We start from the raw sequence: 72,089 nt of genomic DNA on the forward strand, positions 1-72,089 counted from the left end.
CACGCTTCTATAATATCTTTGTTTGTCCCAATAATGTTTATGTCATCGACATAGACAGATATAATACAAAAACCATTAGATGACTTCTTGATGAATATACAAGGACAAATATCATTTTTCACATATCCCTTCTTCAGGAAGAATTCACTCAAATGGTTATACCACATTCTATCCGAATGCTTCAAGCCATATAATGACCTTTGAAGTTTGATGCTATACATGTTTCGATCTTTCCCTCTTGTATTGGGATTTTGAATACCTTCGGGTATTTTCATGTATATATCAGCATCTAGTGACCCATAAAGGTAAGCTGTCACTACATCCATCAACTGCATATCTAATTTCATGTTTACTCCCAGTGATATTAAATAGCGGAATGAAATGCCATCAATAACAGGAGAATATGTTTATTCAAAATCAATTCCGGGTCTCTGCGTGAACCCTTGAGCTACCAATCTCGCTTTATATCTAACCACCTCATTGTTTTCATTCCTCTTCCGTATGAATTATCTAACCACCTCATTGTTTTCATTCCTCTTCCGTATGAATACCCTAACCACCTCATTGTTTTCATTCCTCTTCCGTATGAATACCCACTTAGATCCTACTGGGATCTTCCTCTTCCGTATGAATACCCACTTAGATCCTACTGGGATCACATCTTTTGGTATGAATACCCACTTAGATCCTACTGGGATCACATCTTTTGCGGTAAGTACGGTGGGACCAAACACTTTTCTTTTATTAAGCGAGTTAAGCTCTGCCTCAATTGCCTCTTTCTACTTCAACCAGTCAGGGCGCTTCTGGCACTCTGTTATTGATTTTGGTTCTGGATCCAGATTATTATGTGGAATATTACAGGCAACTGCATAGGCAAACGTGTCGTCGACGACTATTAAATCTCTGTTATATGTTTCTCCTATATCAACAAAATTTATGGTAGTTTCTATATTGATATCAACCAGATCATTATCATTTCCCAAAATATTCTGATCTGGATGTTCCGCATTCCAGTGTTCAAATTATTTAGAGCACATGCAGATTCACTGGGTTCCCCGTCTTCAGGACGGCTAAGATTTTTCTGGAGTGACTAAGATATTTTACCAATTCTCGTTTTCCGCGGATTTAAATCTTTTGCACCAACTGGTCTCCCGCGCTTCTGGCGATGGGGAGTGTTAATGTGCATTCCTGATCTCTTGGGGACTTCTACTCTCGAAGGAGCATTCACAGCAGGGATATGGGACCTGGTCACTCCTGTATTATCAGTAAAAGCATTTGGCAGGTTATTTGCTAAATTTTGCAAATTAATAATTTTCTGAACTTCCAGTTCAGTTTGACTAGTACGTGGGTCTAGGTGCTGAAGATCTTTTTCGTACCATGAAATTTCTCGGCATTTCGTTAAATAAGGACTTTTATCTCCCCCTAATGCCGGGAAATGATCTTCATCAAAAATGCAGTCAGCGTACCTCGCAGTAAACTGATCTCCTGTCATGGGCTCTAGGTATTTAATAATGGAGGGAGATTCATAACCAACATATATACCTAGTTTTCGTTGCGGGCCCATGGAGGTACGGTTTGTAGGTGGTATGGGGGTATAGACTGCACACCCGAATACACACAGATGGGAAATATTGGGTTCTACACCACGTAGTAGTTGCAAGGGGGAATAATCATGATATGCAGTAGGTCGGATTTGTATTAAAGCTGCAGCATGCAATACTGCATGTCCCCAACAAGAAACCGGTAAACTGGACTTTTGCAGTAATGGTCTAGCAATCAATTTAATACGCTTAATCAGAGATTCAGCTAGACCATTCTGAGTATGGACATAAGGTACAGGATGCTCTACTTTGATGCCCAAGGCCATACAATAATCATTGAAAGCCGTTGATGTGAATTCTCCAGCATTATCCATTCTTATTGATTTAATTGGATAATCTGAGAATTGGGCATTTAACTCTATAATTTTCGCAATAAATTTTGTGAAAGCTTTGTTCCTCGTGGACAATAGACTAACATGAGTCCAACGAGTGGAAGCATCAATAAAGACCATAAAATATCTAAATGGCCCAGAAGGTGGACTAATTGGTCCACAAATATCGCCCTGCAATCTTTNCGTATGAATACCCACTTAGATCCTACTGGGATCACATCTTTTGCGGTAAGTACGGTGGGACCAAACACTTTTCTTTTATTAAGCGAGTTAAGCTCTGCCTCAATTGCCTCTTTCTACTTCAACCAGTCAGGGCGCTTCTGGCACTCTGTTATTGATTTTGGTTCTGGATCCAGATTATTATGTGGAATATTACAGGCAACTGCATAGGCAAACGTGTCGTCGACGACTATTAAATCTCTGTTATATGTTTCTCCTATATCAACAAAATTTATGGTAGTTTCTATATTGATATCAACCAGATCATTATCATTTCCCAAAATATTCTGATCTGGATGTTCCGCATTCCAGTGTTCAAATTATTTAGAGCACATGCAGATTCACTGGGTTCCCCGTCTTCAGGACGGCTAAGATTTTTCTGGAGTGACTAAGATATTTTACCAATTCTCGTTTTCCGCGGATTTAAATCTTTTGCACCAACTGGTCTCCCGCGCTTCTGGCGATGGGGAGTGTTAATGTGCATTCCTGATCTCTTGGGGACTTCTACTCTCGAAGGAGCATTCACAGCAGGGATATGGGACCTGGTCACTCCTGTATTATCAGTAAAAGCATTTGGCAGGTTATTTGCTAAATTTTGCAAATTAATAATTTTCTGAACTTCCAGTTCAGTTTGACTAGTACGTGGGTCTAGGTGCTGAAGATCTTTTTCGTACCATGAAATTTCTCGGCATTTCGTTAAATAAGGACTTTTATCTCCCCCTAATGCCGGGAAATGATCTTCATCAAAAATGCAGTCAGCGTACCTCGCAGTAAACTGATCTCCTGTCATGGGCTCTAGGTATTTAATAATGGAGGGAGATTCATAACCAACATATATACCTAGTTTTCGTTGCGGGCCCATGGAGGTACGGTTTGTAGGTGGTATGGGGGTATAGACTGCACACCCGAATACACACAGATGGGAAATATTGGGTTCTACACCACGTAGTAGTTGCAAGGGGGAATAATCATGATATGCAGTAGGTCGGATTTGTATTAAAGCTGCAGCATGCAATACTGCATGTCCCCAACAAGAAACCGGTAAACTGGACTTTTGCAGTAATGGTCTAGCAATCAATTTAATACGCTTAATCAGAGATTCAGCTAGACCATTCTGAGTATGGACATAAGGTACAGGATGCTCTACTTTGATGCCCAAGGCCATACAATAATCATTGAAAGCCGTTGATGTGAATTCTCCAGCATTATCCATTCTTATTGATTTAATTGGATAATCTGAGAATTGGGCATTTAACTCTATAATTTTCGCAATAAATTTTGTGAAAGCTTTGTTCCTCGTGGACAATAGACTAACATGAGTCCAACGAGTGGAAGCATCAATAAAGACCATAAAATATCTAAATGGCCCAGAAGGTGGACTAATTGGTCCACAAATATCGCCCTGCAATCTTTGCAGAAAAATAGGCGACTCATGTCTAACCTTAGTACGCGACGGGCGTACAATATATTTACCTTTCGCACAAGCAACACATGTAAACATATTTGGCGAAAGTACATGAGATCTTAAAAGGTTATGGCCAGCAGAATTAGATATGATCCGACCCATCATATTCTGCCCAGGATGACCGAGACGGTCATGCCACAACTGAAAAGAATGTGGATTTTTTAGTTTCATGGTTAATGCAACACATGAATTATTGGGTTGTATATAGGTATAATATAACCCTGAAGATAAGGAGGCAAGTTCCTCAACCTCTCGCTTTTTACTAGAGATCAACTGAGTCATGATTAAAAACTCATCATTGTTCTTAGTCTTGGTTTCGATATGAAAACCATTTGATCGAATATCCCTGAAACTCAGCAAGGTTCGTTTAGATTGAGGATATAACAAAGCATTTTCAATTAGTAGCTCTGTACCCTTAGGGAGGATGATTGATGTTCTTCCGGAGCCCACTATTTGTACCTCACATCATTAGTAATGGTAGTAATATTACTACTTGATTTGTTCAAGGTACGAAAAAACCTCCTATCAGTAAGGATAGTGTGTGTGGTTGCACTATCCACCAAACACAATGTTGGTCCATGCTCCATTGTGTGGACAATGTTTTGTAATGCTGTAAGATCTAAGAGGTAAAAACCAAAAAGAAATCAGATCAAATAAGTGATCATGATGAGTAACTTCTTTTAAAAGGTAAGATCCTTCTAGGAGCTAAAACTCGAGAAGTAAAGGAATTCCTTCAGGGAAGTAGGGATCCTTCGAAAGGTGCCCTAAAAAAAAATTTCTTCCGAAGGTAACTTTAGGAAGACTACTAACTTTTACCTACCGGTCAGAAAGCTGAACGATCACTTTGGAAGGTAACTTCTCAGACAGTGGCTATTCATTACTTACTTACTTATCAAATTCGCATAAAAAAATAGTAAGTAAAGAGTAAAAACGAGTCATCCATCAAGATAAAATAGAAAACCATAGATGCTAAGTCATGAAAATGATAAAAAAAAAACATAGGTTCATAACCCACAAACATAAACAAATCACTCCTGAACACCAAAGTCTTCAAGCTCATATTTTAGAAGGTCATCGTCATCATCATTCATTATTGCATTTGCTTCAGGCAAATTAGTATTAGCATGATGAGATTCTCTTCCTGACGGCTGCTTATCATTTTTCCTTTGCATCATTTTGTATGCTTCAACCAGATGCTTTGGTGTGCGGCACATACGAGACCAGTGCCCCTCACACCCACACCGATAGCAGATTTGTGACCTCGATGATCCTTGATCACTCCGTTTCTTATCTTGGACCCGGGAGTCATTGCCGCCTTTGCCTCTACCACCTCGGTTGTTTCGACCATGACCTCTACCACGACCCTTTCCTCGACCCCTTCTAGAATTGCTTCCCTGGGCCATATGATGTGCTTCAGGCACTGGGGCAGACCCAACTAATCGTGCATTATGGTTTTTCATCAACAACTAGTTGTGCTTCTCGGCCACAAGAAGTGTAGATATAAGCTCAGAATGCTTTTCATAATTCTTTGCCCTGTACTGCTGCTGGAGTACAAGGTTACTCGCATGAAAAGTAGATAGGGTCTTTTCAATTAAATCTTTCTCTGAAACTTCTTGTTTGCAGAGCTTTAGTTGCGAGACTATTTTATGAAGGGCCGAATTGTAATCAATTACTGACTTATAGTCTTGAAACCTAAGATTAAGCCAGTCAAATTGGGCTTGAGGAAGTACAATTGACGACTGCTGGTCAAAACGGTCCTCCAGGGACTTCCATAATGCAAAAGGGTCCTTTTCAGTCAGGTATTCATTTTTCAGGTCATGGTTCAAGTGGTGACGTAAGAAAATGAGAGCCTGCGCCTTCTGGGCGTCAGTACACTGTGACATAGCAACAATGGTTTGGCTCAACTCTTTAGACGCGAGATGAATCTCGATGTCTAAGGCCCAAGTTAAATAGTTGCCCCCGTCAAGTGAGAGTTCAGTAAATTCTCGTTTAGTGATAGAAGACATGATCTACAAAAACATATTATCCATGCAGTCATTTTGGATGCATTTCCCCAAAAGAACATAAAAGCCAATAATGGGGAATAATGCAAAAACCATTATCTCTCTATTACATATACAAATATTACACACATATATATTAACTCGTATATATATGTTGACGAACAAATTTATATATGCACGTATGTACATGTCCAAAAAACACATCCGAATATACAAATATAAATATACAAAACCATTTACATTAATACGTATATATAAGTACGGATATATAAAATTACAGAATGAAAATTTAAAAGTTTTATACATATATCATTATATACATACATAATGCGCAGCAACAAAAGAAAACTATATGCATACGCAATATAAAATTGTAAAGATGAAAAGGGATATATATATACTGTGGTTTGCTAAACTAAAAATTGGAATATGGATATTCTAACACTAACACCATATATTAAAGCAAAGATGAAGCAGAAGGAAACACACCGGCAGAAAAAATACATCCAATATAAATTCATTATCAAACAGCCAGGGTCACATGAAAAAATTAGACAAAGGCATAGAAATAAAAAATAAGAGTCTTTTAAGAAATCAGTACCGTTCACCCGAGATATAGAACACTCGTGCTGATAACGTGCTGTAATTTGACTTATCGATTAGCTCAGTTCTCGTGGTGATTGCCCGGTAATTGCTTGGAGATTATGTATATGATAATGTAGTGTAGAGAAAAGGGAAAAAGGAGAAGAAGAAGAACAATAACACAAGATCACAAGAGCTCATCCATTCATTAAGCAATCCATATCAATATATACACATTCCACAACCTTTCATTTCCTTTAACATAAACAATGAAATAATGGAAGGCAAATGGAGAGTCCTAAGATTTAATGGCCATCAAGTAAAAGATTTATAACAGAAGCAAAATTTTAAGTGAACTCCACCTCTGGTTTGAATTGGGTCAAAGTAGATTTAGGTTCAATTTTCTTAAGTGATAATTTTAATTTGATATATTATACACTCAAAGCGGATAATGGAATGGGAAATTGATTCTTAAGGCGTATTGGCCATTTGAATTGAGAAATAGAGTTAGTTGGAGAGATTTTTAAGTAGCATTTGTTCCACATTAAAAGTAATAATGTGGGCTTGTACTAGTATATATATCATGGTTGCAGTAAGCGCTAGATGCTAGGCGGTAGAGGAACGCCTAGCACCTAAACGGTCTAAGCGGCGCCTATGCGGCTAAATAAAAAATAAATAAAAAAACAGTGCACGTGTCACTACTACAGAAAAATGATACTACGTCGCTTAATTAACGTCGGTTTTTTATAAACCGATGTTATATGTCAATTAAATAAAGCAAAAATAATATATATTATTTACGACGTCAGTTCTTGGCAAAAACAACGACATAAATGTTTTTTTTTAAATAGCAAGACATACGACTTCGGTTCTCCAAAGAATCGACATCGTATGTTCTAAATAATGTCTTTTAAAATGAAATTAAAGACATACGGCGTCGGTTCTAGGGAGATTAACAACGCTGAGCCGAGCAGTTAACTTGATTGAAATAGACGAGTTAACTCAACCGAGTTAGACGCTAGGCGGCAGCCTAGTCGGCCAGATTAGGCGCAAGGCGGGCGCCTTGACTGCCGGTCGCCCAGGAGGGAGATCGCCATGGTCTAAGGGCGCCTAGACCGATGTTTGCAACAGTGATATGTATATATATTGAAAAAAAAATTAACGCTGAGCCGACCGGTTAACTCGATTGAAATTGGCGAGTTAACTCGACCGAGTTAGGCGCTAAGTGGTAGCCTAGTCGGTCAGATTAGGCGCAAGGCGGGCGCCTTGGCGGCCGGTCGCCTAGGAGGGAGATCACCACAGTCTAAGGGTGCCTAGCGCCTAGGCGGGTGCCTAGACCGATGTTTGCAACAGTGATATGTATACAATTATACTTCTTGAAAAGTTTGAATTATATAACATAAATGATCTCTCAAGTGTAGGCTTGGACCTATATGCACATGTCAATATATTTGATTGCTTAAATATTCAGATACGGAAATCATGTTCCACCCACAAATGACACCCCTTGTAGAGCTATTTTGTAATTGTTTTTGTTTTTATTTATTGTCACTGAAATTTGTACGAGGCAGCACACAAGGATGTTGGAAGAATAGTTGTAACACAAGGAGTTGTTAACGCAATTTGAAAAAACCCTAGTCTGCGAGACATTTCTCAATTTGAAAATTTGCCTAAATCTACTAAAAGCATATTCAAAGTATATAGTTTGGAACCAGAAATTACACAATAGAATGATCTCTCCTATCGAACTATTGTAACCTAAACTCATGTACTACTTTCTAGGGGAATTTAGAATCCTCTAAAAAAAACTCTCAGACCTCACAGAATAGGCTGGGAATTAATGAGTTATGTGAATGGGTGAGAGGTCCTTATATAGTTAATTATTCTTTCAAGAATCCTTCTGGGAGTGGCTGTAACACCCCAATTTTCATAACCAAATTTCCTTAATCTTTTTTCTTTATTAATTGAAAATTTCTACAATCATAGCGGAAGCATAAACTAACCAAAAGAAAACGGGTGTTACCGCCACGCTCAGGTATCGCTCCTATACCCAAACGCACAGGTTGAAACAAACTTACAAAAATATTCGCCAACTACTACTAGTACAATAACTTAAGTACAATTGTCTAGGAAGAACTTCTAAATTATCTATAAAAAATAAAAAAAATTAAAAGAACTAGTAGGAAAATAGAAATCACTCTCATGCTCCAATTGTTATGCAACAATACCTGCAAAATAACTAAGGGGGAAACAAAGTCAGCATTACTCCACCCCGTAAAATATTTTACACATAACACGTAACACCTTAGTGCACACAATTCCACACTAACCCCATAATATATTCCGACAATTAGAATGTTTCATTCAAGTATAATTTTCACATTTACGACAAATTGCCAACTCCATCACAGAATATTAATAGTAATTTATAATTTCACGTAAAACTCTATAACTTCCACATTTTATCAATTTGATCAATAATAAGATTTAATCCCTTTTTTTTTAAACCACCAAGTCAATGAGAAGGAGAAATACCCAGCAAGAACCATGACTTCGGCCCCAGTGACCAAAAAGAACCAACTAGAGACCAACCCAGTTGGCTCGAGATAAATTCTTTAAGTATGCATACCTCCATTGAGAGACCAACCCCAATAGGTAGAACGAACTCGAATGTGAGAGACCAACCTCACAACATATATGATAATAATAATTATAACCAAATGTGGGAGACAAACCCCGCACCGATATATCATAGTAATCCATAACCAAACGTGAGAGACCAACCTCACAAAGAAAAATTCAACTACAAATCATCCGTGACCAAAGTTAATTAAATACAATATTTTTTTTTGATACAAATTAATTTATTCTCTCCATCATACTCGAACATATATAAATATATTTATTTTCACACTTTACAATTACCAAGTATACACAGTAATTATACTAATTATACTAATTATATTAATATTAATAAGCCAAGCCTATGTAAGATAATATTTGAAACTAATTACTATACTAGCTATGAGCAAAATATGCAAATTGAGCACATATATATATATATATATATATATATATATATATATACTACGGCATAGGTTAATGGGAGGACACAAGCATATTTTCTTGCTATATATTCAATATATACAGACAACCATAAATTTTTAACAACCCCAAACATACAAATAAAGCTACTGTACAAACACGTCTTTAGTCAATTTATTACTCATATATACATTTTGCAAGTATATCGTATGCATTCTCCTATTTATACATATGCACACTGATTACAGAACATACCAATCATATATATATGAGCAGTTATATATGAATATATAGTTGTATATCTATATATGAATATATATACACCACATACTAATATGCCAGTATACTTACACAAAGAATTCAATATTAGAGGATGCAATATATACAACACTAGATAGTAAGAAGCATGCGAAGGCCGATTATACTCCAACATCTATCACATAAATTTACATACTCCTACGGCATAGTCAAATAATTCTCCACTTTCAGCATCAGAAATACTACAAATTCATGAATCACATAGGCCAATTATTCACAATTACTATAAAAATATTTTTGATGCATTTTAAAACGATTTTTGCACATAAACCCTTACTAAAACGGATTTTTATTTTTGGGTAAAATAATTTTAGATAAACATAAATCTTACCCTAGCAGTCAAAATCTCTGAGGAAGGGAGAAGGCTAAAGCAAAAAGGCTAAGATGTTTTTTCTATTCTTTTTGGCGACGAAGGAGAATGCAGAAAGACAATTATTATATTCTTAGAGGAGAGAAAGAAATATAGTATGTGAAAAAATTAGGATGACAATTTAAGATGATATATAGGATGATGATTAGCTAATGAATAAGATAATTATGGAAAACCGTGTATATGCATATATGTATATGTTAGGATAGAGAATGGCAAATTAGTACTAAGGAAAACATATGCATATACACTAGGGGTGGGAATAGGCCAGGCCCCTTGTAGGGGCCTATGTTCAGGGCTAATTAAAGCCTAGTTAGGCTTAGCTCGTTTAGTAGAAAGGCCAGGCTTGAACCACTTTTAAAAACCTATTAAGCTAAACAGGCCAGGCCTATATACACTAGGCTCGGCCTTCAGGCCTACAGGCCTGCCCTATATATATATATTCTATTTTATATTTTTATATTTACAATACAATCCCAGGTATATATAACAAGTATATATAATTACCAAACTCTAACCCTCCACCTCCAAAATTTCATTATAAATTATGATTCAACTATAGACATTGCTACTAATCCTGTTGAATATATTCTTATTGTTTAATTTTTTTATTAACTATTCTTACTCTCATAATATTTAATGAAATATTGCAACTTAATTATGTGAGTTGATTGTTTATTATTTATGATATTATATATGATAACAAATAATAATACAATTGAACTTAGGTATTTTTTGTAAATTTTTTACATGTATACTTTAAAAGACTTAAAAATGTAGGGCTTAAATAGGCTCAAAGCCTATTTATGATCTATTTTGAAGCCTTTTTAAAAGCCTATATGTTAAATAGGCTTTTAAAAAGGCTTCAGGCCAGGCTAGGCCAACTGTAGGCTCAGGCTTGAGCCTAAAAAAAAGCCTACATACAGGCTCAAGCCCAGGCTCAGGCTTTAGATTTCCATAGCAGGCCCAGACCTAAATTTCTAAAGCTCGCCTCGGCCTAGCCTATTTCCACACCTAATATACACTCTGAGATTAGGGAAGCTTTAAATTAGGAAACAATATCATGATTACAAACATAGCTCACGTACGTAAATATGTATACACGATTAGAAAATTCTATAGTACAATTGTATATACCATTTATATATCACAGGTCATTAACCGGTTTTTGGGATTCATTGCATCAAAATTAATTGTTGAGGGGTGCAATTGCACATTTAAAAAGTTGAGGTGACTAATTGACTTTTCAGCTAAAGTTTGAGTGTTTATTTGACCATTTTCCGTTATTATTATTTAGTTACGTAGTGATTACATATGCTATTTCCATCAAATGAGTAGCTCGTTTGAAAAGTGTCAATTTTTAAATGGATTATAAGTGATGGATATATTAGATCCACCTAGGATTCTTGGAATCCGGACCAAGGTTGACTACCCTAAGCTCAACCTAAGAAGATGGTGTTGGGTCGGCATGTGAGATTGGAGAAACAGAATTAACTGATAGTTGTTATTACTGTTACGAGCATCCAAGTCTTGAGGGCCGCAAATTTTATCGTGGACCACGAACCACCAAGCATTGTGGTTCAAGTGACAAAACGACGCATTTTGATTAAACCTGACCAACGAGGATAAACTCTGGGTTAAAGTGATGAAAGACAAGTACGTGAATCATGGTGGTTTCTTCAACACGACATCCACGAATACTTGTTCATGGAGTTGGCGTAGTATCATGAAAGGTAAGGAGACGCTAGAGAAGAGAGTGAAATGCAAGATTGGTACGGGATCCTCGATCAACTTTTGGGATGATTGGTGGCTGGGGGATGGCCCCATTGCGAACTACGTAAACTTGCAGGTCCCGGAGACGTATAAACACGCGACGGTTAGTCAGTTCATTACTCGGGAAAGAACCTGGAACATGAGCACGTTGGAAGGGATCATACCCGACGACATCCTCAAATCCATACGCGATTACCTGATTCCGGTGGAAGATAATCGGACCGGACACATGCTCGTGGCCACGCTCAGGTACAGGCCTCCTCTCTGTTAAATTTGTTTTTTCTCTCATTGCAGGGCATTCTGAGGACGAGAGAACGGATGGTTGGGTGTGGAAGATCCAATGCACGGAGCGGGTAAAAATTTTCATATGGAAAATTACCCACAATGGCCTGCTTATCAACTCCGAACGTAGGAGACGGGGGTTGACTGCCCAGAGCGATTGCCCAAGGTGCGACGAAGGAGATGAAACATTGGATCATATCTTCAGAAGATGTCATATGGCTGTGGATTGCTGGAGTCAGATCATCACACCTGTCGGCTTCAATATCAACTCCCACATGCCGTTGGTGAAATGGATAGAGAAAAACTGTATTAGCTCAAAGACTTCTTCAGACAGCATCAACTGGAACTCTCATTTCCCCTACTTGCTCTGGAACTTGTGGAAGGCCAGGAATCAGTTTGTGTTTAATGGTGTGACTATCCTAGCAAGAGAAACCATCCGTAGGGCAAACAAGGAAGCTCGAGAAGCAAAGAGCTTACTGGCTAAGAACCATGGTCCGGTACGTGGCAGCCAAGTATGGGTGGTCTGGACCCCCCCCCCCCCCACGCCACGGCTTTGTCAAACTGAACACCGACGGCGCTAAGAAAGCGAGCTCGGGTATGGCAAGTGCAGGAGGCGTCTTTCGAGATCATGCCGGGTCTTGGATTGTGGGGTTTGCCGCAAAGATTGGGACTACGAATAGCTTCATCGCCGAGCTATGGGGGCTTTGAGAAGGTTTAAAGATTGCTATCGACCGGGGATTCAGTAAACTTATTGTGGAAACTGATTCTAACGCTATGGTCCAAGTCTTGAACAGGGATGCAGAATCAAGACCGGAAACCGACACCCTCATCGCTGACTGCAACTTCCTGATGCGAAAAATCCATGAGGTTGAGCTCATTCATGTCTACAGGGAAGGAAACCATTGTGCCGATTACCTTGCCAACATGGGACAAACTTGTGAGTGGGGGACTACGATCCTGAACCACCCGCCTGATGGGGTCCAAGCCATTCTCAACAGGGACGCTAGGAACGTCGCAACCAGGAGGATCCGTTAACCAACGGGGCTTTGCCCCTCTTACGCACCAAAAAAAAGGCTCAATATAATATTTAGAGAGTAATATAAGTTTACGAAATTGGAATACTCATAAAATAATATTAATAGGTTAGTCTCAAATGATTTTGAGTATCATAAAATAATATTGTTGTAAACTAGTATGAGTATGAATCATATAGTAAAAAATAATTTAATTTAAAAATAATATTTTTATCAAAATACTAAAAATAACTAGGGTATCACAGTGGCACTTCTAGTTTGTTTGGGATTTTGATTTATGCATTCTTGTTTCTCTCTTTTTGACACAGGCTAGCATTCCTTTTTACCAACAATGTTCGACAAATACTTTTAAGTCAACAGTCACCATTATTATTAGGGAAAATGGTCAAATAGGTCCTTGAACTTTAGCTGAAAAGTCAATTAGCTCCTCAATTTTTTAAAGAGGAAATTCTACCCATCCACAATTCATTTTGATGCAATGAATCCCAAAAACCAATTAATGACCTACTATCACAGGTCATTAGGGATCCGACCATCCTCTAGTGAATTTTCAAGCAAAAAAGTAATCGACGACGGGCGAACAGTCGCCGTTCACGGAGAAAGAAGTGGTCGCCTTCTCCCAGCGAGAAGGTCGCAACCACTATGGTTGCCTTCGCCGGTCACTTTTTTGCCTGAAAATTCACCGGAGGTTTGCCTGATCCCTAATGACCTGTGATAGTAGGTCATTAACCGGTTTTTGGGATTCATTGCATCAAAATTAATTGTTGAGGGGTGTAATTGCACATTTAAAAAGTTGAGGTGACTAATTGACTTTTCAGCTAAAGTTTGAGTGTTTATTTGACCATTTTCCGTTATTATTATTTAGTTACGTAGTGATTACATATGCTATTTCCATCAAATGAGCAGCTCGTTTGAAAAGTGTCAATTTTTAAATGGATTATAAGTGATAGATATATTAGATCCACCTAGGATTCTTGGAATCCGGACCAAGGTTGACTACCTTAAGCTCAACCTAAGAAGATGGTGTTGGGTCGACATGTGAGATTGGAGAAACAGAATTAACCGATAGTTGTTATGACTGTTACGAGCATCCAAGTCTTGAGGGCCGCAAATTTTATCGTGGACCACGGACCACTAAGCATTGTGGTTCAAGTGACAAAACGACGCATTTTGATTAATGAAAACAGATGGATGAAACTGTCTCCATTTCGCACAACTACAGTTCCCTTTAAACACAACTGCAGTACCCTTTCAACACAATTGCACTTCTAGACGGATGAAACAGTCTCAGACAACTGCAGTATCAGTTTAACACAACTGCAATAGTATCAGTTCAACCCAACTGCAATATCAGTTCAACACAACTGTAGTATCAGTTCAACACAACTGTAGAATCATTTGAGATGAACGGTAGTATCAGTTACGCACACAATTGTAATATCAGTTCAACAAAACTACAGTATCGGGTTCAACACAACTGCAGTATTAGTTCAACACAAATTTAGTATCAGTTCAACACAACTGCAGTATCAGTTCAACATAATTGTAGTATCATTTGAGATGAACTGTAGTATCAATTATGGAGATTTACGAGAGTCGTTTCTCCACTTATTGAAACGACGTCGTTTTGTAACCTTGGTCCATAATGCATTGTGCACTGCAATCCACGGTATAAGAACTGCATGAGGGCAATACTAAATGAGCCGTCTCCAGGATTTCTTCTTATACAAATAGACTTATTTTTGTTTGTTGAAACATATTTTGTCTTATTTTTACCATTCATCTTGTAATCACAAAGCAATTATTGACAAATATTACAAGTTATTTGTCATATTTCGAGTATATCCTTTATTATTATTATTATTATTATTATTATTAGGGATAAGGAACAATAAGCCCTCCAACTATATGTCAAAATGCAATTAGACCCTCTAACTAATAAAAAGTTTCAATTAAACCCTTAAATTGATTAAAACTGTGCAATTAACATATTTAACAAGTTACTAATAAGTAACGAATTAATTTTGATTGCATGGTATCCTATTCAAAAATAAAAATAAACAAAAAATAAAAAAAATGAAACTAATTAAAAAAAATAGAAAGTTGTCGGCTTCATGTGTTTAGAAAAAGAGTATATGATATATGTGTATTCATGTGTTGCACTACCTGCGTCCTTAAAAACCCTTTAATTAAGAAAATTATAACAAAACTCAATCAAAGGAAAAAGTGTACAGTTGTTGGTCTTCAATACCCAATCTTCATGATTGATTCAAGAAAATCTCATTCACCTTGTGTTAGAAAAACATACATGCGCAGCGGAAGCATCAAATCGCATTTTCTATGATTCTATGTAAACGAGGGAGTTAGAAAGTTTTACCCTTGAAGCGTGCTTTGGCAGAATCAAAACCGTCCAAACATCCGGCCTCTAGTCTGTCCACTGGCCAGGCACGTGAGAAATCCCAGAGATTTTCACGTGAAAACTCTTTTTTGAATAGTCTCTCTTTCACTTCACTTAGTTTAGAAATAGGGCAAGGCTTATATATATATATAGCCTGGTTTGGGCCCAAAGATGCTAGCCTTTTAAAAGCCCAAATCTACCCAGTATTGAATTAATTCATTAATCAGTTATTAATGTATTAATTCAATATCGATAACTCTTTATCGATTTTTTTTAAAGTTCTCAGCATTACCACGAACCATTATGGTGTTACTTTCTAGGTTCATAGTCAAACTAGCAACGAGTAATATTTAATAACTCATTATTAAATAACTCGTAAGTCATGAGTGACACCTAGCAGTATACCATGACTACCTAGTTAGTTGACAATGAATATATTTTAATATATTATAATGAACCTTTCCGTTACAAATATCATGCAACATTCCTTCCACACAACACTTGTTCCGAACCAGATAAAGGTCATGGTCAAACTTGGTCAAACCCATAAACCTGGTCAATATGTCTATTCAATATTCTTAACCTGAAGTCCAACTTCATTGTACTCTAGCCAGAGATTCTCGTTGTATGATTATTGAATAGACTGGAACATCCTTGTTACCTCAAGGCGGTGGATCCTCTATTGAACGCACACATGTCTCCGTACAATACTGAACTAGACCACCAAGTATACTTATAGTCCCATAAGAAACAAAAGATGCATACTGGCAAAAACTAGTCTACTATATGTACAAGACAACCATGTCATCTCAAGTCAAAGGATTATTGCATACTTGTAACATACAACATACCGATGACACGTAGGTAAACACCATGCGGTACGTTGTAGTCAGTCAATGTTTAATGACTTGTTCTCTAACAATCATCCACATGTCCACTCTTTGTATCTCATACAGAATGGCATGAGACTCACCATAAGAAGGACAATGTGCTAGTCTTATCGGAATTCTAATGCCCAATTAGAATTCCTATGACTAGGAACATTTTACAATACTTCATTTATTAATTATTCGTCACTCATATTCTTAACACTTAAGAATGAAGAATTAAGAAGATTGTATGGAATAATATCAAATATTAACTAAGCCTTAATAAAATAAATAAAAATAATATCAAATATTAACTAAGCCTTAATAAAATAAATAAAATAAATATCAAATATTAACTAAGCCTTAATAAAATAAATAAAATAATTATTTATTATATTTATTTAATAAGAAATTAATGCCCAATAATTATTTATTATATTTATTTAATAAGAAATTAATGCCCAAAAATTATTTATTATATTTATTTAATAAGAAATTAATGCCCAAAATAATAAATGTTGGCTCCTAGGGCATACATGTCTAACAGTCTCCCACTTGCACTAGAGCCAATCGGTAACCCTCATCTTCTCAAGATGCCGATCTAACTGCCAATCGGTAACCCTCATCTTCTCAAGATGCCGATCTAACTGCTCATCGGTAACCCTCATCTTCTCAAGATGCCGATCTAACTGCTCTTGATTAAGTCTCATCTTCTCAAGATGCCGATCTAACTGCTCTTGATTAAGTAGTATAGAAAACGGATCTGCTAGGTTATCCGTAAATGCTATCATCTGCATTGCTATATTACCCTTTCCATCGAACTCTCTTAGGGGATAATAGCAGCAACAAACTCAACTCGGCTTCAGTGGTTGAATATGCAATCATTTCCTGTTTGGAACTCTTCCAACTAATTGCACCACTATTACAAAAAGTAGACTTTCTATCATTTGATCCGATAGAAAATCAAATTTGTGTATCCTTTACTCTTTAATACTCGTTTTCCATCAGTTAAGACTAAACTCTTAGTTACTTAACTGATGTCCAATGTTATTCACTTAGATTTGATTGATGTTTACAAGTGACACTCACTACATGAGAAACATCAAAACTTGTACATAATATCACATATATAAGATACCCAATAGCTAAAGCCTATGGTATTTTACTCATGTGATCCCTCTCTTCAGTTGTGTCAGGACACAACTTTAGAGATATAGATTTCATGCTTGAAAGGTAATAAAACCTTTTTTAGAATCTAACCTATTGAACAAATTCAATATTTTATGTACATACTTTGAGATAATCCTATTAATATTTTTGATCTATCTCTATAGACTCAAATCTCAAGGATATATGCTACTTATCTCAAATCTATCATATAAAAAATTTTAGATAATCAAACTTTTATCGGAGTCATCATGCTTACGTCATTTCTTGTTATTAATATGTCATCTACATATAATACAAGAAATGTGATAATACTCCCACTGACCATTTTATACACATGGATCATCAATGTTTTCACAGTATAGTCAAACAATTTGACTACCTTATCAAAACAGATATTCCACATTCTAAAATCGATATCTAATATCGCCTCTTTGTAAATGATAGGATTGTCCCTAGACACATCATCTCCAATTGCAAAGGCACTCTCTATGTCATGAAGACAACTATAATATGTCTAATGAACAAATATGTCTAACACTTCTCCAAAGAGGAGGCATAACCTTTTGTTCATATTACACAGATTCTTAAATTTGATTAGGTTAGGAAGATTTATTAACAAACTCTTTGTCAAGTTATATCTTTCTACCTTTTTCAGATCTTGTTTCGAATTTGTCTATTTTAGGCTTTTGATATAAGCTGTGTAACCCCAAATCTTAGCATACTTAAGATGGGGTGTCCCATATCTCATATGGTGTCTTACGAACAGACTTAGATGAAACTCCATGATCTAAAATCCATTTCATCAAATGGATCACATTAATACATTAATATGTATTAAATGCTCATTTATACTACCATTAATCATATTTAAGCGATAAATATCATTTAGTAATGTTCTAGTGCCATCACATTTATTATTAAAATAAATGCAATAAACATTATTCCGAAAAGAAAAATTCATAATTATTCNTAGAGCCAATCGGTAACCCTCATCTTCTCAAGATGCCGATCTAACTGCTCTTGATTAAGTAGTATAGAAAACGGATCTGCTAGGTTATCCGTAAATGCTATCATCTGCATTGCTATATTACCCTTTCCATCGAACTCTCTTAGGGGATAATAGCAGCAACAAACTCAACTCGGCTTCAGTGGTTGAATATGCAATCATTTCCTGTTTGGAACTCTTCCAACTAATTGCACCACTATTACAAAAAGTAGACTTTCTATCATTTGATCCGATAGAAAATCAAATTTGTGTATCCTTTACTCTTTAATACTCGTTTTCCATCAGTTAAGACTAAACTCTTAGTTACTTAACTGATGTCCAATGTTATTCACTTAGATTTGATTGATGTTTACAAGTGACACTCACTACATGAGAAACATCAAAACTTGTACATAATATCACATATATAAGATACCCAATAGCTAAAGCCTATGGTATTTTACTCATGTGATCCCTCTCTTCAGTTGTGTCAGGACACAACTTTAGAGATATAGATTTCATGCTTGAAAGGTAATAAAACCTTTTTTAGAATCTAACCTATTGAACAAATTCAATATTTTATGTACATACTTTGAGATAATCCTATTAATATTTTTGATCTATCTCTATAGACTCAAATCTCAAGGATATATGCTACTTATCTCAAATCTATCATATAAAAAATTTTAGATAATCAAACTTTTATCGGAGTCATCATGCTTACGTCATTTCTTGTTATTAATATGTCATCTACATATAATACAAGAAATGTGATAATACTCCCACTGACCATTTTATACACATGGATCATCAATGTTTTCACAGTATAGTCAAACAATTTGACTACCTTATCAAAACAGATATTCCACATTCTAAAATCGATATCTAATATCGCCTCTTTGTAAATGATAGGATTGTCCCTAGACACATCATCTCCAATTGCAAAGGCACTCTCTATGTCATGAAGACAACTATAATATGTCTAATGAACAAATATGTCTAACACTTCTCCAAAGAGGAGGCATAACCTTTTGTTCATATTACACAGATTCTTAAATTTGATTAGGTTAGGAAGATTTATTAACAAACTCTTTGTCAAGTTATATCTTTCTACCTTTTTCAGATCTTGTTTCGAATTTGTCTATTTTAGGCTTTTGATATAAGCTGTGTAACCCCAAATCTTAGCATACTTAAGATGGGGTGTCCCATATCTCATATGGTGTCTTACGAACAGACTTAGATGAAACTCCATGATCTAAAATCCATTTCATCAAATGGATCACATTAATACATTAATATGTATTAAATGCTCATTTATACTACCATTAATCATATTTAAGCGATAAATATCATTTAGTAATGTTCTAGTGCCATCACATTTATTATTAAAATAAATGCAATAAACATTATTCCGAAAAGAAAAATTCATAATTATTCTTAACTGGAATGGAAATAATGTTTTAAATACTATAATTACATAAATAGTAATTTAAAAACATGATTAAATGAAAACTGAATAGATAAATCTCCAACAACTAATGCAGCAACTCTTGCTTCATTTTCCATCCTTAGAGCAATCTCATCTTCAGTCAACTCTCTACTTCTTCTCAGATCCTGCAATGATACACAACCATGTGAAGTTGCTTCTGAGTATATTACCAAGAAGTAGTTATTTAGACCAATTAAAAACAAGTCTCTTTAATGAGCATACCTTCTGAAGGTTTGTCATTGTCCTTGACCTTCAAAGACTTTAGGTATTCTATGCAATTTCTTTTCAAATGCCCTTCTTTGTTGCAATGGAAACACTTTCCTTTACTTACAACCTTCCCTTTAGTTTTGGTCACTCCCCCAGTTGGTTTCACTTAAGAAACCTTCTTGTTCTTTCTCTTCTTCTTCGACTTGGAAGAGGCCAAAAGAATAGTATCAGTATTCATACCCTTCATTGTAGCATGAGCAGTGCACAACATATTGTGCAGATCAGATTTGGAACAATGAAGCTTGTTCATGTTGAAATTCATTATGAAAGGCCCAAGAGAATCTGGAAGACTGTAGAATTAAGTCTACTTCAAGCTCAGAGTCAAGGAAGATATTTAATTCTTCCAATCTCTCCAATAAGCCAATCATATTTAAGACATGATCTCCTACATTTCCTCCTTCTTGTAGCTTTGCTCGAAATAAGGTCTTAGTAACCTCATAACGTGCAATCCTACTGTGCTCACCGTACAACTCTTGTAGGTGATTGACCATAGATTTTGCGTCAGGCATCTTTTCATGCTGACGTTGTAACTCATTGGTCATAGAGGCAAGGATATAACTCTTAGCCCTCAGATCATGGTCCTTCCACTTATCAAATGTTGCAACCTCAGCATTATGAACAGGAAGCTGATCAACATCAGCATCATCTAGTATGATACCAATCAATGGATGATCTTGGATCAAAACATAACCGATCTTCTCCAAATTGAGAACGATTCTCAAATTTCGGAGCCAATCAATGAAATTTGGTCCAGTAAGTTTATTTTATTCGAGTATTTTGGATAATGGATTTAAAGCCATTTCAAAATAACTGCAGAAAGTAACATTAATTATTAGACACGATTCTTTATTAAACTATTTGATTTTCGATTATATAATCAAATAGTACCTCCCACTAAATTTTTCGAATCCTGCAGTTCCCAAGCAAGGAACGGAAATCCCGTTGGAAGATTTCTAATGGGTAATTGAGGTCTTACAAATTTATCTCATTCCTCACCTTAAGGGGCATCTTGGAATTTGAAAAATTTGTCAGTGGCCAACTCTTGCCAATACATCTCATGCATGATTCGATTTTATTAAACTTGGGCTCCAGGCCCATTGAACCTCACCTTAAGGGGCATCTTAGCCCAATGGACTCAGTTAAGTCAAACCCACCATCCTGGTAATAAGTAGAGTTGAACCTTGACTTTTCTCACCTTTAGTGGTTTCTTGAAAAGCAAAGTTTCTAAGTGCTACCACATCACATGCTTAAAGTAAGAAAATCAAAATATTTTAAATTAACACGTTGCCCCTATGTTGGCATAGCCGACACCGTGTCAAGAAAAATACTTGATTTCTTACGATGGTGGAGAGCCACGATTAGGTAATCTCAACTATTGAGGCCTAACCGTTTACAACTTAATATTTAATAAAGGGAAGATTTTAAGAATTATTATGTTTCACTTTGCTCATGCAACATTTTTACATATATCACATATATAAAGTGCATGAAAAGTAAACTCGATATCGGTCATGGACTTCTAAATAGTCAAAATTGAGCCAACTAATTTTGACCGTGCACAGTGAATAGTGAAAAATTAAAATCCTATCTATTACATGTAAGCTTACATCATACATATTCTTCGGGTCTTCAACTCTTGAAGTCTTCTAGTCTTCAACTCTTAAAGTCTTCGAGATTCATACATTTTCTATCTACCAGAAAAGGGATACATGTTTCGGGGAAGGGATTTACATTACAATAATAGATAAGAGACACGTAGGCCTCAATTTTAATTAATCACCAAAAACGGTGCAAAACCCAACATAAATCACATTCATTCAACGGGTCCTAAGTCCATGACCAAACCGACATGCTAAGCAATCCTTACATAGCATAAAATAAATAATGCATTAATTTGTGGCTTTATAAAATATAATACAATTATACCATAAAAACTTGGGTCAATTTAAAAAAAAAAAAAAAAAACTTTATATGGAAACCAATTTCCATATAACAAATCAAAACTTTCCATTAATTAATTAATTTCATACCAAAATTTAATTTGTATGTAATCAATTAATTGCTATTATAATATTATTTTAAATTAAACACTTTAATCTAAAATATTATAAGCATGGAAATTTACCTAAATAGCATTCAAAAAAAAATAGCATTCAATTATCACATAAAGAATCACTATTTAAGGAGAAAAATAAATATTTCAAGATTATAATAATATAATTATTAATAACATAAAATCATATTTCAAATGGTAATAATAATATATTATCATCTAATCTTTCAAAATATTAATTTTTCAAATATAGAAAATAATCATTATGATAATAATTAATACTACCAAAAATATCTCATATTTAATTAGTAGTAATTAATTTCCAATTACCAATATATAATATTTTCAAATATGATAACAATTAATACCACCCAAAATATCTAATATTTTATTTGGTAATTAAATTCCAATTATCATATATAATATTACCTTAATTATCAAATAATTTAGAAAGGTAATATTATGATCCCAAAAATTTGCGTAAATACACCGTCTAACCACAGCGTTGTTTTCCGATCGCCAGTAACCGCACATCAAACAATCATGCCAAGAACGGCCGGCATCATACGGCGCCTTCCGTACCACCACGACCCGACTCTTGTACGAATCCGCCGACTATCAACCGGTCGACAGCCAACGCAGGCACGATTGGCGGAATCATCTGGACCGCCGGTGCGTTCATCTCCATGAACAACCAGCCTCGAGTTCCTGTGAAGCCTCGTCGTCTCTGATTAACTAGTCGGTAGTCCAGACGATCGGAAATGCAAAACTGATCGGAGAAAAACGGAAAGAGTTAATACCTCCATTGGTCCTCTGAGTATTAGCGATATACCAGCCATGGTCCCTCGTCTTTTAAATGATCACGAGTCGTCCTCTCTGTTTTAAAAAATAACCACCCGTGGTCCTCCGTTAGATTTTTCTGTCAAATGGGTGTTAAGTGTGAGGGTAAATCTGTCATTTCCCCTATATTACCTATGATTCCCGTCCCTGGCCAAAGCCACCACCGATGACGATAAAGAACTCCGACGACGAGAACGATGGCGCAGCGAAGAACACTCACCAATCGGTTGTCACTTAAGATTTATACATACAAGGCCATATTAGGATCAGCATAGTCATGGTGTTCAGTTCCCAAATTTCCATACTGTGCGTTTCCCATTCATCCATTCTTTCTTTCCAGCTTCCTTCTTTTCTATCATCTCACCTCGCATTCTCAGGCTTTGACATTGGATGGTGACGGATTCTGATATTCTGTGACGAGATGCTGATCTCCATTAGGGTGACTTGATATTGGGAATTCCCCACTTACTTGTGTGCAAGGATTTTTTGCATGAATTCTTTTCTTCTTTTTTTTTTTTGTTCTTGTTTTCAACATGCAACATGTAAAATGAGGGTTTATTTGTTACTTACCGGATGAGAACGCATGCCTGCTATGACAGGAGGGTATTGTACAGTGTCCTCATCTTCTGGTCCTCTTCCATAGCTCATCTTACCATGAAGCATTTGTTTCAACAATTTTTCTCATCATCAATTTTAAATTCATGCTCGATGTCTTCAATATCTTCCTCATCTTCATCTCCTTCCACCCTTGGACTCCCCTTTGAAGTCATTTATGAAGAAGTAAATTAATTGGATAAAGAAGAATGGCAAAAATATGCATGATATTTGATGAATTTGCAGACTCATATAATATTTATATATAATTACCTTTGAGGCGTTTGTATCCGGTCTTGCACTAGGGGCTGAGTTCCTTCTCTTCTTTCATACTCATAGCATGGGCGGCATGCAGGCGGAATGTGCATGCCACAAGCATATCTCCATTCCATTCAAATCTGAACTTCTACTCAAAACCACATACAGCAATGTGCATGCATATAAATTGATTATATTGTAATTATGCTTTATATTATATAGTTCCATTTTCACAAGTTTGGCAAATCCATGAATTATAGATTTTACAAAATTTTCATGAACTTTACAGAATGGGAATAAATTTATGAGTATTATTAGATTTTGGAGGAAACTTACTCCAGTATCTTGCATGCCATGCCATGCCATGCATGTTAAGTTATATATAATGCACAATAATATTAATATATATTACACACATACTTACCTCTTCATGGCCATGGATGACAACAGTTTTCAAAGATGAACCAACAACCAACAATTATTCGCATGTTCATGGTCGCAACGAATGAAGCATGAACATACCTGTCATAGTCTTTAGCAACGAGGTAAAGAAACAGGATTGGCCACACCTGTCATAGTCTATGATACCCACCACCCCCAAATCCTTAATCACAAACCCATTACATTTTTTGCCAGCAAGAAACTCAGACCCACCCACTACCACTTCCAGCAACAAGATAAACCTGAAGCAGGTTAAGGTGAAGCTGGTGAACCGGTGCAAATCGGACACTAAGCCATCGCCGGCCGCGACCATGAGGGAAAGAGCAGCGGAGGTGGATCCTGAGGTGGACGCGAATTTGCAGGTGTCTATAATTTGGGTTACTTTTGAGTTAATATAGGTGAAATGACAGGTTTACCCTCACACTTAACACCTATTTGACAGCAAATCTAACAGACGACCACGGGTGATTATTTTTTAAAACATGAAGGACTACTCGTGGTCGTTTAAAAGACGAGGGACCACCGCTGGTATATCGCTAATACTCGGAGGACTAATGGAGGTATTAACTCAAAACGGAAAATACGCAGACGGTAGATTACGAAAAGAAAAACGCCTTTTTCCTTTTCTCTTTACACGCCTTTTTCCATTTCACTTTAATTTTCTTTTATTATTATAATATATATCTTATATATATTATTATATAATAAAAATATAATATAATAAAAAAACGTAACTTTTACTTTAAAAAGGAAAACAATTTTCCCATTTTATTTTTATTATTATTACACCATTTAGGATCTAAGTTTTTCTCTTTTGTTATAATTAATTTAATATATATCTCATATATATTATAAAATCATATAATAATCAAATTATTATATGATTAAATTAACCCAAAATTTTTAGATCAAAAATCAAAAGTCACAAATTAATCTAAACATAAAATCATTAGAAAAAGCTCGGCTCTGATACCACTGTTAGAAAAACATACATGCGCAGCGGAAGCATTAAATCGCATTTTCTATGATTCTATGTAAACGAGGGAGTTAGAAAGTTTTACCCTTGAAGCGTGCTTTGGCAGAATCAAAATCGTCCAAACGTTCGGCCTCTTGTCTGTCCACCGGCCAGGCACGTGAGAACTCCAAGAGATTTTTACGTGAAAACTCTTTTCTGAATAATCTCTCTTTCACTTCACTTAGTTTAGAAATAGGGCAAGGCTTATATATATATATATAGCCTGGTTTGGGCCCAAAGGTGCTAGCCTTTTAAAAGCCCAAATCTACCCAATATTGAATTAATTCATTAATCAGTTATTAATGTATTAATTCAATATCGATTACTCTTTATCGATTTCTTTTAAAGTTCTCAGCATTACCACGAACCATTATGGTGTTACTTTCTAGGTTCATAGTCAAACTAGCAACGAGTAATATTTAATAACTCATTATTAAATAACTCGTAAGTCATGAGTAACACCTAGCAGTATACCATGACTACCTAGTTAGTTGACAATGAATATATTTTAATATATTATAATGAACCTTTCCGTTACAAATATCATGCAACATTCCTTCCACACAACACTTGTTCCGAACCAGATAAAGGTCATGGTCAAACTTGGTCAAACCCATAAACCTGGTCAATATGTCTATTCAATATTCTTAACCTGAAGTCCAACTTCATTGTACTCTGGCCAGAGATTCTCGTTGTATGATTATTGAATAGACTGGAACATCCTTGTTACCTCAAGGCGGTGGATCCTCTATTGAACGCACACATGTCTCCGTACAATACTAAACTAGGCCACCAAGTATACTTATAGTCCCATAAGGAACAAAAGATGCATACCGACAAAAACTAATCCACTATATGTACAAGACAACCATGTCATCTCAAGTCAAAGGATTATTGCATACTTGTAACATACAACATACCGATGACATGTAGGTAAACACCATGCGGTACATTGTAGTCAGTCAATGTTCAATGACTTGTTCTCTAACAATCATCCACATGTCCACTCTCTGTATCTCATACAGAATGGCATGGGACTCACCATAAGAAGGATAATGTGCTAGTCTTATCGGAATTCTAATGCCCAATTATAATTCCTATGACTAGGAACATTTTACAATACTTCATTTTTTAATTATTCGTCACTCATATTCTTAACACTTAAGAATGAAGAATTAAGAAGATTGTATGTAATAATATCAAATATTAACTAAGCCTTAATAAAATAAATAAAATAATTATTTATTATATTTATTTAATAAGAAATTAATTTCCAAAACAATAAATGTTGGCTCCTAGGGCATAAATGTCTAACACCTTGAAGATAACAATCTTCAAAGTCTACACATTATAATATGAATACATTTTTTTTAAAAAAATGAGTGTAGAGAAAAGATATGTACAATCTACAAGATTGTCACTAGAGTGAACATTTTGTATAATAATTTCGTGACTCTTGTAGAGCTCACGTAGGTTGAATTTCGATGCTCTATATGCATGGTCAAAAAAAATTCCTTAACATACATATCTCTCATTTGTGAAACACAGGCTTTATTTGTCCTCATATAGGACATTGGGCCGAGGTAAGATCATACATAACATAACCAGTTTGGGACCTAGCATCACGAAGATCAAGTGAAATAGCTAGTACCTAAATAGCCCATTAAAACCATATATTGGTTTCTTACATAAAGGTCAAAACCTTTTTATCTCGAAGATACCGGGAGATATGTTAAATACGATTCAAATATTTCATTTTGGGAGGAACATTGAATGTTGCTTGCAATTTCAGTGAAAATATTAGACATGTCGCGATTATAGAACTTTTGGTTCTAAAGTGGTGCTCCAACGACAATGAAGTAATGGATATTTAGTCCCAGAATGTCCTAATTATCATCTTCAAGTCTAAACAGTTCTTTATCTACTCCGAGAGATTATCGGGCAATCGTTAGTGTGAGAAGTACATGATACTTATCCATAAAAAACATCTTTAAGTAAATTTTCAGTGTAGGCTAATTGGTGCGTTACATTTCTTCAATGAGATACTGATGGATCTACATGTCAATACAATGCTTTGTTTGTGCTTGGACCACCTCTCAACCTTGTGACCGAGAAGTGAATTCACCACTCGCCCACACCCAAGAACTTATTTCTCGATGGGCCGAGAACGTTACTTCTCAGTTGATACTAAGAAGTGGACATTTACGTTTTGGTGTGTAACCTTCCAGGTGTCACCTTTTGGGTGTACTGTTTTGGAAGCGTTACTTTTTAACCGGAGAAATTGATTTTGAATTAACTCTAATTTAATTTTAAGAACTAACGTTTGCAACACTTCATTAATTTCCAGATTAAATTGTCGGTTTCGAAGGTTACAATATGATTTTTAATCAGATGATTGATGTCATTGTTTATTGTTATTTATTTTTTTCATCTCCTATAAATACCTTAGTGTTAACCACTGTGTTAACTTCCATATTAAATTGTTGGTTTCGAAGGTTACAATATGATTTATAATCAGACGATTAGTGTCATTGTTTGTTGCTATTAATTTTTAATATCCTATAAATACCTTGGTGTTGGGCAGATTGTTGTTGTTGATTTCGAACTTCAAAATCTTTGATTCCCTCGCCCCCCCCCCCCCCNCCCCCCCCCCCCCCTCTCAAATCATTTCTCAAAAAATTTCTAGCAACACTTCTAATTCGCCGAGAATAACATAGCTTGAGTGATGAACTATATTACTGTAATTCATTTTATTCTTGAAAGACTTACGCTACAACGCTCCTAGAACTCTTGGGAGGTAACGAGTCGGTTTTAAAGAAAGTGTGTGTCACACACGACTTATATTTTCCTTGTTTTGTTCTATTAACTTTTGGATTTTTTTTTTAAATTTAACCTTTGATTCATCGACTTATTCATCTGTACAATTTCACAATTCAATTAATATTAGAGGAGTATGAGAAATTACATGTTGAGCAATATGCTTGAATAATGAAACTACATATTTACTATTTTTATTAAATGATTGAAATAATAAATCTAAAAATATCACTATCGTCGATGATTAAAAATAAAATTTTCTTTTTAAAAAAATACAAAATTATAAACAAAATATCAACTTAAACAATGCAATAACATATTTTGCCTTCTTATTCCCGTAAATTTTACTGTGGACTGCGCATCAAAACGACGTCGTTTTGATTAATGAAAACAGACGGATGAAACGGTCTTTGTTCCGGACAACTACAGTTTCCTTTCAACACAAATGCAGTATCAGTTCGTGACCATGGTCCACGGTATAACAACTGTCTTATTCCAATGTCCATCTTATATTCTATTCAATCTTGGATTCTCATTCACTATCTTCTCTTCCCATCTCTTGTCTCGAACCAAACGGCCATTAATGTAATTGACAAGAAAATGGAGATTCTCGTTGGTACAAAGGACTTGGTAGTGGGGACAAGGTCATGTGACACCATTCACTCCAAGGAAAATCTTCTCTAGTCAAAGGTTGCCACCTAGCAGGGGACACACCAAATCTTGGCTTCTTATACAAGGCGTTGAATGCCACGCCTTTGCACAAGCCACCACGTATACACCTAGCACGTGGCGCGGAAGCGCCCTGGAAACGCGTAATTTTGCCGACGCCTAATAAGCTTAACTATACTATTTTTATTTTTTCATTTTTTTACCAGCTAAAATTTTTCAATTCTGTCAAGCTATATTTTTTTTTTCTCTGAAATTCATAAATTCGTCTAAAATTTACAAAAGATAAATTGAAACAATCTAAATTCAAGATTAACATTCAGTTTCAATCTAGATTCAAACTATACTATTTTGCGCATAAAAAATTTAAGCCAAATCTAAATCTCCAATATTCATGTAAGAATCAAATTATTATTTTACCATGAAAAGATTGTAATTTATGTCCATCGTAAATATACCAATTATCAATATCACTCATGAATTATTAGTAGTGTAAATGTTGTACCTGTAGTTCAAAACGTGACATATATTATCCTTCCCCTAAAACTTTTTTTTTTGAAAAAACTTTCCTCTAAATTATTAATTGTGTAAATGTGGAAATGTGTTGTCTTCTATGTTCGAAGATCACATTTTTTCCTCCACTTATCTTTCTTTGTTTGTTCTCCTTCCATCAACAATAGTGTTTCTCCTTCTTCCTATTTGAGGAGAGAGGAGGGGAGGGGAGAGGGGCAATATATGTCACATTTTAAAAATTAAGAGATAAAATTAAGAGATAACATTGACAATTGATTATATTTATGACATGCATAAATTGCAATTTTATCTTTTATCATTAAAAAAGTTTTAAATGAGCATTCACATCCACCGGAGACTAAGTATACTATTTTCCATTTTGACTAGTGTTGACAGTTCAAGTTTTTGGTTAGTGAACAGTAACAAAAATGGGGAACACAAAATGCAAAACAGGAAACGAGAACGCTAGAAAACGGGTATTTTAAGAAATATTGGGAAAAAAGGGAAAAAGTATAAATATTTTGCTATGGCCCTATTTAATAGGCGCAGGGTCAGCCCTACAGGGCCCTAAATTTTGGTTATCCCATATTTAAAAAATAAATTATTATATGTATCATGTATATGCAGTACTAGTTTTATACGTGCATTGCGCGAATGAGTTAATGTCCAATGTTTATATTTAGATAAATATTTGAAAGTATATTAATGCAAGATTATATAGGAGAAGTTTATACATGGGTAATTGAATGTTGAATTTTTTTATTTAAATATCTAATTTAAAATATATGAATCCAAGATAATATTGAAAATTCATTATAATTATTACTAAAATAAATGTTTGCAACCTTGTAAAATCGATAGTCTAAATATTTGGTCTAAAAATGATAGTCTAAATAAATACTACTTTTAATTTGAATTTTTCTAAGTGTTCTTAATTCTCTTTTGAGTAACATTGTCATTGTCTTCATCTTTACTATTTGTTCTCTTCCTTTTTGTTGGTAGTATGTTATTTGCAATTTGATTATTGTTGGTAGCATAGATGACAACGTCATGCAATGAGATTATGATATAGGAGGTATGGACTTTCCTTTAGGTGTTCTGCTTGGGGTTCATTTGGTTCAACGATTATTGTTGAATGAGTTATTGTGGATAAAGAAATCCCTAGTTTAAGAAAAAAGATTAAATAAATTAATAAAAATTTGAAAATTTAAAATATTATGTATTCCAAAGATATTAAAAGGTAGTTTCTCGCTTCAATTTGCTGGGTAATGGGTTATTTGAGTACTTTCATTGTCAACAAATCCCCCAAGTAGTTAATATGATTGGTTTCAAACTATTCTTTTTTATTTTTTTCATGGTATTAAAGAAATACATATGTATCATTTTTTGGTGTAACTACTAATTTATTTAATTCAATAAGAGTAAAATAGAGNGGACTTTCCTTTAGGTGTTCTGCTTGGGGTTCATTTGGTTCAACGATTATTGTTGAATGAGTTATTGTGGATAAAGAAATCCCTAGTTTAAGAAAAAAGATTAAATAAATTAATAAAAATTTGAAAATTTAAAATATTATGTATTCCAAAGATATTAAAAGGTAATTTCTCGCTTCAATTTGCTGGGTAATGGGTTATTTGAGTACTTTCATTGTCAACAAATCCCCCAAGTAGTTAATATGATTGGTTTCAAACTATTTTTTTTTATTTTTTTCATGGTATTAATGAAATACATATGTATCATTTTTTGGTGTAACTACTAATTTATTTAATTCAATAAGAGTAAAATAGAATGATTCCGCTTCAATTTGTTGGGTTATTATTTGAGTACACTCTTTGTCAACCAATCCCCAAGTAGTTAATATAATTAGCTTCAAATTAATTTGCTGGGTAATGGGTTATTTGAGTACTTTCATTGTCAACAAATCCCCCAAGTAGTTAATATGATTGGTTTCAAACTATTTTTTTTTAATTTTTTTCATGGTATTAAAGAAATACATATGTATCATTTTTTTTTGTGTAACTACTAATTTATTTAATTCAATAAGAGTAAAATAGAATATAATGGTTCCGCTTCAATTTGTTGGGTTATTATTTGAGTACTCTCTTTGTCAACCAATTCCCAAGTAGTTAATATAATTAGCTTCAAATTATTTTAAATTTTTTTTCATAGTATTAATAAAATATTTGGTAAATAAATATATAACATTATTTTGTACTATAACTTTGATATTTAATTACAAGATATTATAAAAATAAGATAATGGACAATGTAATGAATATCAATTGATAAATTTGAATGTAAAGAATCTTTGCATGAGAGAAAATAAAGACAGTATAACTAATGAAATTATTTCTCTTATTTAATTTAATTCTTTGATAATAAATAATTTTTTCAAATAAAGGTATTGTAGACACATGATTCTAAATTAAAGAAATACATATGTATCATTTTTTGTTGAAGCTACTAATTTATTTAATTTAATAAGAGTAAAATAGAATGAGAAACTTAATTATGTTAAATTTGATTGAGATGAGATTCGAACCTAAGACCTTTCTTATAGAAATTAATGGGTAAGTTAAAAGTTAACGGAATATTAACAGAGAAGAAAATGTTTAACGGAAAACTTAACGGATAATCATAAAAGTAAAGTTAAATTAGGTAATCTCTATTAATAACATTAATCTGAATTATCTTAACCATCTATTTGATTAAATAATTCATCTGAATCATCCATTTGATTAAATAATTTGACCGTCATTTTTCCTACCCATTTTAGGCCTAATTCTCTTTGGCTCTTATTAGTATAGTAGATATAAGCCTATAATGTATTGAGTTCATAGAATCATACATTACGCAGGATTAGCCAATAGCCCTTATTCCCTTAACTCTTTAGTATTTAAGCACAACTGCACAATTCTTTTCGTTCGGCTTCTTATTCGGCGGATCGGCGGAAGTCAGCAAGTGCACAAATCTCACAATTCAAAAATCACAGGCGGTAGCGACATACAGACGATAATTCATAAATTCACAACTTCTTCCATTCTCGGTAATTAAAATTACTAAATATTTCACAATTTTCGTTTATTGTTTTATTTACCTGACTTAATAATTTTGATTTCAAAATAATATATTCAAGAATTTGTTTCTTGATTAAATATTTATTCATAGAGTTTCTAAATAAATTCTTATTTTTTTTAGGATTTTATAATTATGTCTTCTAAAAAATATTCATCTAGGTTTAAGAAGCGTAAAAAGAAAAGAAGAATTAAGCAACTAACTCAATCTCAAAAGGGAGCTCTTGAAAAATTATTACAAAAGAAGCTCAAATAGATGTGCAAAAAGATGACGCTACAGAAAAATTGTTAGATGTTAATCTTCATATAGAAGATCAAGATGTTTGTGAGATTGGAAAAAATTTAAATGAAAGTGTGCATAACGATGATAGGTATCACGGTGACAATGAAAATAATAAGAATGCTAATAGTTGTTTAGATATTTTCAAAAAAAAAAAAGTTGTTTAGATGATGTTGGTCAGAATGATAAACCAAATGATTAGCTTGTATTTGACAAATATGATCCAAGAAATTGGGATGCCCTTGATTCTCGATTAATATATATTCTGGTGAAAGATATCCTAAAAGAGATTTATTAATAAATAAAGATCCTAAAGATAAATTTTCTAGATAATTTTCCTCAGCATTTTACATAAGATATTTGCCAAATGGAGAGAAGTGTGATTGAGATTGGCTTGTATATTCAAAAGAACTTGGCAAGGTGTTTTGTTTTTAATTTGTTGTAAGAGTTTTAAAAAATGTATAGGAAAAAGGTGTTTTAGTCAATGAAGGTTTTAGGGACTCGAAACATCTTAGTGTTAGACTTAAAAGTGCATGAAACGAGTGTAGATCATATAACTAATATAGGTGTAATTGAAAGTTGAAAATCAACTAAAGATTGAAAGGTTATGAATTAGAAGCTTAAAATTGTGTTGGAAATTAATATAAAATATTATTAAAATGATTATTTTGAGCATTGTTTTGAGTAGTTTCACTTCCAATTTAGTTTGGTTGATTTGGATTTTAAATAAGAGGTTGAATTTGATATATTATACAATCAAAATGGATAATGAATAAATGTATCATAAATTTGCAAAAATAGAGTTTTGAAAGAGCAAATTTATCATGACCATGATTCACGTTGCATTATGGACTAAGTACATCAAGTCACAAAAGTATGTATGAACAGATACTACATTGTAACAGAGTAAATAGTATTCAAAAAAATAAGTACATCAAGTCACAAAAAAATAGAGTTTTGAAAGAGCAAATTATATCATGACCATGATTCATGTTGCATTATGGACTAAGTACATCAAGTCACAAAAGTATGTATGAACAGATACTACATTGTAACAGAGTCAATAGTATTCAAAAAAAAAGTACATCAAGTCACAAAATATATAATCCTCTATTTCATTTTGTGTAAATAAATTAATACAAAAATATATATTGTTGAAATTTTTAAAATGACACCTATATTGATATAATTTTTCAGCATAATGTTTCATTAATTGTTTGATGAACTTACTGATTTTATAATTTTACAGTAATGACTTTGTGAACTTATAATAATGAATTTATGAACCTGCAATAATTACCTAATAAACCAATAGAAATACATGACTTTTATGAATTGACCTACCGTGGTAACTTAATAAACCTATTGTAGTGATTTTATGATTTTATTACAATTGTAATTTTATGAACCTGCAACAAAGAATTTATGAATCTACTATGGTGATTTTTTGAACATACTCGAGTGCTTTTATGAACCTACAGATTTTATGAACATATTGTGGTGTTATGAACCTACAATACTGTAGTGGTTTATGGACCAAAGTCACAACAAAGATTTTATATACCTATATATTTTTTTTACAAAAATGATTGAAAAAAATTACAAATATTGGTGTATTTTAAAAGATCTCAATAAGAATTTTTTAATTATATAATTTTTATACAATCATTTTATTTGTATAAAAAGAAAAAGAGAAAAATAATTTATGGTTTAAGAAAATATAAGGAAAAAAATTGTGGATAGTTTTTGTTTGTGTTGCTACATGCACCATTGTCCATCATGAAATTATTGCTTTGGATGCGTTTGGTTCGCACATGAGAATCGGAATCAGAATGACGAAATACTTGGTGGTGATAAGTTTTGGTGAAAGTATTTTGCATGTTTGGTAGTTGATAGGGGATAGACTAAGGCTCGGTGCTAGGGGGTCGGCGTAGACGAAAGGGACAACTAATGAAGTGGGGAAGAATGCTCGGAAGAAGGCATGATGATCCGACATAGGTCGGCCGAGGATGAGTCGGACGATCGAGGGTTTGAGGAAGTAGTGACAAGGCAGCTGAAGATCTTAGACTGAGAGTGATTAAAAATTGCTATTGAAACAACTAAGTACAATGGAAGAAAAAACGCGCTAAAGGAATGAAATGATGAGTCGGTCCAGACCGACCTAGAGAGAGACCGAGGTAAGCAATTCCTAAGGTAGTTCAGAAGTTTCCTAAGGGATTAAGTAATCCATCTTAGCTTGTATAAATAGGGGTTCAAGGCCTTGAAAGAGGCATAAGCAATTCACTGTACTCAAAGGCAATTTATAATACAAAGAGGGCTGAGAAGTCACTCTAGTTTTCTGATCGAGTGTTAGTCGATTTTCCGGTGGTATTGGCCTGCCATTCGATCATTCCGTGGGAGATAAAACCAACATTGGCGCCGTCCAGGGGGATCGATCAAAAGGTTGTGTGGTCTCTAGCTGATTGAGAAGGTTGAAAGTACGTAGCAATGGTGACTACTAGGAGTCGTCAAGGTCAGGGACAAGGAAGGACGCAACTTTAGATGCAAGCGAATGCTACTACTGGGCAAATTGTTTCTTAGGGAAGGGGCTTGCGAGAGCAGTTATCCCGACCCCGTGCTGGCAACTTACGAGAGCAGCTTAATCGTCAAAACTCTCGTGCTCAAAGTGAGCAATTGCGAGTGTAAGATCCTCCAGCTAATGGGGTCCAAGTTGGAGAGTCGCACCTGAACAACCCCAGCCGCCTGGAAATCTGGTGGCATTAACTCGATTTGTAGGAATTTACGAGTGAGAGGTGCACCTTCGTGAGAGAGGTAGGCATTCGGTGCTGCTATTTTTCGAGTGATAGAGGAGCACAACCTGAGATTGAATGCCAAGAAGTGCACTTTTGCTGTGCAAGGGGGAAAGTTCTTAAGATATATGGTAACTCGGCGGGGGATTGAGCCAAACCCTGAATAGGTTAGGCCTATAATTGATATGCAGCCACCAAAGACTATCAATGAGTTACAGCGTCTTACGGGTCGGTTGGCAGCACTGAGCCAATTCTTGTCTAAATCGGCAGATCGATTTTTGCCTTTCTTCGATGCTTTAAAGACTAGGGAATGATTCGTTTGGTCGGAGGAGTGTCAGACTGCCTTCGAAGGTCTCAAAACATATCTTCTTTCCCCTCCACTATTGTCTAAACCGGTGGAGGGCGAGACATTGTTCCTTTATTTGGCTGCCTCTCAGCAGGTTGTTAGCTTGGTGCTAGTCTGAGAGGAAGATAAGGTTCAACATCCAATATACTATGTGAGTAGGGCTTTGAAAGCTACTGAAGTTCGTTATTCGCCACTTGAAAAAGTGGTCTATGCGTTGGTCATTACTGCTAGGAAGTTGGTCCCCTACTTCCAAGGTCACCCCATCCGAGTGTTGATAGATCAGCCGTTGGCTGGAGTTTTCATGAATCTGACTTTTTCTTGTCGATTAGTCAAGTGGGCAGTCGAGCTTACCCAATATGGAATCGAATACCAGCTGCGACCCACCATCAAAGCCCAAATACTAGCAGACTTTATAGTGGAATGCACGGCTCAAGAGGCAAAAGACAACTCTATGGTCATTCCCGAGTCAGAGGGATGGTGGAAGATGCATGCCGATGGTGCGTCAAGTCAGAAGCACCAGGGGGGGGGGAGTATTGCTAACTACCAACAATGAGGCTGAGTATAGGATTGTCCTTGGTGGATTAGGAGAAGCCAAAGCTTTAAGAGCCGAGGAGCTTCGCATTTGGATCGACTCACGTTTGGTAGCCGAACAAGTGAAAGGATCTTATGAAGCTAAAGGAGAAAGAATGAGACAGTACAAGGAAGTGACTGAGGGACTCCTAAAGGAGTTCCAAGCTTATGAGATCGATCATGTTCTTAGAGCAAGAAAACTCGAAGGTAGATGTTCTGTCTAAGATAAAGTTGGGAGGAATACCAGAGTACTTAGTGGGCATATATCGGAAAGAGATAGTAGAACGATCAAGTATAGAAGCTCGGGATGAGGTTGAGGGAAAATTCAATGTAATAAGTCAGCAAAGGCGAAACTAAGGAAAGAGTGACAATGAGGAGGAAAGTACCCAAGAAGCTCAACTGTTGGCCAACCTTATCATGTACGATGTCAAGATCGAGCTATCCGATGACCCGGTAAAAGCAGCAAGAATCAAGAGAATGACATCGTTTTATGTCATGCAGGACGGGAGGTTTTACAAAAGGTCTTTCGGAGGACCCCTTCTACTTTGTTTATTCTCGACCGATGCTGAGAAAGTAATGGAAGAAACACACTTAGGGATTTGCTCAGCCAATCAAGGGTCTCATACTTTGGCACGGAAGTTGGTATTGCAAGGATATTATTGGTCGACCATGGTCAGAGACTGCATATGAAAGGTGGAAAAGTGTCCTGTTTTCAAGCCTTCGCTCGGAAAGAAGCAAGGCCGGTTTCCTTCTATACGCCAGTCACCACTGCCATTCCCTTCGCAAGATGGAGCATAGATTTGTTGGGCCCACTGCCAGTCGTGCCGGGGTGACACATGTTCTGCATAATAGTTGTTGACTACTTCAATAAGTGGGTGGAGGTCGAGCCATTAGCCACTATCACCGAGTATCAATGCAGAAAATTCCTTTGGAAGAATATAAGTTGTCGATTTGGCATACCCGAGCATTTGATAAGTGATAACGGTCGGCAATTTGATTGTCGGCCCTTTGCTGAGTTCTGCACGCAGTTCGGAATCAGGCACACCAGGGTATCTGTAGCCTATACTCAGACCAATGGACAAGTGGAGAATGTTAATCGGACCATCGTGGATGGGATACGAAAAAAGTTGAGTGATCTCAAAGGGAGTTGGGTAAGCAAGCTAGAGCGAGTGTTATGGGCTTACCGCACAAGTTCGAGAAGGGCAACTGGTGAAACCCCTTTTTCTCTAACATATGGGTTTGAGGCCAAGGTGCCAATTGAATTACTCAAGCCTAGTGACCGAGTCATGCGGTACACTAATGAAGCGAACGAGGAGAGTCTAATGATAGAGAAAAACTTCTTGGAGGAGAAAAGAGAGGTAGCAACTCGTTGCCAGATGGCCAAGTACCAAAGGTCGGTAAAAAGATATCATGATAAATGTACCAAGCCCCACTACTTCCTTGAAGGGGATTTGGTACTCAGAAGCCGGACTGCTAGTCAACCCAACGAAGGAGGAATGTTTGCAAAGAAGTGGGAAGGGCCTTACCGTATAGTTGCAGTGGTTGAGCTAGGGATATACCGACTAGAAACAATGAATGATCGGCAAGTTGAGAGGCTCTAGAACTCGTATCACCTCAAGAAATTCTATCAATAAGGGCTGAAAAGTCCGAACTATTGTAAAGGACTAGATGCGAACTATAAATTATAGTTCGGGAGAGGGTCCGAGTCAAGACTTAGCCAATTTTGTGAATAATGGTTTACAAGTCAATGGTTGTAAGGGAGTTGAAATTAAAAAAAAAAAGGCCTGAGCAAAGCGAGCTCGGTGGGACGATGATTGAACTTACCAAAAAAACAAAACATGCGAAAATTAAAGAAGTCAAGATAGGAGTGCAAAAGAGATGTTCATTCAAAACAAAAAATCCCCATCTCTATTACAGGGCAAGCAAAAGAAAGAACAAAAGCAGCCATAATACTTAGGCTTCAGACTGAGGGATTCCGACCATATCCACCTCCGTTGGTCTAGTCGGCGGATCACGATCGGAGATCCTAGAGCGGCGACGATTTAGTTGAAGAGCGGCTGATGGGTCTTCTTCCTTGGTAGCTACAGTATTCCCTTGGTCGTCCTCAGCAAGAGTCGGAATTGCAGCACGATCCATCCCAGCCACGGAATTTAAGGTTGCTGATGAGTTCAAATATGCATTATCCATCAGAATTTCACCGCTAGTTGTACCCACAGAGGCATTGATAATTACGTCCTTGGCCCCCTGGTCATCATCGGGGGTAGCTAGGTTTAGAAGACCCCTACCAGTCAGAGAGAAAGTAGAGTCCCGAGCCTTGAGTTGGTCGAAGATCTCCTTTTGAGCATCCTAGTACCCCAAGCCGTAATCCGCCTCTCTAAGATCAAGTAGGTACTGCTTCCCAACCGGACTATCTAACCATTTGTCCACCACAGTCTGAGCATGCATATCAGCATGGGCCATGGCTTGCTCAAGAAAGGCATCCAACTCCTTAAACTCTGTCAGTGCTTCCTCCTAGGCCGACTTTAGCTCTTCAGCTAGCTTCTTCGCCTTCTCCCATCTTTCAGCCGAGCTGGCGCTCAGTTTGATTATCTCAGCCTTCACTTCCTTGGAGTGAGTCGCCTTGGCAGACTTAAGAAGTTCAGAATCTTTGGTCAAAGCCTTGACAACATCGTGAAGCCCAGCATGGAACTATTGAGCTTGAAAAGACAACAAGTGTAAAAGCTCGGACCCGAGGAATAAAAAAATTCTTGCAAGTAGAGGAGGAATACCTGGAAGCTGTGGGAAACAGCCGACTAAAGAAGATAAAGAGGATTGGCACCCTCCAAAGGCTGTAATCCTCCGTAGGAATCATTTGCTCTAGGCGGCAGAATATGGAGGTTTTGGCCTCAAAAACCCTCTGATCAGGGTTAGCAGCTGGAGTACGCCTCGTCCTCTTTGAGGCGGACGGGGTGGACGAGTCGGAAGCCTGCTTGGGGCCGTGCGCTCTCAGGCGTGGCTGGTGGGTCGGAGCGAGAGCAGCGGCTGTGGGGCTTGCCCCTATAGTCACACCAACTGGAAGAAGGTGCTAGCGAGGGTCGGGTCAGCAGAAGCCGAGTCAGTAGCCTTATCATTGCCATTCTGGGCCACAGAAGCTTTTCCCTTATGGCGGGCTCGGAGGGCGAGGCTACACTCATTCATGTGTCCGGTGGAGGCCTCAAAGTCAGAAGCAGAAGAGATCTCGACCACATTTTCCAGCTCCTCGTCGTCATTGGACTCGGGCTTAGCCTTAGAATTGGCTTGGGGCTGAAAGAGCTGACTGTCAATTGAAAGGAAAGACGAAGATATAAAATAAAGGCAACGAAAAAAGAGATAAGTATTTGACGAAGAGGCTAAGAAGAAAAGCAACTTGTGCTGCCCGCCCCTTCAGGTAGCAAGCCGGCCGAGCCGATGGCCTTAAGGTTGAACCATTTATCGACCGGGATCAATTGATCCTTCATCGCCGTAACAGCGATCTTTAAATCCGGGACTACTAAGTCAAGCTTTCCATCCAAGCGATAGAAGGAAGGATGTTAGAGGAAAAGACAAAGCATCTTGAGAGTCGGAAGGCTTGACAAAGAAGAATTTATTCTTCCACTTTTTATGGGAGTCCTTCAAACCAGCTATCGCTCGACAACCCCGTCTTTGGGATACTTGAGCGAAGCCTGAAAGGATTTTCCCGACCTGCTTAACTTGAAAAATCTGGTTGAAAAGAGACTTGGTAAGGGTGAGGCGTTTACATAGGTGGAGGTCAGAAAGTAGGAGAGAAGTCGGTGGGAATTGGGGATGTGGTGTCCTGGCAAAATGCATAAATAATGGAAGAAGGTGGTTAGGAAGGGATGAAGAGGGATACGAAACCCGTACACGACCGATAGATAATGTAGGTCGATATAACCCGACGGGGGATCACGAATGTCACGATCACCTGCCGCCAAAACAACGGCCTTGGGCCCAGTAGGGCCCCCACATGGTCCAACATTTCGGGACTAAGGGTGGAAGAATGTTTAACAGGGAAGTTTAAGTTCGCGTTGCAGCACGATCAAGATTATCCCACCGATGCACTCCGGCCATGGCCATGGCTGGATAAAAGAGCATTTCCTCCGGAGCACTCGCCGGATGCTTGGCCGGAGTGTCGTTTGACGCCGTCGATTGAGAGGAGGAGGCAGAAGAGTTGTTAGTAAATCCCAGACGAGGGTGAGAAGAAGAAGAGGCCATTGGAGAAGTAAGATAGAAAAAAGAAGAAAACAAGGGAAAGAGGGGGCTTACTGGAGGGTTTTGTGGAATTGACATCGGAAGAGAAAAGGATGATGGCGATGGAGGAAGGTAGTGCAATGAGGAAGGAGGAGCAAACGATGACCGGCGAATGGCGGAGAAGTGAGAAACGGCGAAGACTGTCTTGAAAGTATGGAAAGAAGTTCGGTATAGATTAGGAAAGTATCTAAATGTAATAAGGAAAGAGTTCCTAAGGTAGTTTAGAAGTTTTCTAAGGGAGTAATCCCTCCTAGCTTGTATAAATAGGGGTTCAGGGCCATGAAAAGAGGCATAAGCAATTCACTGTACTTAAAGACAATTTATAAATAGGGGTTGAGAAGTCACTCTAGTTTTCCGATCGAGTGTTAGTCGATTTTCCGGTGGATGTGACCTTATAATGAGAATAAGGGTGCGTTGAAAACCCGGAAAATGACTTATGGAAAATGTTTTTAAAATATGTGCACATCATAATGCCTAATATGCACACACATGTTTTTAATCTTCCAATTAATCTCATCATAGATCTATTCTTTTAATGGATGAGATTGGTTCTCATGGACTTATGATGAGAAAGTTGATTCTCATATGATCTCTAACCATCAAAGCAAATAATTAATAATTAATTTTCTTTTAAAAGAAAAAAAAAAGGAGCCCNAAAAAAAAAAGGAGCCCCCCCCCCCCCTCCCCCGCCCTAAAGCTGAAACTTTTGCCATCCATGCGCTGTTCTCTATTTTATTTTATTTTTTATTTTGCTTTTGATTTTGAGAGCCCAGAAAATTAGTTATAATGCAAGATAATTTTAGATAACTTAAATGAAGTAGTACGAGCAAGGTAGATCTAGAGGGGAGCAATTCAATGAGCTTAGTTGCCCTCTCTTCCTACTCCATCCTTTTATGTATAGTAATCCTGTGTGTGTGTGAAACTTGTTAACATATAACTATATAATAAGTATGTAACATAGATATGATAATTATCAAAATTTGAGTTAACTTAGAATGTAAGTTATACATGCATTTGATGTAGTAAAGATTAAAAAAAAAAAAAAAGCCAAATTTTTGCACAGCTTTTGTGTGTTTTATTTTTTATTTTTTCAAAATATCTCATTTATTTTTATTGTTTGCATCCACTTAAACAAAATTTCTAGTGCAAAACCTAAATACTAGTATCATTTTACAAAATATGTTAATGTTACTACTATATGATATTCTCTTAGAATATCAATAATGCGAACCAAATGCTTGATATATAATATTCTAATGCAACATTACATTGATAATCTGAGATAACACAAATCAAATGTCATCGAAGTGCCTATATATCACCAAACAACATAACATGCATGCTTAATTAATGTTGCTTTTTAATTTTTTTTTCCTCTTTGAATGTGTTCATCAATCCGCTACTAATAAGAATATAACCGAATATTATAAGGCAATTTATATACAATGGTCCACCTTGCATCATGGACCATGGTTCATTATTATGATACTGTAGATATTTATTAAAAAGTATCATTGATCATGATTGATTATTATAATACTGTAGGTGCATTAAAGTGACATCAATTTGCTATTATCATTTACACATTTTTTTAAATTTTTTATAATTAAAATCAATGTTACGAAATATATAATTAAAATTATCTCTTTGAGATATTTTGAATGATACTCATATTAATATATTTTGAATCTTAATATTTTTATTGATGGACATCCAATATTGATAAATGAATCTTGTACATTGTGAAAATAAACATATAGTACTCTCTTAATGAACATATTTTTAGTTCATCGGCATTATGATTGAGTTGCACTATTATTGTAAAGATGAACACTCTGTATTATAAAAATGAACACCATATTGTGAAAATGAACCGCTATATAGTGTTACCTGCACGGGCTTAGCTTATTGGTCTAGTAGGCAGTATTTGGGATAAGAGACCAAGGTTCAAACCTCGAAAACGGTAGTGTGGGATTATGCCCAAAGTGGGCAAATTCCTTGTGTGCACCGACATTTGGCCATATCTACGGAGCCATTGAGTCACTTATTAACATTCTCCGAAATGCTCGTCGGGTAGGGGTGTGAGACTGTGGGGGGGCTCTTGGGGTTGGGGATTAAACCTTTTGGGAGTGGAGGACCACCCGACATCCCGACAGTGTTCAATCGGCTAGACCACCAGGCAGTGGAGGATATGGATGGATCTTGGTGATCGCGACAAGAGAATTTACGTCCAGGAAGGTCTGGACACCATGGGCCTTTAAGCGCATGTTTTATTTCTTGTTGCTTGTTTCATTATGAATATAATCACATGGAATTGCCAGGGAACGACGTCTAAATCCTTTCAACGCGCCCTCAATCAATTTGTCCGGGACTTCACCTCCCAAATAGTCTATATCCTTGAGCCTAAAATTTCTGGAAACCAAGTCAATGTAATCTGCTCTAAGTTTGGCTTTGAGGATTGGCTTAGAGTAGAGGCAGTGGGGTTTTCTGAGGAATTTGGTTTCTTTGGAAAAATTGTATATTAGGAGGTACTCTCATCCACAGTTTGTTGTGTTACAGGTACAAGATGGACAGAGGGAACCATGGTATTTTGCAACCGTATATGGGAGCCCAAACTACATCCTAAGAAGGAGATTGTTCGCAAATCTCACACAGAGCAAGTTGGGCATCCAGGGAGCATGGCTCCTATCAATGGACTTTAACTCGGTTGTAGACAGCAGCAAAGTGAGTAACCAGGAATACTTGTCAACAACCCGTTGTGCGGACTTTAATGAATTGATGTTCAAGAAAGGCCTCATCGACCTAGGTTACGTAGGCTCAAAGTACACATGGTCAAGAGGCCAGGACTCAAACACCTTTAGGGGGGCCTCGATAGGGGACTCAACAATGCAGATTAGAAACTACAGTTCTCAGATGCCTCTGTCGAACATCTACCGATGATTGCATCAGACCACACACCTTTGCTCATAAGGATTAAGCCGGCAGAGCAGCCACCATTGAATAGAAACTTTAGGTTCAACATGGCATGGGCATCCCACCGCAACTTCCAACAATTGGTACAGATAGTACGGAATAAAGAGGGAAGCTTGCAAGAAAACAAAAATACTATGGCAAAGGCATTAGAAGAATGGAATAGAAAAGTCTTAGGGAATATATTCAACAGGAAAAAAAACTTCTGGCACGATTGAGTGGCAGCCAACGTGCAATAGCGATTAGCACAAGATCAGATCTCATCAATCTTCATAGATCTTGAATTGAACGCCTTTCTCTTTGTAGCCATCAATTTTGACTTTTCAAGTGCGAATACTTGACTTGCAATTTCCTTTGATCTGGTTTGTCAAATTGATCTCTCCAAAATAATTTCCTCAGGTGCTTCTTGCTTGAGCAAAAATTATATCACCGAAAATTCACCGACAACTCCAAGTTGATCATCATCAGCTCAATTCGAATTTTGCCACCAAAATTAATTTTTGATTTTGAATTATTATCCCAAATTTAAATTTAATTTTTGCTCAAATTTCCCTTCCAAAATTTTAATTTTGGTTTGAATTTTTGTTGCCAAAAATTAAATCTTCTTTTGGAATTTTACACCCAAGAATTTGAATTTTTCTGGACTCATAGAGAGTCATCCAACTTCATCTTAAAATAAATTGCTCATCTAAGGAGCATTTGAACACTACACCTTTTTGTTCATGCTGAGTACTCTGAATATTTCTTTATTCCCGAAATGGCTTTTCGCTTGTTATCCTGATAGTCATCCTGCTTCCCATAACCTTTAGCTTCATTTTGCGCCACTTGTCCATCCTTCCACTTCATCTTTTGATGACTTTCACATCATATAATTAATAAATAACATTATACTGAATTAGTCTAATTCTCCACAAAATTCGTATGACTTAGACTTAGACTTGGACTTTGGAGATTTTAATCTAGACTCAAAATAAAATAAGGGGACTATTAAAAATTATAATTTGACTCATCAAAACTATTACAATTTATTCCTAATAGATCTGAAGCAATATGAAAGCAAAGTTAAATAGCTGAGTGCATACATTCTTATGAAGGATGATTTAGTAAATCAGATCAAGGCTCGAGAAGGTAAACTGATGAAGGAACTAGAGGAATTAAAGAGCAACATTAAGATGATGGCTACTACATCAACTCTAGATGAGATACTATACTCTAGCAGAAAGGCATCTGATATGAACCTAGTCCAAGGTTCAAATAAAGATGGAATATTGTCCTAAGATAGCTCCCAAAGTAAGGATAGAGATGGATCAAAATACCTTAGACCTCACAAGAAACCCTTAGTCTCGAATCCTCAAAGACTTAGAAGAATCCCGTTGTAGCTTCAAGTACCTCGATGATGCAATCTTCAATCAACTAGAGTCGGATCTAGTTTCCTTCGATTCAAGAACGAGTCCCCGAACCTAAATCTAAGGTTGTAGAAAGGAAGATTGATTCGAGTCCACGAATCAATTTGCTAGTTGAATCCACGACTAGCCACTAATTGAGTCCACAATTAGTTATAAGGTTTCTTACACAAGTGTAAAGAAAAACTTAAAAAATTTATTGAATGAAAGCGTTTCCAAAACTACTATGGATGTGCCCTATTTATAGCTGTAGGGAACAACATTGTAACCCTAAATACAATGGAACAAAGAGTCCTAAATCTAATCTAGAAAGTAAGTAAATATAGTCATATTTAGAAAGGGATTTAAGGAATCCTTTCTAAATACAAAATAGTGTTTTCTCTTTCATGCCAAACAATTTAAAATAATGATGACAAAAAATAATAAGACTAATTTCTGCCGAATTTAATTCCCAAAATCAGCACTTAAACAATTATAAAAAGCTTTTAGTTCTTCTTCGTCTTTTGCAATTGGGCTTGACTTGGATTTCCCCCCATCTTTGAACATAACCAATGAAGAGTTGCCATAATTGTTTGGACTTAGGCCTTGTGATTAGCCCAATTGATATACTTAATGGATATTCGTTATGTTGGGCCGCATCATCCTCTCCTTCTTGAAAATGATTCGACCTCGAATCTTATAAGCATTGTCTTTGATTTGTGGTATCACTTGAAATGGACCACAATAATTCTTTCCTCTATCAAATGGAATTATTCTTGGGCTTTCTTATTTCTTCCACCAATGATGCTTTAAGGATGTAGTGATGGGCTTTGTGATGAGCACACTATGGACCCTTATTGGATTCTGTGTGTGCTGATTCCTATTATTCTCCCCTTCTTGAAAAGGATTCGTCCTCGAATCCAAATCTTCAATGAAAGACAAATAAGCAAGCTCACTTTGTGCTTTATCACGCTCATGTAACTTCTTCTTGGGATGCATGACACGAGTTGTTGTGATGAGCACACTATGGATCCTTATTGGATTCCATGTGTCCTGGTTCTTATTATTCCCCCCTTCCTAAAAAGGATTCGTCCTCGAATCCAAATCTTCAATGAAAGACAAATAAGCAAGCTCACTTTCTGCCTTATGACGCTCATGCAACTTTCTCTTAGGATGCTTGACATGAGTTGATCCAATTAACTTTATCCTTCTTTTCTCTTGCTTACAATCATTTTTAGTTACCAAGAGAAGCTGCACTTTGGCACCTTAGGCTGGTCCTTTCAATTGTATCACTAATTGTGGTCCCTTTGTTTGGCTAAAAACTGAGTTAGAGGATTGGAGTGACGACTCCAATTCCACACGTGGAGGTTCCACTTTGATCTCTTTGATTTCTTCTTTCTTCAAGGCTGGTTTGAGAGTTTGCTTCAACCTCAGGTGGATTTCTTCTACTTGTTTTGGAAGGAGAAGCTTAAGCATATGTATAAATCCATTTTAGGTGACATTGCATGTGTAGTTGAGTGCATTATAGTAAAAATGTCTATCATGTTGCTATGACCTTCCAAGCAAAACATGTGCAGTATGCATTGGCACAATATCACATAGAACCTCATCATAATACTTGCCAATACAAAAAGGAATAAAACCTTGTTTAGTCACTCTCACATCCCCTGAATCAATAAGAATATATGGTTAGGGGTGATCGATAAGAGGTAACTTAAGGTAGTCCACCATGGCTGCACTAGCCAAATTCATAGAACGATCTAAGTTGATAATGATAAGGCATCCCTTTCCATAAATGTTTCCCCTAGTATAGAGTGGCGGTTGCACTTGCTGATGGTTTTGCTCTAGATTAGTTATTCGAGTGCTTAACCTTTCCATGGCAAAGGCTAGAGCATCGATTTTTTGGTCTAATGTCTGAGGTGGCTTTGGAACCTGTTCAACCATCTTACCAAATTGATGGCACCTAGAACTAACTAGCAGAATTTATGATAATATGGTGGTTGGGAGGTGTGGTTTTCGCTGATATAGGGTGGGAAAAATTGAAAAACTATTGTGGGATAGGTTTTCAAGAAACTTAAGAACAAATATCAAGATTGAAGAACACAATCAAGAATGCAAGAATTTTATTTTTGGGGGTTTTTTGATGTATATAAGAAACAAAAAGTAAGAAAAGAATGATGTGTGTGTATGTGTGTTTTTTTTTAATAAAACCTAGGAAACCGAGAAAACCAAAATTGTATTGATTTTGAGATAAACCTAGGCTCTGAATACCAAATTGATATGAACCTAGTCCAAGGTTCAAATAAAGATGGAATATTGTCCTAAGATAGCTCCCAAAGTAAGGATAGAGATGGATCGAAATACCTTAGACCTCACAAGAAACCCTTAGTCTCGAATCCTCAAAGACTTAGAAGAATCCCGTTGTAGCTTCAAGTACCTCGATGATGCAATCTTCAATCAACTAGAGTTGGATCTAGTTTCCTTTGATTCAATAACGAGTCCACGAACCTAAATCTAAGGTTGAAGAAAGGAAGATTGATTCGAGTCCACAAATCAATTTGCTAGTTGAGTCCACGACTAACCACTAATTGAGTCCACAATTAGCTATAAGGTTTCTTACACAAGTGTAAAGAAAAACTTAAGAATTTTATTGAATGAAAGCGTTTCCAAAACTACTATGGATGTGCCCTATTTATAGCTGTAGGGAACAGCATTGTAACCCTAAATACAATGGAACAAAGAGTCCTAAACCTAATCTAGAAAGCAAGTAAATATAGTCATATTTAGAAAGGGATTTAAGGAATCCTTTCTAAATACAAAATAGTGTTTTCTCTTTCATGCCAAACAATTTAAAATAATGATGAACACAAATAATAGGGCTGATTTGGGCCTAATTTAAATCCCAAAATTAGCACTAAAAGCCTTGAGTTCTTCTTCATCTTTTGCAATTGGGCTTGACTTGGATTTCCCCCATCTTTGAACATAATCAATGAAGAGTTGCCGTAATTGTTTGGACTTAGGCTTTGTGGTTGGCCCAATTGATATTGTAACCTCTCGTCTATTCCGATAAGTTTATGGTTCGAAAAATATTTTTTTTAGGCTATGACATTTATGAGATGATCTCTCGGTACTTCAGAAGGATTATTTTTTGTTATAAGTGAGACTAATTATTAAAAAGCTGCGATCTACGTACCGGTCACGAACCGTAAAAATTTTTAAGGACGTATATACAGTTCGAATTTCCCTAGGAGATGGATTATTAAGCATGATACGATTAAGCGTGAACTTCCTACTCAGTTCAGTGGAAATTAGACGAACTGTAAGAGTGAAATTTATTACGAACCTCCGTACCACTGTATTTCGCGAGATACCGGAAAATTCCCAATTTTAGTGGTTAATGACGGGATTATTTTTAGAATAATTTTGGTATTAAAATTTTCCCGAATTAAGTTATATTCCTCCGAACTTTTATCTGATTTAATCCCTAACTGGCAAAGCAAACTTACTCTACAAGGCATACCATGGGATTGTGACAAGTGTCACATTTATTCACCACATAGTAATAAATAATTAATTAAAGGGGAAGAGTATGGGATAAGCTAGCTAAGAAGATTGATCTCCAAGTCTTCCACATCCCTACCATTTTCGAAATTAAGAGAAGGAAAAAGAGAGAAGGAAAATATCATCTTCCTCTTGGACCCAAGAACTCCATAGCTATTTTCTTCAACACAAGTGCTTCCATAATAGGTAAAACTTTGGTTTTATTCGGTTAATATGGCTAGAATCCTTCCTAGAACTTGAGTTTAAGCTAAGGATTCATGAAAATGTTGTTATTATGGTGATTATTGTTTAGGATCTTCGGTGAAAATTTTGGAGGAGAATATCACAACTTCTCTACGGTATTAAAAATCTACTTGGGAGGTAAGGAATCCCTTAAGTTGATTTAGTCACTTGAAGGTGATCAAATGCTAGTAAATTATGTGACTAGGAATTTTATGTGAAATTTATGTGTTAAGTATATGGATCTACAAGTTGGCTCAAAAGACTACATCTTGACTTTTGGTAATTTTTGTATGCATGTTCATAGTTAACTTATGCATGTATATGTTGTGTTTACGTTCATTGAGGCTTATACTTGTGAAAATAGTGGAAAAACGGGGCGTTACAACCCAGTTTTTGCTGGCCAAAGTTGGCAGAATCGGATGGACGCAGCCTTGGACGCGCGTCCACCGCGCGTCCATCGGCGCCCAGGATTTCGGCGTCGCGGCCGAGAGGCCGGACGCCACCACGGACGCGCGTCCGCTGCGCGTCCGCAGGTGTCCGAGACTACGGCGTCACGGCCGAAAGGCCGGACGCAACCACGGACGCGCGTCCGCTGCGCGTCCGTGGCACCCAGTTTTTCAGCGTCAATGCCGAACGTGCGGACGCCGCCCGGACGCACGCGTCCGCCGTACGTCCGCAGCTGCGGGTAACCGCGAGCCCGCGCGACGCGGAGCCGTTTTCGACCGAACTTTTCCCCGATGTTTTTGCCCCCGAATGTTATGATGCTTGGAAGGCCTACGGGCAACCGAGTCAATTTTTGAAAGCTCAAATATTATTTTGTACATTATGTTCATTAGTTTGGGGAAAAATTGTGTTTTTAAGAAACAAGTGTGACCCTTGCCACTTGGAATTTCATGGTGAAAAGTCATTAACAACTATGTGTATTTTGGAGATATATTTGGATAAGAATGATCGTTTGAGTCATCACGAGAATATACTAATTAAACCCAAGGACAGAAAGAATGTTTTGAAAACCTTAGTTTCCGGATAATGTTGTTGAGATGTTAACTTTACGGGAGGCCTACGGGAGCCGTGGCCCGAAAGTTATTGAAATGTTTGACTTCTTGGGAGGCTTGCGAGCCGGGGCCCGGAAGGTATTGAGATGTTTGACTTCGCGGGAGGCTTGTGAGCCGGGGCCCCAAAGTTATTGAGATGTTTAACTTTACGGGAGGCCTGCGGGAGCCGGGGCCCGAAAGTTATTGAAATGGTTGACTTCTTTGTAGGCTTGCGAGCCGGGGCCCGGAAGTTAATGAGATGTTTGACTTTACGGGAGGCCTGCGGGAGCCGTGGCCCGAAAGTTATTGAAATGTTTGACTTCTTAGGAGGCTTGCGAGCCGGGGCCCGGAAGTTAATGAGATGTTTGACTTTACGGGAGGCCTGCGGGAGCCGTGGCCCGAAAGTTATTGAAATGTTTGACTTCTTGGGAGGCTTGCGAGCCGGGGCCCGGAAGTTAATGAGATGTTTAACTTTACGGGAGGCCTGCGGGAGCCGTGCCCGAAAGTTATTGAAATGTTTGACTTCTTGGGAGGCTTGCGAGCCGGGGCCCGGAAGTTAATGAGATGTTTGACTTTATGGGAGGCCTGCGGGAGCCGTGGCCCGAGAGTTATTGAAATGTTTGACTTCTTGGGAGGCTTGCGAGCCGGGGCCCGGAAGTTATTGAGATGTTTAACTTTACGGGAGGCCTGCGAGAGCCGTGGCCTGGAAGTTATTGAGATGTTTGACTTTGTGGGAGGCTTGTGAGCCGTGGCCCCAAAGTTATTAAGATGTTTAACTTTACGGGAGGCCTGCGGGAGCCGTGGCCCGGTAGTTATTGAGATGTTTGACTTTGTGGGAGGCTTGTGAGCCGTGGCCCCAAAGTTATTGAGACGTTTGACTTTGCGGGAGGCTTGTGAGCCGGGGCCCCAAAGTTATTGAGATGTTTGACTTCGCGGTGAGCCGGGGCCCCAAAGTTATTGAGATGTTTGACTTCGCGGGAGGCTTGTGAGCCGTGGCCCCGAAGTTATTTAACTTCGCGGGAGGCTTGTGAGCCGTGGCCCCGAAGTTATTTAGATGTTTGACAGGCTTGTGAGCCGTGGCCCCGAAGTTATTTAGATGTTTGACCTGCGGGAGGCATGAGTGCCGCGGCCCGAGGTTCTTGAAAATATTCCAAGATTACCATAGACTTATCCGGGGGAAAACTAAGTGAATTTTACTAACTATGATAACATAGTTACTCCGTAACTATGTCGAAGAATAAGATGCTACGAGTCTTGGACAGTAAAGTGTGTGTGTAGTGAACTCTCTATTTTTGGAATTAAATGATGGAAATTTTCGGAAATGAAAGTATTATATGTTGATGTCACTCATATACTCTACTATACTTTCTTCTGTTGATAATCCGATTGCAGGTAGATTTTCAACTTATGGGTAAAAACTACAATTTTCTGAGTATTATGTTGCTTTCGAAACCTTTGTTTACTTTTGAGTGACAATGGATTTTCCTTACTTAGCCGTCGCGCTAACTACACTTCGATGTGTTTACAGATGTTGTCTAGTGTGGGTTCCTGAACCCCGATGAGCTCTGAATAGGATGGAAGTCGAGGTTGAGAACTACTCTATCCTAGAATAGACACCCTGGAAGAATTATTTCCATATGTACATATTTGGATGTTAATATGGTTATTTGAGGTTATAAGTTTAGCCTTAGCGTTTGGGTATAAGAGAGATACCTAAGCGTGGCGGTAACACCCAGTTTTCTGCTGGTTAGATGCTTTCGCAATGTATTGTATTATTAGGGATTTTGTAATAAATCCAAGATGTGAAAATTGGGGTGTTACAGATATACTTAATGGATATTCGTTATGTTGGGCCGCATCAGCATCCAACAACAGGACTAGATTAGGATTCGAAAGGACTTTACCTACAAAGATAAACATCGTGTTTGTTAAAGGTTCAACCTCTGACTCTGTCCCAACTCTAACCAAAGCTCCACTGCGACAATCTCTGTTCTCAAAATACAAGGGAAGATAGGTCAGATTGAGAAAATATAATCCAACCTACCACTACTGTCATAGTAGAGGGCATACTCGACTATTATGCTACTTCTTCTACAAGGAACAAAGAGAAGAAAAGTACTGGATGAAGAACATAACTCCTTGAGAGAGACAGATCACGGTTAGAAAAACTGACATGGTGTGTTATCCAACAATAGTTCTGTCAGCTACCTTGACTAAGTCTCAATGGTACTTCGATAGTGGTTCTTCTAGATATATGACAGGAAATGTTAGTCATCTGAGTAGTGTCATTTCTCACAGTGGATCAGTCATATTTGGAGANTTTGACTTCGCGGGAGGCTTGTGAGCCGTGGCCCCGAAGTTATTTAGATGTTTGACCTGCGGGAGGCATGAGTGCCGCGGCCCGAGGTTCTTGAAAATATTCCAAGATTACCATAGACTTATCCGGGGGAAAACTAAGTGAATTTTACTAACTATGATAACATAGTTACTCCGTAACTATGTCGAAGAATAAGATGCTACGAGTCTTGGACAGTAAAGTGTGTGTGTAGTGAACTCTCTATTTTTGGAATTAAATGATGGAAATTTTCGGAAATGAAAGTATTATATGTTGATGTCACTCATATACTCTACTATACTTTCTTCTGTTGATAATCCGATTGCAGGTAGATTTTCAACTTATGGGTAAAAACTACAATTTTCTGAGTATTATGTTGCTTTCGAAACCTTTGTTTACTTTTGAGTGACAATGGATTTTCCTTACTTAGCCGTCGCGCTAACTACACTTCGATGTGTTTACAGATGTTGTCTAGTGTGGGTTCCTGAACCCCGATGAGCTCTGAATAGGATGGAAGTCGAGGTTGAGAACTACTCTATCCTAGAATAGACACCCTGGAAGAATTATTTCCATATGTACATATTTGGATGTTAATATGGTTATTTGAGGTTATAAGTTTAGCCTTAGCGTTTGGGTATAAGAGAGATACCTAAGCGTGGCGGTAACACCCAGTTTTCTGCTGGTTAGATGCTTTCGCAATGTATTGTATTATTAGGGATTTTGTAATAAATCCAAGATGTGAAAATTGGGGTGTTACAGATATACTTAATGGATATTCGTTATGTTGGGCCGCATCAGCATCCAACAACAGGACTAGATTAGGATTCGAAAGGACTTTACCTACAAAGATAAACATCGTGTTTGTTAAAGGTTCAACCTCTGACTCTGTCCCAACTCTAACCAAAGCTCCACTGCGACAATCTCTGTTCTCAAAATACAAGGGAAGATAGGTCAGATTGAGAAAATATAATCCAACCTACCACTACTGTCATAGTAGAGGGCATACTCGACTATTATGCTACTTCTTCTACAAGGAACAAAGAGAAGAAAAGTACTGGATGAAGAACATAACTCCTTGAGAGAGACAGATCACGGTTAGAAAAACTGACATGGTGTGTTATCCAACAATAGTTCTGTCAGCTACCTTGACTAAGTCTCAATGGTACTTCGATAGTGGTTCTTCTAGATATATGACAGGAAATGTTAGTCATCTGAGTAGTGTCATTTCTCACAGTGGATCAGTCATATTTGGAGATGGACAAAAAAGAAAAATCAATGGAAGAGGTACACTAAGTGTGCTTGGTCTTCCTCATCTGGATGATGTCCTATTGGTTCAAGGTCTTAAAGCAAATCCTATAAGTATTAGCCAACTGTGTGACCAGAACTGGAACGTGAGCTTCAATAAAGGTCAATGCCAAGTACTCGACAAGGCGAACCACATTGTGATGAAAGGTACACGATTTTCTAATAACCACTATGTCAGAAGAATCAAAACTGTGGCACAAACGACTGGGGCATTTGAATTATAGAGGCAGGGACAGACTATGGGCAAATAGATAAGGGCTCCTCACAAGGCTATCAAAGTTATTCTGACCGAGCGGTGTCTAGAGGTGGTGGACATAGACTTAATGGGATGAACTCAGACGGAGAGCATAGGAGGTAAAAAGTACATTTTTGTATGTGTAGATGATTATTCACAATTTTGCTGGGTTACTTTCTTAAAAGAAAAGTCAGAGGCCTTTGATGCATTTAAAAGTCTATGCCTTCAATTACAAAAAGAAAAGGATGAACCTATTGTCAAAATCCTACGTCTAAGGAGTGATCATGGGAGAGAATTCGAGAACTCTCTCTATTCAGATTTATGTTCAGCAAATGGGATTTCTCATGAATTTTCTGCCCCACGCACTACACAACAAAACGGGATAGTTAAAAGAAATAACAGGACCCTTTAGGAAGTGACCCGTGTCATGCTAAATTCACACAGTAAACAGAATCTATCTAAGACCTGGCACAACCAAAACACCATACGAGCTATGGAAGGGTAAGAAGCCTAACCTTAAATATTTTCATGTGTTTGGTACTATGTGCTTTATTTTGGTTGACCGAGAACAAAGGGAAAATTTGAATCTAAATACGACGAGCGAGTGTTCTTAGGATACTCACAAAATAGTCAGGCTTTTAGAGTGTATAACAGGAAATCTCAAGTGATTATGGAGACAATAAATGAGATAATTGATGATGAACCTAAGGAGTTAGACACTCAGACTATGTTAGAAGTTGACCCTACCTCTAAGTCAGACATAATTCTAAAGCCGCTGAATACCTCAAAGGTCACTGATTAGGAACTTGAGCCAGAGGATGAACAACCAGAAATCAACATTGACGAGGAAGAAGTGTCTCGGTAAATCCCTGACAAGAATGGAAGAGATATTCCAACCAGAATAAAGAAGAATCATCATGTAGATAACATCATTGGAGATCCTACTGTTGGCATAAGGACAAGGAGCAAAATCATAAACAACCTTATTGAACTCACAAATTTCTCTTGCTACACTTCAAAGATAAAGCCTAAAAATGTAAAAGAGGCTCTTCAAGATGATTTGTGGATCAAGGCAATGCAAGAAGAATTGAGGCAGTTTGAAAGGAACCAGGTTTGGGACTTAGTTCCTAAACAAGAAGGATTAAATGTTATTGGAACTAAGTGGATATTCAAGAACAAAACTGACGAAGCTGGAAATGTAGCTTGAAACAAAGCTAGATTAGTTGCTTAGGGATACACTCAGATTGAAGGAATCAACTATGATGAGACATTTGTTCCAGTTGCAAGGTTAGAGTCGATCATAATTCTATTGGCAGTAGCTTGTATACTAGGGTTCATATTGTTTCAAATGGATGTTAAGACAACATTTCTAAATGGATATCTACATGAAGACATCTATTGAAAAATTCCAAAATGTTCATGTTTTCACCTTGCATTTAAGCTTATTTTCCTTGTCATTTGTTATAATTTTTCCCAAAATGTTCTCATTTGATTCATTTGTGTGTTTAGGCCCAATTTTTGGTGATTTAGATGAATTGAATGATTTTTGGAACATTTCGGATGCTTGTAGAGTCAATGAGAAGCTATGAGGATGGAAGAAACACATCTTAGAGAGCCAAATTGTGATGCCTTCAATGGTCTTGGTCATTTGGACAAAGGCAAAAGTGGAGCAAAAGAGCAAGAAGGTTAAACTCTCGCACAATGACAAGTTGTACTTTTAGTGTGAGGTGGTTTGAATGTGTATGTGATTAAAACGAGAAGTCAAGACTCCCCGAGTGTCGGTCTAGAAGGAGGTAATGCAGAAGATTGCTTAGCTTCTATTCAAATAAATGCATAATGTAACATGTGAGGTTGTTGAAGAGTGTGGAGTAGCATTTGTAATAGGAGAGTGTGTAATCAAGTGATGTAAACAAGAATTGGAGTAACAAATAGTAGTAAACAAGAGAGTGAATTGTGCTAGTTATGTTGCCTCACGGTGTGTCTTAAGCAATGGAATAGTGATTCAATCATGTTGGCTATTCAAGAGTTTGATCTCATAATCCTCTTCCACATTTGTGTACTAAGGCTTCTTAGGCTTAGGAATACTTATTAGCAACCAAAAGCCCTAAGAGACATTTTATCAAACACCTAAGTTTCACACATTCCTACTATTCCAAATCATGGAATTTCATAGGATCTAAGGTTGCAAAAGCTATTTCTTGACTCAAATCAACAATAATGATAGAATCAAGACCTCAAACTCCTAAGAGATTGGCGAAATCAACCTAGGATCAAATCAATTTAACAATCAAAGACAAGAATAGATCTCAAACATATCATGAATCAAATTCCACAATGAGAAATGAGAAATGACACTAGGCAAGCATTACTTTGCACAATTCAATCCATAAAAAGAATTAGCCACACATATTCATAAATTTAAAAATCATAAAACCTAATTCAATCTAGAAGAATGTAAATTGTAAATAGAAATTGAAATTGAAATGAGATTAAAGATAAAATTCACCTAGGAAATATAAATTACAAGCTTCAATTCAACTTTGATCTTCAATCCTTTAGCCAAATTGGAACTCTAAGTATTTCTCTCTCTAAAAATGCTCTCTGCTAAGAACTGTAAATCTAAAAATGTAAAACTCTAAAAATGATCCAACCTCCTGGAAATTCCTAACTAGCTTCCTTAAATAGCCTTCCCAAAATTTCCCTCTTTAATTTTCCTCCGCATGTCTTGTCCACGTGCACATCCACGCATGGAGTGCCGCGTGGACACGCACTGGAAATGTTCCATGTTAACTCCACGCGTGGATGCACTTCTCCGGCCGTCTTTGGACTTCTTCTTTGCTCTAAATGTTCGTTACGTCCTTATGCCTTGCCGAGTGGCTCCTAAGACCAGTAAAACATTCTAAAACAAACAAGAAATAGCTTTGCACGTGGTCTACACATTAGAGCATAAAATACCATAGGTTAGTCACAAAAGGACACTAAATTGCTATCAATTCACCCCGATATAGACCTTATTTCGTAGTTATCTTGGGAGCTTATCAAGTTTCCATACTTTAAACCTTGCTTGCCCTCAAGCAAGACAATTCAACTTTAAGCACATAAGTTCCCCAAGATAACTATGCTTACTCAACTTGGACTTTCGGTCAATAAAAAATGAATGTGAGGGCTACCGGAGAGGGGGAAATCCTTCATGCTATCTATAAAGAATGGTGGCTAGATGTCATACAACTCAAGAAATATTTCTGGGAAGCAAAAACCCTTCATAGATAGACATTTAAGCAACGGGAACACACTTCTCGCATCATGTTCAAGCATGCAAACCAATTTATGTTCACCTCTCATTAATCAACCCTTCCATCCAAACGCCAAAGGCCAACAAGTAAAATAAGTGAGGGTAGGGGCATGGACCACTGACCGCCAATGGCTTGGGGCGGTTTCTCATTCTTCTCACTTCCTAGGGCAACGTCATCGAGCACCCGACTTCACATGGATCTCTATGCTTTTTCGAAGGTCGGTGCAATGGGTACCCAACCTTAGCGAAGCGGCTCACCTCCTCTCTTGTTTTCTCATATCCTAGGATCTTTTTGCATGGAAAACCGACTTCACGTAGAGCTCTACGCTTGTTTGAAGGTCAGTGCAATGGTTGCCCACATCCCAGTGAGATGGCTTTCCTCAAGTCTTACCTCTAGGAGTGGCCTTTTGCCTTTTCTACTTTTCTTCATACATCACCTAATGGCTTTTTCTTAGGATTTTAGGGATTTTTCACTCTAATGCTCACCAATAGTCTCACCTTTTGCCCCATGTCCTACCAAGGTTAGTTCAATTCCGGGCTTTGCTTACAATATCTTTCTCAAATTAAGAAGTGCACACAATTCCGGGCTTTGCTTGATGACCGGAAGAGTACTTCTGGCGGATGATTCTTTATAGGAAATAATTTAGTCTCATGGATGAGCAAGAAAAAAAATTCAATCTCTCTAAGTCTTGTAGAAGATGAATACATTGCAGTTGGTGGAAGCTATACTCAACTACTTTGGATGAAACGGATACTGATGGACTATGGGATAACTCATAACACAATGATCTTATACTGTGATAATATCAGTGTAATAAATGTCTCAATGAATCCAGTACAACATTCAACAACAAAGCATATAGACATAAGGCATCATTTTATAAGGGAACTAGTTGAAGATAAGGAGATTGAGCTAGTATATGTTCAAACAGAGAAACAACTGGCAGATACCTTAACTAAGCCACTTGATGCTAACTGGTTTAAGATCCTCAGGTTAGAATTGGGGGTCTGTCGTAGAGATTACTGAATTGACGTCTATGTTATACGATGTTGAATCAAAAGTATATATCATATTATTAACTAGAAATGATCACTAATTGGTTACCAATCAGACGGACTACATCAGAGTAGCTCTCCACTAAGGAAACTTCGGTGGACTTCTGAAGTGTGGATCTCCGGTCTTGGCAATCCATCGTATGCCTAGGGCATTCGACTAGATACCTTGTGAGGGAAAACATGGGTGAGAACCTCTTCTCATACCTTTTATACGTTTGCAATTGAGTATAGTGGATTGGACGAACGGTGGTCGTCCCCTAGACCCAGAACTGCTTCACAAAATCTTTGCGATGATTGTTCACCGTTTTCCAGAATTTGTGGATTCCCTAGACATTGAAGACACTACGAAGCTATTCACAATGGCTCAAGACCTAGAACTGGTTGAGGTTCAACCACTAGATATACCATAAATATCGGATGGAAACATGGGTCGGTGCTTTCCTTAAGTTCTTTGGACAACGAGCCTTAGCTTGGGAAAAGGCTCACAAGGAGGCTAAGGACGCATCCAAGGAACATGCGAAACATCGCATTCATATCCTTCAATCGCAAATCAGGCCATCTTCTGAAACCCTAGTTATCGATCTATCTATTGATGAGAATGTAGATGATTATGCTGATTCAGTTCCTTTGGATGGTAATCTACCTAAGTCTGAGTCTGAGTCTAATGTCCAAACTAATGAACCTGTTGTACCTATTCTTAATCCTGAGTTACTTGCTTCTGTTGAAACTGCGTTGGATGTATCTGTGTCGGATATTCTGAATTTGTCTAATCCTATTCTGTCTGAAAAAGAGTTAAGTGATTCTAAGGAGAAAGTCTCTGCAGTGGAAGAGGGTATTGTTGGTGAAGAGAACCCTAAACCAATTGAGGAAACTGGAGAACAACATGTAGGAATTGATAGTATAAAGGAGCATTGACAAAAGCCAGATGAACTATGTTTGTGATATTGTCCCTTTGTTGCAAGAAGTGGGACTGATGACCACAGTTGAAGATGTTGGTCTATATTATAAGCTACTAGTCTGTGAATTCTACTGCAACATCACTGATGCAATTAAGGACATCCATTCAAAAAAGCACCACAAGGTCTTTGTCAGAGGAAAAATGGTAGAATTTTAGTCCTGAGGTTATTAATAGTTATTACGGCAGAGATTATTCTGAAGATGATAAAATCACTGACTAGGATTAAGTGGCAAAGACACTTACTAGAGGTGTTACCACACAATGGTAATCTGTTGAATCAGATGTTCTTCACAATGCAGATTTATCTTCAAGATTTGTGATCCTGCATAGGCTTTCAACGTACAATTGGCTTCCATCTGCTCACGACTATACAGTTTCAAAGGAACTAGCCGGATTTCTGTACAGGATTGGAACAAAGAAGATGTTTAATCTAGGCTACTATATATCTTTGAGCATGACATATCCTTTGTCAATCCTAGAGAACAGAAGGTAAAACTGCCATTTCCAAATATGATCTATGGAATTATTACTGCACGAGGATTGAAGTCGAAAGCAAATGAGATTGTTCGTTCATCATTGCTCTATAAAGTTGATGATTGGCTATGGGGTGGAAAGCATGTTAAGGATGTTAAAGAACCTTTGTTGACTGATCAAGATGACTCAATGCTCACCCTCTATGCTACTGATCTAAGGCAATCAAAGGTCCTGAAAGTGAGAATTAATGAGTTGGAAACCATAAATAGGTTGGTCAATGGATAGTTGCGGATTGCTAATACAGAGCTTGCAACAGTATCACTACGACTGAGTCTGACAGAGAGTGAATCTAAGACCCCGGCCGAGAGTGGAGGAATGACTCATGCGGCTTGAGAAGTTAATTTTTTTAAAGTTGTTATTTGTGTTTGTGGGTTCTAGATTACAGACTTAGCACGTTGTGTTTGCTTTACTTAAATGGTATATTTTGTCCTTGGTAGGACTTTCTTTAAAATTACTGATGCTATGCAACTCTTTGTTGTTTGAATCTTTGATGTATCTTTTCATCCTTATTGAGTTGTCTTGCCAAATAAATGCCAAAGGGGGAGCCTAATAGGTTTTGAAGTCTAAACCCCACTTATGTAATTGGCTGATTTATTATGGCAAAATAAATAGAGTTGTGTTTAGAGTCTGTTAGTGTTAAGAGTGAAGATCTGATCAAGCAGACTCTATATCAGAGCGTTCGGGTTATATCCGTTGAAGCTTCACCGACTTATTCTTACTAAGCTAAGTAAAGCGGTTTCTGGCAAAGAGGTGATATTACAAAGAAGTCCTTGTCTATTTGACACCTCAAAGGGTATCTTGGTAATTAGTGAATGAAGATTCAAATCTGAAGGATTACCATGATATTAAGGTCAATGTTCTATATAAAAGAGAGAGGTGATTCAAGAAGGGGGTTGACAGATTATTGATTGAAAGAAACCATTCTCTCATAATTCTAAAGGATTCGTCTCTAACCATTATCATCTTCTCAAGTAATTAAAGGTTTGAAGAGTACAGATCTTAAGAAGGAAAATCTGTTTGATGCTTAACCTATGGACGTTGAGGACGTGCAATTGTGGATCAGTGAAGGGTGAGTAATCAAGACGGAATATTGATAAGCGCCAAGAATAGTCGAGTTTAGGGTCAGTTTAAGGACATTAGTGCGCGGTTTTGTCACCCATATGTAATCATTTCATGCACAATAGGCTCTGATGTAATCAAACTTGCAAACTCTGCTTTATATTGTGTTTCGAAGTCATTCCCACAAGACAGAACAGGACCCGAGGCCAAAAGAAGGAACAAACGCAGAAGCAGGCTGGCAGAGGATGATCCACTCCTCTCCCACGCGTGGAGGTGGCGTGGAACATTTCCAGTAAGGTTCCACGCCAGCCCTCCACACGTGGAGTTGGTGTGGACGGGTTCATTAAGTGCAATTTCGGGATTTGACTTTTGGAGGACTATTTAAACCCTTCCCCTGCATTTTTTGTGGAGATCCCCAATTTAGTTTTGATCTGATTTTGATTCTTCTCTCCCGTTTGGCGCAAATTTCCCACAATACCTAGTGTTAGATTTCTTAGTTAGGGGTAGATCTAGCTAGATTGAGGCAATGGAAACGAAGATGTAAAAGATCTCTTGGATTGATTAGGTATCTCTACTCTACTATTGTTTTTGTTAATTGCATTGCTATTTCCATTTGATTTCCTTGTGATTTTCTATTACTTTGTTCTTTGATTTGGATGATGCTTGTGTAGATTAGCTAAGGGGATTGATTGCCCCATATTAGCTCTTGTGATTGATGAGTTCAAATTCTTCCATTTGATTGTGAAAATGAATAAGTAGGGTGCTAGTCTTGTGTGGTTGATGTTCTTCACGATTTACTTCTATTTCCGGTCAGGGTAGATAGTAGACTTATTGAAAGTGTGTGATTGTGTGATACGGTTCCTCACGAGTTCGAATTATCCACATCCCCACCTTCTATCAGGAAGGATGAGGCCCGGGAGGAATGGTAGACCACATGTTCAACAAAATGCCCCAATCGAATGAGGATTTGGGAGTCCGAGTGTGACACCACTCGGTGATGGTACCATGGGCTCCCGTGATTATGCCCGAACCTCATTGTCTACAATGACCATAGTGCGGTCAATTGCATAGGCTAATTACGGCATTCAACCCCTTGTTCTTTTAAACCGTTTTCTTTAGATTCACCTTTGCAATCCTCTTGCCTATGATTTAAGTGTCTTTTCGTAATTCTAGTGACTCTTTTCTCTTAACCTTCTAAATGCCAACACGTAATTCAACTCCAATTTGTCATCCTTGAGAACACGACACTCGGAGAACTTCTTCCTCGTTTTATCACACATCCCACCTCACCATAAACCAACACCCCAACTTCATCAGAGTAGCTCTCCACCAAGGAGACTTGGGTGGACTTCTGAAGCGTGGATCTCTGGTCTTAGCAATCCATTGTAAGCCTAGGGCAATCGGGTAGATACCTTGTGAGGGATCAGATGGGTGAGAACTTTTTCTCTTACCTTTTTTTCGTTGGTAATTGAGTATAATGGAATGGACTAACTGTGGCCGTCCCCAAACGTAGATACTGAGGGATCGAACTGGGTTAACAAATCGTGTGTTTGTCTTAATTTCTGCGTTTATTTGTCTTCTTGCGATTATATACTTCTGATGCATGATATGAGTATAACAATTATCAAGATTCGTAACTGATACACTTAATATAACTGAAGTAGAAACTCAATTAGACTACATAGAATATTAGGAGAAGTAGAATTTCAATATTCTTGGAATATCCTTAGGAAGTTACCTCTTTAAACTAAGTGAGAATTGCATAGAACCAAATAGGTTTACATTTCTTGTGTTTTTGTATGTTATTCACATCTTATTTGTGTGGACCTTAGTCAACGATCTCTCGAAGTGGGAGTGTTTCTCAATCTTTGAAAGATAATTGTAACTTGTAAGCGAAGCCCAGAAATAGACCAATCTTGGTAAGGCATGGGGCAAAAGATGTGCCTTGGTGAAGAAAAATGTAAATCCCTTATCCCTAGAAAAAAGCATGAGGGGTTGATATGAAGAAAGAGAAAAGGCTAAAAGAATGGCCACTCCAAGAGGTAAGAATGAGGTGAGCCGTCTTGCTAGGATTTGGGGTAACCATTGCATCGTCTTTGCAAAATCGTAGAGCTCTACGTAAGGTCGGTTGTCCCAATGTCATTATCCTAAGAGATGAGAAAATAAAAGAGGAGGTGAGCCACTCCGCTAGTATGCGTGCACCCATTGCACCAATCTTCGAAAAGGCATGGAACTGCATGTGAAGTTGGGTAGCCCAATGACGTTATCCTAGGGGGTTGAGAAGAAAAGAGAGCTCGCCTAAGCCATTGACTTGGAGAGGCCCATGTCGTACCCTCACTTTACTTTTATTAATTTGGGCTTTGGCGTTTTGGTTGGATGTCTTGGTTGAGGTGTACACATCGTTCCCACTAGGTGGATCAGCTTGAAGGCCTTTGCAAAATAGTAGGTGAACCCAAATTGGTTGCATGCTTGGCAAGTCAGTGTGAAGAGTGTGTTTCCCTAAAGTTTAATTTGATCCATAGGGGTTTTTTCTTCCTTTGTATATTCCTTGAATTGTGTGGAACATTTTTATCACATTTGCTTAATGGTATAAAGGATTTCCCCCACTCTGTTTTCTTACACAACTCTCTTGATTGACCATTTGCTTGATTGAGATTATCTTGAGCTATCTTTAGCACTCACTTGTCCTTGCATTGATTGATACCTTGCTTGAGGATAAGCAAGAATAAAGTGTGGAAACTTGCGATAAGTGCTAAAGATGCATGCTTTTATGGGTTATTAAAGGGTTGTGTTGTGCTTAATTGTAGCCCTTGTGCTTTAACGATGATGGAAATGCTTAGAAATGTGCTAATGTGTTGCAAAGCCCCACAAAGGTGTATACTTTAGTTTCCTTGTAGGTTTGGAGCATAAAGGATGACATATGGGCTTGAAACGGAGCATCCAGGATGAAGTGCATTGGAGATATGCGTCCACGAACGTGGATGTGTCATGGATTCGGAGTTGAAAGTTCCACGACTCAATCCATGCTTGTGGAGAGAAAAACTCACGCGAAATCTATGTCGCATAAGTCTGGTGTACAAGCGTATGCAACTCGTACGCCCGCCTAGATTCTGCTCCTTTAAATACTTTTTGGTGGGACAATTGTTCATCATATCTTCTAATTTAGTTTGTAATTTCCAGAGCTCTTAGATTTGGAAATTCTCTCTCTAGATTAGGTTTAGATTCAACTAGCTACATTCCTATGCTTTAATTCCAAGAGTAAGAAGAGATCTAGATTGGAGGAGAATTAACAACTCTCCTTGATTATGGAGATCTTCCTTACAATTTGTGTATTTGAAGATTGCAATTGTGGATTCAAGTTTGGTATTCATTTCTTACTTCATTACATTTCATCTTCCATATTTGCTAGATTTGCTCTCTTGCAATTGAGCTTTAATTACATGATGAATTGTAGCTAGAATCTTTAGGAGTTGAATTTGATGATCTAGAGATTATGCATGCTTGATCTTTCAACGTTGAAGAGATGAAATTCTTGTAATTGTGTCTTGAATGCTTTTGTTGTGAATGATGATATGTGTTGATCTTTTCCTCATTGCTAGCGAATGAGTGAGGAACTTGAGAGAGTGGAATGATGATATGTCTTGTTCTCATTTCCATTTCCTTGATTTAAGTTTCGAGAGGCCAGAGTAAAGAATGAGGTGAAGACAATGTGTTTAATTAAATGCTTCTTAGGACCATGGTCACGGAATGGTGCTCCATACTAAGATAATGCCTAGTAGACCAATAGTTGAACATCACTAGTAAAGTCTCACAAGAGTTAGTCACGATTTGCATTACATCAAGTCCACCATAGCCTAATGCATGCATAAGATCTAGTGAATGAATCCAACTCCCCGCTTTACTTGCTTTGTCAATTGTTTTCTTTACTTGCTTTCTTAATTGCTTTCCTTACTTTCATGCTTTCTTTACATATGCTCTTTTTCTTTCACACACTTATACATGTTTTCCTATGCACCTAGTTATCTCTTGTTGAAACTTTCCATCCACCGCTAACTACACATTGTTAGGAGGAACCAAGTTCATCATCAACAGTCAATCTCAATCTCAACAACAATTGACATAACCGTACCAATAATAATACTAGGAAGAAACAGACCTTGAACCTTAAATGTGCACACCGACTAACTAGGATTCCAAGCGTAGTGGGCAGTCACTAGCTCTAGCACCTACGATATGTTTCAACCAGGTACTCGCAAATAATATCATTAGGACCACAAACCTAAAATTATTTTGGACCGCAACCCAAGACTCTCGTCAAACGAATAGCACCACAGCCCTGCTTTCTCAAATCCTCAAACACCGGCCAAATCGCAATATACAAATATATATGTTTCAAATCAATTTATCTCAAGACATGTTCTTGAAAGGTAGATAATAGCATATATACAAAACTATGGGACACAACCCAAAATAGATTATTCAACATTACCAAGTACTGGGTATAAAATCATTCAAAGAATACATGCATACATACATACACACACACACACACACAAAATTATATATATATAAACACATAATTTTCTCATATACTTCCAGTACATATAGACCCATTTGTACATAAAATAAGAGATTGTAAGGGTACATATTATAAGTATTTAAAATTGGTTTTGATCAAGAAAACATCACTCATTCATGGAAAAGATCAACTCATAGCATTGGACACAAAATCATATTTAAAACATATTTTATACTGGAATACGAGAAGAGTTTCAAAATTGGAACAGAGCATAACAACCTCACAACAAGAGGGCCGAAGTGACGGGGCATGGGTGGCCCGACACCTAGGACCTCTTGATAGAAACGAGGAGCAGTAATGGGCATCCCATGCCCATCATGCCCCTCCTTTTTGACCTAGAAGGTCGATGTAGCGAGCCTGCTATACCCCTAGCTCAGGTCTTCAAGAACAAACTTCAAACATCAACTGAACAGACAAATGTACGGAAAATATTCACCAGAACACAACAACACTTCGAGACTTCAAAAACTATACTAGAATACATTAACAAGATCTCAAGATATTAGTCGGCATATTTTACAACACAAGCTAAGACCAAGATGAATCATTTTTCATAGATTTTGCAATTGAAACATGCTCAGAAACAGAGGAAATATACAGAGTAGCTCAGACATGGAGAAAGAGTGTTCTGGTGGACATGTTTACCTTCTAGCTAACAAAAACCAAGCAAAATCTCCTTAAAATCTCATCCTAGTGTCTGAACATCTTCTTAGTCATCTTACATCCCAAAAACCCAACACAAACAAAGGAAATGTCTTAAAAGAATGCAAACTAAGGTAAGGAAATGAATGCAAAGGAATAAGCTTACCAAATATTGTTCCTGTGAAGCTAAAGAGTGAATCTTGCTAAGGAAATAGTGTAGATGAAATGAATATCAAGTTGGAGAGTGTATGGGAGGAGAGTGGCGTGAAAGATAAGAGATGAAAGAGAGAGAGGGTCAGTGTTGGATAAAGGGCAACCTTCTATTTATATACTCATGTACATATACATATATATGTGTATATGTATATAATAAGGTAGAAGATATTTTAATATAAAGTTTAATGGGCTTAGGTTCTTATAAAATGTAATATATATATATATATATATTAGTTGGGTTAAGATATTCAAGTCTTGTATATCTAGGCAAACAATTACTATAAGCAATCATTATTGTGTGGACCATGGTCCACACAGCTGTGTGGACCATACTATTAAATAATGCACATTCAATATAAAAATAATGTACATTAAGTATAAAACTAATGTACATTATATTCAGGGGAAATACATTATTTGTGTACTAAATGTACATTATTTTTATAGTAATGTACATTCAGTACAAAAATAATGTACATTTAGTACATTAAAAATGTACATTTGATTATGGTCCACATAGCATGGTTCACACAATAATTTGCCCACTACAAGTCCATCATGGTCTTGAAATCCAAATTATAAAATAATGGATATGGGCTAATACTTTAAAAATTGGGCTCTTAAAATAAAATACTTTACTAAATATCCTTTGTTTTGAAAATGGGCTTAGTTGAAAAAAATTAATCAGGAAAATAATTAATTAGAACAATTTTTGGATTAAACTTTTATAGGGTGTTACAATTTACCCCCTCTTAAAAGGAGCTTTGTCCTCTAAGTTAAAATCATTTCGAGATGGAATGTGAAGGTTGAGAGGTGAAAATGATTTAAATTGGGTCTATAGCATTCGAGGGAAAGAGATGCAATGCACAAATTCTATTTCAATTTCTGAGAATCCTATCTAAGCCAAGTCCAAGTACTAAGGTCTACCTACCCAGCTCAAAATTAATACTCAAACTAATACTATGCTAAAATCTAACTCTTGCCTTGACTAAACAGAGCTGGGTAACATTTTTTCATCTCATACTCTATCTCCCAAGTTACTTCTTCAGTCAAGTGGTTGGACCAAAAAACTTTCACCAACCTCACTGCCTTTCGCCGCGTTTTCACTAGTGTCTCCTCATAGGTTAAGGACTTGTCCGATGTCACGACCTCTGTTCGAATCACATGCGACGCATTGTGTACATATATCTTTAGTTGGGACACATGGAGCACGTCGTGTACTTTGTCTAGTTTCATTAGCAGCGCCAATCAGTAAGCCTCATTCCCGATCCTTTATAGTACGTCATACGGTCCAATAAATCTAGGGCTCAACTTGCCTTTCTTCGCAAACCTCATAAATCCTCTTGTAGGTGAGATTTTCAGTAGCACATTATCTCCTTCTTGGAATTCGGCTAGTTGTCTACCTTAGTCAACGTAGGATTTCTATTGGTCTTGAGCTACTTTCTTCCTTTCCTGCACTACATAACTTTTTCTATTGTTTCTTGTAAGTATTGTGGTCGTAATGTCATTGGATTTACCATGTCTTCCCAACGTAATGGACTCCTACACTTTTGACCATACAAGACTTCGTATGGTGCCATCTGAATGCTTGCATGATAACTGTTATTATAAGCGAATTCTATCAAGTCGAAATGTTCATCCCAAGACCCTTGAAAGTCCAACACACACGCCCTCAACATATCCTCCAACGTCTAGAAGGTCCTCTTAGTCTGTCCGTCTGTGGTAAGATGAAAGGCAATACTTAACTTCAACCTTGTTCCCATAGCCATTTGCAATGCCTTCCAAAATTGTGATAGAAATCTGGAATCCCTATCAGAAACGATGTCACAAGGCACTCCATGGTACTTCACTACTTGGTTTACATAAGCCTTAGCTAACCTGTTCATGGTCCAAGTATCCTTCATGGCGATGAATCTTGGGGTCTTAGTCAATCGATCCACTGTAACCTAAATCTTATCTTTCCCACTCTTGGTCAATGGCAGGCCTCCTAAAAATCCATAGAAATTGATTTCCACTTCCATTCAGGTATTTCCAATGGTTGGACTAAGCCCTTGGGTTGACATCTTTCTGCTTTAACCTTCTGACAGTTTAGGCATTTACTCACAAACTCAGCTACCTCCATTTTCATGTTTGGCCACTAGAAGTGCTTCTTGATATCCTTGTATAACTTATCGCTACCAGGATGCACTGAGTAGGGAGTGTAGTGACATTCCTCCAAGAGTTATTTCTTAACTCCCTCACATGTTGTAGGTACACACCAATGCCTTTTATACCATAGATTGTCGTCCTCATGCAACTCAAAGTCACCTTATTTAACTCTACATCCCTATATTGTCTACACTTTATCTCGTTAAGTATTGACCGCGTGATCCTCATATAGTAAAGTCCAATTTCAGTGTCAACCGCACCATGCTCCTTTACCTCTAGGTTCAGCCTTTGGAAATCCTTGCACAAGTCATCCGGAAGTACCCAAGTAGCATTTAGAGTATGATTTACCTTGCTACTCAACGCATATATTACCACATTAGCTTTTCCCTCATAATACTAGATAACTAGATCGTAATGAGTTCTAACCAAGGTTGCTGCCGCATGTTCAAATCCCTCTAGGTGAAGATGTACTTTAGGATCTTGTGGTCCGTAAAAACTTTGCATTGAACTCCGTACAAAAATTGCCTCTAGATCTTTAGAGCAAAAACAATGGCCGCCAACTCTAAGCCGTGAGTAGGGTAGTTCTCTTCATGGCCCTTGAGCTGCCTCGATGCGTAGGCCATAACCTTTCTATTTTGCATCGGTACATCCTAGCCATTTCTTCGAGGCATCAATGTAAATCTCAAATCCCTCTGTCTTAGTCAGCAATGTCAACACAACTCAACAATTTTTTGTCATCCCTGGTAACGACACCATTTTGAAAGGATGTAGTTTACGGTGAGGTGGAATGAAGGTGGTAAAACAAGGAAGAAGTTCCCCGAGTGTCGTGTTCTCAAGGACGACAAATTGAGGTTGAATTACGTGTTGGTATTTAGGAGCTTAAGGGACAAGATTTACTAGGATTACTAGGAGGCAATTAGATCATAGGTAAAAGGATTCGCAAAGGTGAATCTAAAGAAAACGGTTTAAAAGAACAAGGGGTTGAATGCCTTAATTAGCCTAAGCAATTGACCGCACTGTGGTGATTGTAGATAATGAGGTTCGGGTATAATCACGGGAGTCCACGGTATCATCACCTAGTGGCGTCACACTCGGACTCCTAAGTCATCATTCGGTTGGGGCATTTCGTCGAACATGTGGTCTACCACTCCTCCTAGGCCTCATCCTTCTGGATAGAGGGCGGGGATGTGGATGATTCGGACTCGTGAGGACTCGCTAATGCGCAATCACTCACTTTCACTAAGTCTACTATCTATCCCGACCGGAAATAGACGCAAATCGTGAAGAACATCAACCACACAAGACTTGCACCCTACATATTCATTTTCTCAATCAAATGGAAGAATTTCAATCATCAATCACAATAGTATGGGGCAATCAATCCCCTTAACTAATCTACACAAGCATCACTCAAATCAAAGAACAAAGTAATAGGAAATAACAATGAAATTAAATGGAAATAACAATGCAATTAACAAAAACAAGAGTAGAGTAGAGATACCTAATCCATCCAAGAAATCTATTACATCTTCATTTCCATTGCATCCATCTAGCTAGATCTACCCCTAATTAAGAAATCTAACACTAGGGATTGTGGGGAATTTCCCCCAAAGGGGGAGAGAATAATTAAAATCAGATCTAAACTAAATTGGGGATCCCCTAAAAAATGCAGGGAAAGGGTTTTAATAGTCATCCAAAAGTCAAAAATCTCGAAATTGCCCTTAATGACCTGGTCCACGCCAGCTCCACGCGTGGAAAGCTGGTGTGAACCCTTACTGGAATGATTCCATGCTTGCTCCACGTGTGGGAGCGGCGTGGAACTTCTCATGTCGGCTTGGTTCCTTCATTTGTTACTTCCTTTGGTTTTGGGTCCTATTTTGTCCTGCAGGAATGACTTCAAACACAATTTAAAGTGGAATTTGCAGTTTTGATTACATAAGAGTCTTATTGCACAGGAAATGATTACAAATGGGCGAAGAATCGAGCATTAATGTCCTTAAACTGACCCTAAACTCGACTATTCTTGGGGGCGCTTATCAAAGTTTTCACACTTAATCATTGCTTGTCCTCAACCAATTACACTATCTAACTCTAATCACTTAAACACCAACAATAGTTAAGTTACTCTCATCAATTGATTGAACAAGCGATTTGCGAACGGTACTTAACGGAGAGGGTGAAATCCCCCACACTATCTACCAAGAATGTTAAACACATGGCAATTAAATTTGAAGAATATGCTAAGGAAGCAAAAATTTCATAGGGTGAAATTCAAGAATAAAAAACCAATTTCACACCTCTTTAAGCATGCAAACAATAAATGGTTCACCTTTCATTTTGTATGGGCCTTAAGCCGATCCTACTAGTGGGAACGATGTGTACACTCTAACCAAACATCCAACCTTACGCCATGGCTTGGTGATAAGTGCAAAAAATAGCTATGATTTGTGGGGTAATTAGGATATATAATATGCTCCACTTGAAGTACTTTAGGCCTAAAACATGTTAGTATAGCTCAATTTCATCACATATAGGTATAAGGACTAATTGAGGTTGCGTTTGCCAAAAATAGCAAGGCATTCCAGTGATAGTTCGGTAAAACGGGCATAACCGGAGCTAGGAATGTCCAAATGAGGTGAATCAAGTTTCTATGAAACAAAAACTTCAAGGGCTACAACCTAGAAGAAGACAACAAAGTACAATTTTTGGTCTACGCAGGCTCCACGCGTGGAAAACGCTTGGAACCATTCTAGTATGGGTCCACGCAAGTGCACAACGCGTGGAGCTTGCATGGCTCGGACCTGGGCGCGAAAAAAATAATTATTTAAAGAGGTTTTGGCTGAGAGAACTATCCATCTTTTCCCATTTCATTTCTAAACACTTAGATTAGCTATTTTTCTCCCTTTTCTCCATTTTTAGTCTAGGTTTAGATAGGAAAGTAGAGTAGATCTTGAAGTTGCTTTTGGAATTGAAGATCAAGTGTGATAGTTCCTCTCCTAGCTTGGTAAAACTCTACTTTGTCTTTACTCTTCCTTTAATTTAATTAGCACTTTGAGTTTGGATCTATTGATGTGTGAGTTGTCTTGTTTTGATAATTGCGATGCTTAGTTAGTTTTGAATTGGAGATTGGATGTTCCAATCTTGTTCTTGTGTTTGATTTGGTTCAAATTCTTCCAATTGATTCTAAGTGATGTGGATTAGGGTTCTATTATTTTGTGTGGTTGATGATTGACTTGATTTGTGCCTAATTGTGGCCACATTAGATAGCAAAGTTAGGGGAAGTGTGGATTGCGCGATAGCGGATCCACACGAGTCTTAATCGGCCACATCCCCGCCCTTGATTCGGGAGGATGAGGCCTGGGAGGAGTGGTAAACCAAGTGTTTGATGAAATGCCCCAACCGAATGAGGACTTGGGAGTCCGAGTGTGATGCCACTTGGTGATGATGTTAAGAGTAAGCTTGTCACAATGATGAAAAAGATCGACCCAAGCTATACTCATGAGCCATATTCATTCCCCAATTCCCAACCAAATACCCACTATCCACCTCCATCACAATTTAATGAAGGAAACAATGTTCCACACTTCTATGAAACACCACCCTCCTTTCCATATTTTACCCGTACCAATCCTTGTGATTATCTCCCACCGGCCAAGGACGAGATTGGGATTTTAAAAGAAAAGATAGAAGCATTTACAAAGATGGCCAAGGAGGACACGGCTAATTTGTAAGCCGAAATCAAGAGCGAATTGAAAGATTATCTTGCTACCCTCTGGAAGAAAGGCCTCCCATTGGAAGAGATTGAAACTAAAATGCTATCAATGATGGAGGAACTCATGA

General features: G+C 37.3%; 6 protein-coding genes across 6 annotated transcripts; 2 read left to right on the top strand and 4 right to left on the bottom strand.

Moving 5' to 3' along the window:
• Positions 1–779: 779 nt before the first annotated feature.
• LOC116020201 lies at positions 780–1,915 on the bottom strand. Its single transcript, XM_031260680.1, has 2 exons — positions 1,105–1,915; positions 780–994 (listed from the first exon to the last, which is right to left on the bottom strand). The coding sequence occupies exons 1-2, from the start codon at positions 1,913–1,915 to the stop codon at positions 780–782; spliced, it is 1,026 nt and encodes a 341-aa protein (XP_031116540.1).
• A 314-nt stretch (positions 1,916–2,229) lies between these two features.
• Positions 2,230–3,365, bottom strand: LOC116020202. The gene is made up of 2 exons (XM_031260682.1): positions 2,555–3,365; positions 2,230–2,444 (listed from the first exon to the last, which is right to left on the bottom strand). Exons 1-2 carry the CDS (start codon positions 3,363–3,365, stop codon positions 2,230–2,232), a joined length of 1,026 nt encoding a protein of 341 aa, XP_031116542.1.
• Positions 3,366–4,645: 1,280 nt separating this feature from the next.
• Positions 4,646–5,077, bottom strand: LOC116020203. The gene has a single exon (XM_031260683.1). It carries the CDS (start codon positions 5,075–5,077, stop codon positions 4,646–4,648), a length of 432 nt encoding a protein of 143 aa, XP_031116543.1.
• Positions 5,078–5,083: 6 nt separating this feature from the next.
• On the bottom strand, positions 5,084–5,623 carry LOC116020204. Its single transcript, XM_031260684.1, has one exon. It carries the CDS (start codon positions 5,621–5,623, stop codon positions 5,084–5,086), a length of 540 nt encoding a protein of 179 aa, XP_031116544.1.
• Positions 5,624–35,301: 29,678 nt separating this feature from the next.
• Positions 35,302–38,056, top strand: LOC116020205. Its single transcript, XM_031260685.1, has 5 exons — positions 35,302–35,459; positions 36,045–36,382; positions 36,471–36,662; positions 36,814–37,028; positions 37,328–38,056. The coding sequence occupies exons 1-5, from the start codon at positions 35,302–35,304 to the stop codon at positions 38,054–38,056; spliced, it is 1,632 nt and encodes a 543-aa protein (XP_031116545.1).
• A 15,278-nt stretch (positions 38,057–53,334) lies between these two features.
• LOC116020206 lies at positions 53,335–54,972 on the top strand. Its single transcript, XM_031260687.1, has 3 exons — positions 53,335–53,677; positions 53,755–53,884; positions 54,666–54,972. The coding sequence occupies exons 1-3, from the start codon at positions 53,335–53,337 to the stop codon at positions 54,970–54,972; spliced, it is 780 nt and encodes a 259-aa protein (XP_031116547.1).
• Positions 54,973–72,089: the final 17,117 nt, after the last annotated feature.

Source organism: Ipomoea triloba, chromosome 5, assembly GCF_003576645.1.
Source record: "Ipomoea triloba cultivar NCNSP0323 chromosome 5, ASM357664v1".
NCBI classification, from domain to species: domain Eukaryota; kingdom Viridiplantae; phylum Streptophyta; class Magnoliopsida; order Solanales; family Convolvulaceae; genus Ipomoea; species Ipomoea triloba.

Excerpts from the sequence above, each read along its gene's own strand:
- LOC116020201 (XM_031260680.1), bottom strand. The coding sequence starts at position 1,915 with ATGGATAATGCTGGAGAATTCACATCAACGGCTTTCAATGATTATTGT. Across the intron at positions 995-1,104 it reads TCCGCGGAAAACGAGAATTG|ATCAGAATATTTTGGGAAAT; the intron begins GTAAAATATCTT and ends CGGAACATCCAG.
- LOC116020202 (XM_031260682.1), bottom strand. The coding sequence starts at position 3,365 with ATGGATAATGCTGGAGAATTCACATCAACGGCTTTCAATGATTATTGT. Across the intron at positions 2,445-2,554 it reads TCCGCGGAAAACGAGAATTG|ATCAGAATATTTTGGGAAAT; the intron begins GTAAAATATCTT and ends CGGAACATCCAG.
- LOC116020203 (XM_031260683.1), bottom strand. The coding sequence starts at position 5,077 with ATGAAAAACCATAATGCACGATTAGTTGGGTCTGCCCCAGTGCCTGAA.
- LOC116020204 (XM_031260684.1), bottom strand. The coding sequence starts at position 5,623 with ATGTCTTCTATCACTAAACGAGAATTTACTGAACTCTCACTTGACGGG.
- LOC116020205 (XM_031260685.1), top strand. The coding sequence starts at position 35,302 with ATGCTACTACTGGGCAAATTGTTTCTTAGGGAAGGGGCTTGCGAGAGC. Across the intron at positions 36,383-36,470 it reads GTGGAAGATGCATGCCGATG|GAGAAGCCAAAGCTTTAAGA; the intron begins GTGCGTCAAGTC and ends TTGGTGGATTAG. Across the intron at positions 36,663-36,813 it reads TAGAGCAAGAAAACTCGAAG|GAAAGAGTGACAATGAGGAG; the intron begins GTAGATGTTCTG and ends GGCGAAACTAAG.
- LOC116020206 (XM_031260687.1), top strand. The coding sequence starts at position 53,335 with ATGGTGTGTTATCCAACAATAGTTCTGTCAGCTACCTTGACTAAGTCT. Across the intron at positions 53,678-53,754 it reads GAACCACATTGTGATGAAAG|AGGCAGGGACAGACTATGGG; the intron begins GTACACGATTTT and ends TTTGAATTATAG. Across the intron at positions 53,885-54,665 it reads TCAGACGGAGAGCATAGGAG|AATAAAGAAGAATCATCATG; the intron begins GTAAAAAGTACA and ends TATTCCAACCAG.